The sequence below is a fragment of the Rana temporaria genome, chromosome 8, assembly GCF_905171775.1.
Source record: "Rana temporaria chromosome 8, aRanTem1.1, whole genome shotgun sequence".
NCBI lineage: Eukaryota > Metazoa > Chordata > Amphibia > Anura > Ranidae > Rana > Rana temporaria.
In genome coordinates this window covers 160,257,687-160,312,115 of record NC_053496.1, presented here as the reverse complement: position 1 = coordinate 160,312,115, position 54,429 = coordinate 160,257,687, and the positions used below count along the sequence as shown (strand labels likewise).

General features: G+C 42.4%; 1 protein-coding gene across 3 annotated transcripts; it reads right to left on the bottom strand.

Annotated features, from left to right (window-relative positions):
- Positions 1-3,340: 3,340 nt before the first annotated feature.
- Positions 3,341-47,298, bottom strand: LOC120909287 (membrane-spanning 4-domains subfamily A member 18-like). Of its 3 annotated transcripts, none has more exons than XM_040321029.1 (7): positions 47,254-47,298; positions 34,308-34,559; positions 32,395-32,505; positions 29,978-30,034; positions 14,512-14,634; positions 10,243-10,368; positions 3,341-3,733 (listed from the first exon to the last, which is right to left on the bottom strand). In XM_040321029.1, the coding sequence occupies exons 2-7, from the start codon at positions 34,545-34,547 to the stop codon at positions 3,653-3,655; spliced, it is 738 nt and encodes a 245-aa protein (XP_040176963.1). In that variant the 5' UTR covers positions 34,548-34,559; positions 47,254-47,298; the 3' UTR covers positions 3,341-3,652. The 3 variants fall into 3 exon arrangements, with proteins under 3 accessions (XP_040176963.1, XP_040176964.1, XP_040176965.1); XM_040321030.1 differs by having other exon boundaries at positions 47,260-47,282; XM_040321031.1 differs by having other exon boundaries at positions 34,308-34,554; positions 47,254-47,280.
- Positions 47,299-54,429: the final 7,131 nt, after the last annotated feature.

The window sequence follows — 54,429 nt, the reverse complement described above, 5'->3', positions numbered from 1 at the left end:
ATAAATCAAGAAAACAGTTCACTTCGTTGGAACGTTGGAACACTACCTCCGCTGCATTCTAAAACTTTTGGAACACTCCTCACACCTATCCAAAGGTGGGAGTTTGCTGCTATATTTTTTCATTTTGCTGTTTTGTGATTGATTTTTCTGGTTTGCTGTTTTTTCATCACGTGTGGTTAGCCTCTTTTATGATTGTATTTGCATTCCCATCACGTATTGTGAATTTTGGAATTTTTTATACTATTAAATATAATAGTTTTACACCATGAGGAGCACCTCTATTTTTTCTGCTTCCGCATGTGTTTTGAGCCATTACTGACAGAGAGACGTCTGTTACAATACAACCTTTGAACAACCAAGTCATCCTTGAACATAAAAGTGAGGACTCCTGGATCCAGACAATCGGTCTGTACAAGCCTTGATGACCCTCCCACCGTACGGTGAGTTGAGGGTCCAACTGCTCTGGTAAGAGTACCCACTCATTCATTTATTGATTTATCTTTGAAAGTTGTCTGGTTGAGGATATCTGCTCCACTTCACAATTGGAAGAATTTTTAGATACATCTACTTCACATTCCTCATAAGGACTTGTTGTGTGTGTGTGCCATTCTCATAGGCACTTCTTATTTTTCAACACGGACTTATTTTGCAGGACTGTGTCCACTATTAATGTTTGATTTTACACCATTATTGCTTTTGTTTTGAATAATGAATTGCAATGTTTTGAGTTTTGAAGCAAGTTGCACGAGTGTTAGACATTTAAGCTCAGGATTGTATATGTTGATACATCAATTATTTGTTGAATAGGAACTGTTCTTGTATCCACTCACATACTTGTTGAGCTGACTGTATCTACTCACCACCTAATTGGTATTATTACTGGTGTGCATCCTTCTGGGACATTGGTACTAGTGGCCTTTTTGCAGGAAGGGCTTCGGGTCCCAGAACATTGGACTCAAGTAATATACCTAGGTGCCCATACAAGGTACCTGGTATAGCTATTTACCTATCATCATTTATATGTTCAACATTCACCTCACATGGTTGCACACTTTACACTAATTCCAAAGCTGATGAAAGATTATCCATCACTGGATTGTTTTTTCTTCTTTTTTGGTACTTTAGAGATCCCTTTCTTAGGGTTCCCTTTTTCTTCATTTGTTGGGCGCTACATTTTTTCACATACCTTTCACGAAGCATCCTCTTTGTTATGTTGGCAGCCTAGATTCACGTCACTCATTTTGATTGCGCAATATTATATACACTTATAGTCTCTGAATATAGACTGGTTAATAGCCTCAGAGGCATGGTAATGCCGTGACTGAGGCAGGGGGTAAGGATCCCCAACATTCTCCTCAGCTGCGAAGCCGCGTCCATCCTGTAGGTGCCTAGCAACAAACACCCAAAGGTATGGGATCCAGCACGAAAGACACCAGACTTTATCTAAAAACAAATTGTTAATCTTTGCTTGAGTGTTCTATAATTTGGTTTATTCACATAACGCTTGCTCACTGTGGTGCAAAACTTTGTTATTTCAATCCAAAGTCTGTGAAAGAAACACAAGAATGTATCCAAAAAATGTCTAATCTTGTTCCAAGTGCAGTGAATTATGGTTTTATCATACACACTGGCGGCCCAAACTGTTGTTTACAAAAAAAAGAAAGCTTGCAAAGGAAAATCAATTTAAATGTAATGTTTTTTTACTTTAAGACCACTTTCACACTGAGGCGCTTTTCAGGCACTTTCATGCTAAAAAAAAGCGCCTGAAAAGCTTACGAAAACGTATTCCCATTTAAATTAATGAATGCTTTCACACTGAGGCAGTGCGCTGAGAAAACATCCCTCTTCATTGAAATCAATTGAAAGCTCTTCAAAAGCACCTGGAAAGCTCTTCAAACGCGCTCAGTGTTTTACTGACAGTTTTTCAAGCACCTCAGTGTGAAAGAGGCCTTATAGATGTCAGTTTTGCTGCAGCAGGTTCTATGCACGGTACAGATGTGCTACTTTACGGGCAGACTAAGGGGAGCCCCTAGGCACTATATTTAAAAGACATTTTCCATTTGTATTGCTTCACTTTAAATATCATTAAAATCACTGCTCATTTAAAAACAATCATTTTTTTTGCATTGATACATGTCCCAGAGGGCAGTACCTGGGCCCCATATCCATTTTATGGCTAATAACTTGCATATAAGCTTTCAAAATGGTCACTTTTGATTTTTCAATTTCACTCTATTTGGGTTTGCGGTTTGGGTCCAAACTTGTGAGATGTTTGAGAGTCTGGCAGAAACTGAACCGGGGTTATTCTGCCCAACTCTAGTAAGGAATGTTTGTGGAGGGGATGTGGACATTGCAGAAAGAAGAATGTCTCTTGACAGGATATTGACATTGTAGAGCATGGGTCTTCAAACTGTGGCCCTCCAGTTGTTCAGGAACTCCAATTCCCATCATGCCTAGTCATGTCTGTGAATGTCAGAGTTTTACAATGCCTCATGGGATGTGTAGTTCTACAACAGCTGGAGGGCCGTAGTTTGAGGATCCCTGTTGTAGAGCAATACTGAGTAAAGAATGTCTGTGGAGGGGATATGGACACTGTCAAACGAGGAATGTCTATGGAGGGGATGTGGACACTTTAGAATGAGGAATGTTTGTGGAGGGGATATGAACAATGCAGAGTGAAGAATGCCTATAGAGGGGATGTGGGCACTGCAGAGTGTGGACTGTCTGTGAATGAATGACTTGTATAGCGCTACACATGCAAACTGAATCGCCTCTAGGCGCTTTTTGCAGCCAGTGTCTTCCTGGCTGGTGCGGTCATTTACCCCGTAGGATCTTGACACGCTTGGGACACACAGTCGTACACACATTTATATACTGGGCCAATTTGGCCAGGATCTATTTAACCTACCAGCATGTCTTTGGGGTGTGGGAGGAAACCCGGAGGAAACCCACGCAGAGTGTTGGATGTTTGTCGATGGAATGTGGACACTAAAGAGTGAGGGATGAATAGTACATAGTAAGGGGGAAGGAAAACAATGCAGAGTAAGGAAGATCTGTGGAGGGGGTGGGAACAATGCTTATAGCTGATGTTAAATAAATCAGAGCAGTAACTTATTCCGCTCCCAGCCCATACCACCATAAAGAGACATTCATGACAAAATAATAAAAAATAAAACAATATTACTTTTATAAAATATACATTTCCAAAAATAAATGCAGCATTTACAAAAACAATTGATCTCCAACTGTGAGAGATTTGTCTTTAGGAAATGCTTCTAATCACTTGGAATTCTGATTTGAATTATCCAGGTTTCCTCAAAATGTTCTTGTGGTCTGTAAGTCAATGGCAATTGATTTATTTTATTATTCTTCTGTATTACTGCATTGAGCATCTTCATTTCTCACAAAGCCTGTACACATTTGAAAGTTATTGAAGCCAAACACTTTGGGACACTATAAATATTCATAAAGTAGTAGCAGCGTGGATCTGTGAAGCACCATGTGGGAAAGATAGAAAGGATCTTTACAAAAACCCAACAACTAAATCAATTATAGAGCTTATATAAGGGGGAGGGGTCGTGAAACAAAGGAATAAAAGAAAGACACGTCCACCGATCATCCCACGTTGTGTCATGTAAGGTTGCTGGGGTGGTTATTGTGGAGGGTAGGCCGGATAGGATCCAGGAACTGCAGATGTTTGCAAAAATGCATTACCATTCTGTACCAGAAACACCTGGAAAAAAAACAAAAACATATTAGATGAATAAATATACAAGCACAGAGGGACAGAGAGGTGTACGGCAGAGTAGGTGCAGCATAGAAATAACTACCAGGGCACTGAACAAATGCTTCCCTCTAGTGTTTAGAATCATCACTGCGCTCATTTAAATTCTGTCCTATAATACAGTAGTATATAAATTACAATACTTTTTTAAAAATTGGAAAAAAAATTAACCCAATAATGGTATTGATCATAATAACCACTCAGGCTGGTTGATTCATTTTTTTCAAAAGAATAAAAAATTACACTGAATTGGTCAATAGAGTAACAAGGTCACTTTAGTTCCTAGTTTTTTTTCCCAATATATATACCTGTACAGATCTTCAACAAGACTAACTTTTGAATTTTTGCTTTGTACATTCAAATATGCAATTACTACATATGCCATTTCACAGTTAAAAGTACCATTCTAACATTTTTATTTTTTACCATTGGATGGTATGGAAAGAGTAAAATGTTTGCATAGTTAGTCTGGTTGAAAAAAGACACAAAGTCCATCTAAATCAACCAAGAAGTTTGTGACTTCTTCATGACTTGTTCTGTATGCTGGGTGCAATTCTCAGTATCTGTTCTTGTTCTGTATGTATGGGCACTGCGCAGTACCACTTTTCTTGTTCTGTATGCTAGCTATAGCTTTTAGTAGATATTATTTTGTATGCATTGGTGCTGCACAGTAGGAAGGGAAGATCAGAGCAACGAGCCAATCGGTTGTGCTGCAGTGTGGGAAGCATACTGATGGAAGGAGAGATAATACAAATATCAGGTCCCTTGTCCTGCTAGACTGGGCTTGTTTGGCAAAGCTGTATAACTCTTGGGATAGGATATACATGTAGCACTACCCCCGAAGGAGCTGCTGGTTTAATTTTGGGCCTACCGTTACCTTACTGTTCACCACACTCGATCTGGGCAGTGGCGTATCTAGGGTATGGCAGCCATGGCAAGTGCCATGGGGAGGGGGCTGGCAAAAAGCCACCCCCCTGCATGAAAAAAACCCCACCTGTCCTCCCGCACTAATGTAGCTCGTGGCGCCTCGCCCGCCCTGCTGAAGCACGGCGCCGGAACAGCAATTGCTAATATTTCTCTTTCTGCCTGGGGAGGGGAGTGACAGGTGCACCCAAGACAGCCGATGACTGGCTAGACCGGATCCACATAGGGTAGTGGCTGCGTTTGATGTGCACAGTGGCTGCAACTGATGTTTTATTTTTATTTTCATTTTTTTTGCGCCCCCCCAAAAATTTTCAGCACCAGCCACCTGTGGTCCCCAATGTCCCTCTCTGTCCCTGCCATGTTCCTGGTTATATGAAAGATGGGTTTCAAATGTTTTGACAAGGGCGCAGTTTCAGTGCTTGCCATAGGCGCCATTTTCACTAGATACACCTCTGGGATCTAGGGGTCCCTTCTGAAGAGTTGTTCAAAAGAATGTCCGCACCATCACTTTGGTTTCTTTTTCTTCAAGAGTTTTATTAAACAGGTTCTCCAACAGAGGGGCAGAGGGATAGGGAAGATTCAGGTACCTTGCTTTGCAGACTACGGGTAGTCTTAGATCCAGAGGACAAATCGGTTCCACGCTGGATTTAGCAACCACTGGATAGGCCCACTCTCACTGACCTAGCAGCCGGTGCGAAACATTCAATGTCTCTGCCACAAACTTGATAAGTGTCGTTAGGTCGTTACACAGCCCTCTGCCACAGGATCGTGTAACTATACACACACAAATTTCAAAGAAAGTACACAGCTCACGGTGCCAGGATCTTTCAGCCAGGCCGGCAGCACAGTGAGGCAAGTTGGTCTGGTTGCATCCTTCAATTGAGTCCCCAATTGCTCAGCTTATTCCCACAGGCAAGACAGCACAGGACCACCCCTGGACCAGTAGGCCCCAGAAACTCCTGGGCCTACACTCCGTTGCGGAGCCTCGGGCCAGCAGGCCCAGAGACCGGAAAAACAGTGTCAGCACTTCCCTGAGGCCAGGAGGGCCATCAGGTCAGGATCGGAAGACCCCGCCAGACCAGTATCTGTCCCTTAAGTACCCTCCCCCAGAATGCACAATCCTCTGACCACACCCACTGGGCTCCTTCTGGGAAGAAAACACCTAATGTACCCAGCTTATTGCATTTCCAACCTTGACTCCTGGTGACAGCGACGCCTGCAGGCAAAGGGAACATGTGCAACACAGCTGAACTGGAACAGAAACCCACAATTTGGTCTAATCCTCTGAGCTAAACTACAGCTCAGGTAACTAAATTTACAAAATAGTGCCTACTCAACAGGAGCAGGGCGCTACAATACAAATAGCTCTCATGTGGACAACATATGTTCTGTGCTTTCCTTTGCGTATACATTTTAGATATGTCATTCTTTGTACAGGACACCAGGGATGAGTCCTAGATAGGAGATATGTGTCCCCATTATTTTTTGTCGGAACCCATATAAGCATTACTGTATGAATCCCCCTGACCAAACTCTCTCCTTTTCCATTATTTTGGTTGTGGTCCCTTTAAGGGGAAAGAAAAGAATACTCAGGGATTATCACCATTCTGCAGGGTTCTTGTGTGAACCAGCAAAATGGGAAAAGGGGTTTGCAGTACCCCAGGATTGTTAGGTCCTTATATGGCTGAAAGGAGATTTTTGGGTTGGAAATAGCCTCCAACCCTGATTATGGGGCATTTGGTCCTGTAAAGAATAACCTGCCGTTGAGAGAGAGCTGAAAAGGCGAGCAAGTAGTCAGCAGGTGTCTTTGAGGTATTGTGTGGGAGAGGACACCATTGTGAGAAGTCTGTGAACTATCTGGCTACTGTGACACTGCCTGGGCTCCTTTCCTGAACTCCAAAGCAGGTGGGGACCTTAAACCCTGTTGTAGGGCTAGTATACTGCTGTGTTAAAGGCTGTTTTTGCCAAAGTAATGTGTGCTTCCTGACGACATGGTAACGCGAAACGTACGTCAAATCGCCTGGTCGCGCAAAATCAACGCACTTCCGGTCCCGCTGGCTCTCCGGATCCGAGAGGTGGAACGCACGCTATCCTGCAAGCTTCCTCAGCGTGGAACCGTCTCTTCACTAAAATATACAACGCTGATTAGCCTCAGTGCCGGGGAAAGGCACCAACAAAAGTAAGGGGCCACTTGGCACTGTCTGATTTTATATATTTTATTAAAAACATTATTACCCTATGACGATTTTTTCTTTCTTCTGGTTTACTTCATGTGTATGGAGTCTGGTGGAATCAAGTGATTAAGAGCCGCACATGGAATCCATGGCTTTTGCCATATGCTGTTATTGACCTCTTTTTAATTAAATAGGTCAACATCTTGTGGTAAGGTGCCATCCTTGAGCACACTTTTGGTGATTGTTTCGCTTGGTGGAGGTGGAATCTTCTATTAGAGGATTGAAATCATTCTTCAAGCACAAGTTTTACTATTAACAGCACTTTATTGATGGACTTTTTTGCACCATAATTATTATCAATTAGGACTTTATCAATGGACATTTTTTGCACAATATTTATTCTGACTTTACACTCAACCTCCTAAAGTTGGGGGTTACTCGCTGTTTTGCTAATGTTGGACATTATCACCATTATTATTATTTATTATCCCTTATTTATGATTATTTAATTATTCACTATCTGCAGCGCCCCCTATTTTTCACTTCATCAGTGTGTATGTACTGTATATATGTTATGCATGTTAGTATTGATAGCCTCTCTAACAGATATTGGTGTGCTTTTCCTTACACTGCCACTATATTAAAAGTAATTATCTGTATGTTACTATCCATTCTGTTTATACTGACACAATAATCTACTTTGCTTAATACAAGTAGTGCAGGCTGCATCCTTGTTACATCTTGCACTTAGACCATCAACACTCTCGTAACATTACGAAAGATTGTCACATGCCAAACAAACCCGATGGTCATGTAGGTAATAACAGTCTAAGTCTAGTTATGTCCAGGCCACACACCCTTATGTGTTTCGCCCCACCCATGAGGCTTAGTCATGGTGTGCTTCCTCTCTCATTGCACATACACAGGGCAGCTCTTCACACAAGGCTGGCACCCACAGTGGAGTCCAGCAGGTCGGGATCTAGGAGCCTGAGCGGTAACCCAAATTTTCATTCAGACTACCAAGAATTCTTCAGAGGATGGAACGGAAGACTTAATGAGTCCATTCACACCAGAATGCAGTGTGCTGCAGGGCATTTTATTTGTTTACTAGTGTTGAGCGGAATACGCCATATTCGATTTCGCGATATATCACGAATATATAGACGAATATTCGTGAAATATTCGTTAAAATCGAATATTCGTGATATTTTATCAAAAAAACACTTTTTGCAAAATTTCGCTAATGCGAAAATTATTGCGAAATTCTCGTCCGCACATGCGCGCTAAGAACACGCGAGAACGGAGATCATTTTCTGGATCTTTGCCAGTCGATTTTCGGATCGCTATTTTGTGCTGCACTGCGAAGCGAAGATGGTGGGGAGTAACTTTTCATCCAGTGAGGAAAAACTGCTGATTAGTGTAAGTAATTTCACCATTGTTATTTTATTATCTTTAACTGCATTTTAGACTAGTTTAAAAGTTAGGATATAAGATCAGATATTAGTATTTCCCAAACAGTGTGTCTCCAGCTGTTGCAAAACTACAACTCCCAGCATGCCTGGACAGCTTGCTCATGTGGGGGGGTAAACTTTATTGGGGGGGGGGAAATGTGAGAAAGGAGTGTTTTTTTGTTTTTTTAGCAAGACAGGCACGCAGACAAAGACGTAGACAGCTACTAAACTAGAATAAAACTACTACACCGAAAACTTTTTTTTTTTACACGGACAAAGACGTAGACTACGACACGGACAGCTACTAAACAGGAACTAAAATACTACAGCTAAAACTTTTTTCTTTTTTAGACTGAAGGACGCAGACAAGGACGAGGACTACAAATACTAAACACTAAGGCCCCATACACACGGGAGTATTTATCCGCGGATACGGTCCAGCGGACAGTTTCCGCGGATAAATCCTCTCGAGGATTTCAGCAGATTTCTATGCGATGGCGTGTACTCACCATCGCATTGAAATCCGCGCCGAAATCCTCTGGCGATGACGTGTCGCGCCGTCGCCGCGATCATGACGCGGCGACGTGCGCGACGCGGTCATATAAGGAATTCCACGCATGCGTTGAATCATTGCGACGCATGCGGGGGATCCCTTCGGACGGATGGATTCGGTGAGTCTGTACAGACCAGCGGATCCATCCGTTGGGATGGATTCCAGCAGATGGATTTGTTCTGCATGTCAGCGAATATCCGATCTGCTGGAATCCATCCCAGGGGAGATATATCCGCGGATAAAGATCCGCTGGCGTGTACACACCATAGGATCTATCCGCTGAAACCCATTTGCTGGGATTTATCTGCGGATGGATTATATGGTGTGTATGGGGCCTAACTCTACTTACACAAACTTATATGACTAAACTAAAGCTATTTTTTTTTTTTTTATACACAAAACACAGAGACTAAACACACACTAAACTAAGCTACCTTAAAGAAATGTACACTTACACTAACTACACAGAAATCTATCTAACACTAAGCTACACTAACCTGGACAAAACAACACAAATCTGAGCATTTAGAAAAGCTGTTGGGTATTTTGCTTTGAAAAAAAGCAGTTGGTTATAGAAGCAGGAAACTCAGAACTGAAAGCACTATAGGAAGCACAATGCTCTAAGCTCTAAGATCGCAATACACTGGAAAAACGCACAGAAACACTCCACTCTCTCTAGCCACCTTGTGAATCTGCACTGAAATACTGCTGGGAGTGATCTTATATAGTGGTCGTGCAGGCAGGTTCCTATTGGTTCCTATTGGTTGCTAACCTCTGACAACTGTGGTAGGAGAACTCTGATTGGCTCTGATGCAAAAGAAGGGCGGAGAAAGTATTCGCGAATATTCGTAATACGAATATTCGCGAAAGCGAATATTCGTCAACATAAAAGGATCGCCTCAGCTACTCGGCCCAGGGTCTCTAATCATACCAGCAATGCTTTTAGACGTCGATGGAGATCACTAGGATGTGATCTGTTTTAAAAATAAATTTGAAAAAATACGAATATTCGTAATAGCGAATTTTGACGGCGATATTCGAGTTATTCGCGAATACTCGAATATGCAATATTCGTAACGAATATTCGCAATACGAATATTCTTGAGCAACACTATTGTTTACCATACCCCAACCCATGAAAAGAAAAATAGGTCTTGCTGCATACTTTTTCTATACACAATTGTGTGCTATGAGTTGTAATGCAGATGCATTATAGATTTGAGTTGGGGTGCCATTAAAAATGAATGGCACCCCAATACACTAATGTGGTACAGTTCACTATTGCTTTAGCACCAGGTCCTTTTAGCTTTGTGTTAAAGTTCTGCCAATTTAATGAGATATGACTTTGACACTTACCTGAGTGGGTACTGATGATTTTGAATGTTTCTGAGCTCGGCAGCCAACCACAGCCAATCTAACGCAAATGGAGAACTGCACAATATATGTAGCAATGAAAAATCCACGGAGAACATCACCTCCAATCTGTGAATGCAATATAACTTGTTAAAAGGATGGTTGAAGCTGTAAGAGTAAAATACCTTTGAACAAGTTTGCTTTGATGTACCTTGTCTGAAAAAGTACATTAAAAATCCAAGGCTAAAAGGTACACATGAAGAAGCTATTTATTCCATTTTCTCTTTTGTATCTAAAGATTTTATATATCCCTTACTGGACATACAATTACCATACTCATAGAAATCTACTGTATCTAAGTGGCTGGTTTATAGTTCACCGAGTCTTGGACTGAGGTAAGGAGAAAGTAAGAACCTGCAGAGGAATGGCTCAGCCTAGGACACTTTAAAAAAAAGAGAAGTATGGGATTATTTTTTATTTTTTTAATCATACTTGCTTAGTTGGATGCACCATTGGTCAGATGCTACATTGTCCCCGCTGGCTCTAAGGCTGAGAACGGAGTAATCAAACACCGCTAATCACTCAGTTCTTAGTGCTTTCTGAGAAAAAAGCTGGTGGCTGAGTCTCTGCTCTGCCCCCCCCCCGCTCTCACTGGGCTGTGGAGAGGGCTGGAACGGCCGTCTCAGGCTCTTAGTGGCTTGCTGAGTCGGATGCCGGTCCAGGCATGTGGCCATATGGTCGCGATCTTTCCCGAGCCTGGACCAGCTCGGTGACACCAGCCGGCAGCGGACTTCAGCTCGATGTCTGCTAAAAACGGGTCACAGGAATGCAAAATGATCTGCAGTCCTCTGATCCCCAAGAGAAGCCCAACCAAACGAGTTTTGGCTGTACTACTCCTTAAAGGAGCTAGGGACAAGATATGGGTTCAAGGTGAACACAGTACTTTCACAATCTATGGACCCAGTGGATTAATGCACAACTTCAATACCATACAATGCAATCAACTAACTGCTATAACTTCTTGGCCTTTGAACTTAAGTATGGTGGTGTAGAATGGAAATATAATGGAGGACTTGTTATGTGCCAGCACCCCTACTATAAATGACAGGGTTTTCAGGAGACATTCGACAGTGTGCGTTGGAGTAGACGGGGAGAGCGGACAGCCTGTGTGTAGGGAGAATTAGTTACATAGTAGTTACATAGTAGCTGAGGTTGAAAAAAAAACATAAGTGCATCAAGTCCAACCTATGTGTGTGTCTCTTCTCCAAAGAGAATAAAAGTTTAGTGCTCGCAACCTTTGCTCATAACTAATATAATAGTGTATAGATTCTGTTCATATTTTTGCCACCCAAATGCATTATTTTACATTTTTCTACATTAAACCTCATTTGCCATGTAGTTGCCCATCCCATTCATTTGTTCAGATTTTTTTTGCAAGGTTTTCACATCCTGCGGAGAAGTTATTGCCCTGCTTAGCTTAGTATCATCCGCAAATTCAGAGATGAACTGTTTACCCCATCCTCCAGGTCGTTTATGAACAAATTAAATAGGATTGGTCCCAGCACAGAACTTTAGGGGACCCCACTACCCACCCCTGACCATTCCAAGTACTCCCCATTTATTGCTACCCTCTGAACTCGCCCTTGTAGCCAGTTTTCAATCCATGTACTCACCCTATGGTCCATGCCAATGGACCTTATGTTGTACAGTAAACGTTTATGGGGAACCATGTCAAATGCTTTTGCAAAATCCAGATACATCACATCTAGTTGCTGGTAAGCTGCGCTAATATATATAACCATGGCCTGCAGTGTGGTGGGCTACATATTCTAGGCTACACTCCCCCACCCCAACCTTTTTGTGTGTCATCAACAACTTTTGCTATGTAGCTTCTGCCTCCCCTCCTCTTATATTTTTTTCTTTGTTCCATGATATATACAGTATATATTATCCTAAAGCCAAAAGGGGTGTGGTTCTCTCCAGTTGCACTGTTAAGCTGTATGCCACAATGGCGATGCCAGATCCTGGAGACAGACAGGTTCCCAACTGTCCCAAGAAATCTCCACATTATGAGAGTAATACTATTACTGAAATCTCTTTTAGGATTTTATTCACTGTGTTCAAAGCACAAAGGTTTTTCAGTGTACCCTGTCTTCATCAAGTACAGGGTAATTAACCATCTATTGAAACAAATTACATACAAAACAATGGACGTTACAGAGTTACTGGCATTTGTTCTCTTAAGGGTACCAAGAAATTCCTTAATTGCAAACAGTACCTATGCAGACTTTTCAACATAATCATAGTTGAAGACAGTGGTCTCCAAACTGCGTTCCTTTGCTTGCCTTTATCCGGCCCTTGAGGCATTATTCCTGCCACTAACATCAACAATGGGGCATTATTCCTGCCACTGACACCAATAATAGGGCTATATTCCTTCCACTGAAACCAACTGTTTCTTCCCCTGAGGCCTCGTACACACGACCGAACATGTCTGCTGAAACTGGTCCGGGAACCAGTTTCCACGGACATGTCCGACCGTGTGTAGGGCCTAGCGGACAGTTTTCCGGCCTAGCGGACAGGTTTCCAGCAGACAAAAGTTTCTTAGCATGCTAAGAAACTTGTCCGCTGGAAACATGTCCGTCGGACATGTCCGCTGGTTATGACGTATAACCAGCGGCCCGAAATCCCGTGCATGCGTCGAATTGATTCGGCGCACGCATGGAAGCATTGTACTTCCGTGTTAGAGAACGTCGGTGTCTTCTACGTCACCGCGTTCTCTGTCCGCTGGGATTTTGGTCTGATGGTGTGTACACACATCAGACCAAAAGCTCCCAGCAGACATGTCCGATGAAAACGGTCCGCGGACCGTTTTCATCGGACATGTCTGCTCGTGTGTACAAGGCCTAATACCAAAGATTGGCATTGTTTAGGGGGGCTGGACTGTGCCTAGTAGGAGTAAAGTCTAAATGACAGTAAAGTGGCCCTTTCTTGGAGTATGGAGACCATGGCCGATCTGCCCTATAGGCTCACTATGCAAGCCGCTTAGGGCCCCGCAAAGCTGCGGAGGGCCCCCCAAATTACTAGAGGCCCCGCCTGGTGAGAAGTCATTTTCGGCCGCTCACCCCGCTTCTCAACTCGCTGGCTGCATGGGAGAAGAGGTAAGAAGTCAGCACCCCCCGCATGTCAATTCCGACAGCAGAACTCCCCCCGCTTCTCAACTTTAATTTTTAATGTGATAACATGTCACTGTCGGCAGCACCAGCAGCGCTCCCCCCCCCCCCCGGTTCTCAACTTTAATGTGACGTGTCATTTTGCTTAGGGCCTCAGGAAGGTCAGGATCGGTACTGATGGAGACCACTGATTTAAGAGATTTTCTCATCCAAAATGATTGTCAACTGGTGCACAGGGAAGTTAAACAAAAATTCTTCAGGGTGTAGTGTGTGGGTTCGGGTTCCTTTCCCCGTCTAACATTTTCAATGCACCTTGCTGATCAAATGCAGAAATTATAAACATCTTAGGACTGGGCAGAACCTACTTGCCTCTCCTCATTTGTAATTTATGCACCAATATGTCCCTGCAACCTGGTGTACATTGAAGAAAATACACAAAGATTGATGGACCACATTGCTCAGCACAGACATTAGAAATAAACATCTATCCCTGCCTGTCTGCAGAATTGGTTTAGACCGAGACTGATCTCCATTCATGGCTATAAATGATGTTCCCACACACGGGAGAGATGGGGATAGGATTTTGACTTTTAAAAAGCGAGAAGCTAAGCCTGTTATAGTCCCAAAAACTAGCATGGAATGGTTGGAGGAATTATTCCACATGAAGAGTCACTTGCAATAAGTAGTGTTGTTCCTGTGGTGTTGTTGCATTTTTTTTTTGCATAGGGTTCTAAAATGAATACTACATGTGAAGGGCTTGGTTTGAATACTGGAGGGGATAACTCACACCATTTATTTTTCTCTTTATTGCACAATTCCCACCACTTTGTTTACATTTCATTGTCAGTCAGGCTAATTAGCTAATGGACCTAGCAGAAATGAAATCTTGGTTGTTAGGATGCCGCCAGCTGCTGGCTTCCTAACAACCAGCCTTAGGGGAAACTGTCACATTTAGTGATAGTAATTAACGTTTCATTTCCTGCTGCTACTGGAGGTTCAACTTGGCCTTCAAACAAGCAGAATTTGATCCAAACTTAGGTTGAGATAAAACCAGCATTTCATTCCCAATGATAAATAGATAAATGAGTGAAATACTTACAATACAAGGATAATAATAATAACCAAGGCAGTAATAATAGGAGAAGTAATCCACAATGTTCAGTGTCAATCCGAGCACAGAGATAATTGTTATAACAATGCTCAAGCCCAGGGAACCTTGTATCTGTAAGAAAATAAAGACACATTGCTTAAAAGCTCATCTATATCTTACTGTATTTATACATTGTTAACATTTATTTTTGGCAGACATTTTGGTGTAGGGACTCCAATTTGTTGATATGCTCTAATGTTGTCATGGTAGGGGGTCTTCCCTGGATAGATGCCTAAGTAAAAGGGGATGGGGGTCTTGTAGATAGGGGGTAGGGCATTGAAATTAGCAGCAGTGTTGTTATCCTACTGTGCATGCTCTTTCATTTAGTCCTTGGGCTTCCTATAAGGACTGATTATGCCTTCTGCAGTTCTGATAAGCAGCCCAATAATCAACTAACTGTGCATGGCAGGCTGACATTGCTGCTGCTAATTGGGAGGAAGGTACTTAGCATTGTCAGCCTGAGACAGGAAAAAAACTACACAGTAAGGCATGATGCCTAACATACAGACAAGTCGATTTTGGGTAACCCATTGAGGCTCCATGCACAGTTACTTATTTTTAAGCAGCTATTTATTAGCATGTTTTTTTTAATTGCCCCTAGAAGGAAATATTGTTATCCTATTTGTCCATGCACACTATTGTAGGCCAGAGGTGTTTTTCAAGCTTCTAAGAACAAAAAGCAACAACTTCTTTTTGCATTTTTGGGAGCGATTTGCCAGTAGAAAAAAAACTGACAGCTCCTACAAGATGCTAACCGCTGCTAAGCACCGGTTTTCGAAGCTGAATGTAAACAAAAGAATTGCCGTCACAAATTTAAAAAAAATATATATATTTTACATAAAAACAAATGGTATGGGGTCCCCCCAAAAGCCATACCAGGCCCTTATCCGAGCATGCAGACCAAGAAAGGGGGGATGAGTGAGTGCCCCTCTCCTGAACCATACCAGGCTACATGTCCACAACACAAGGGGTGCTTCCCCTCCCAAAGCACATTTTTCCCCATGTTAAGGAAGGGCATCTTCCCCACAAACCTTGGCCTGGGGCATTCTGGGTTGATGATGTCACAATGGGCGGGGCCATCAAGTGAGGTCACCAGTGGCCACACCCCTTAGTTTATTGAGCAGGAAGATGTGGTAGAGCTGTCATTTAGCAGAAAACAGCATTGGGTGCAGACTTTTTTTTCTTGGTCTGCGACGTTCATCATGATTGACATTGGATCTACTTAAGGGGACATTTGTTTTGTTTTTTCTTTCTTTTTTAATTAATCACTTGTCAAAAACTGTCGTGTTTTTGTTTTTTTTACCTACTTTTGGTTAATGAGTATGGGGTACATTGTATATAAATAGGGGAGCCCGGGATCTGGGAAATCCAGAGTACAATTAAACAGTACATACAGCACTTTTAGGAAAAGTGCAGAGTCCATTGGAACCATGAGCTGTATCTGTAGACCTTTAAAATGCCCCTCTCCAGACATCCACCAGGCATTGTGACAGCTATCATCTTTAAGTGCAGCTGTCAAATGCTGCCACTAATATCCATACCTTGAGCTGGACCCCTAACCTGTTTTTTTTTTCTCAATTTTTATTGCAGGCAATTTTTTTAACATTCGGCTATCAGCAGGGAAACCAGCTGACAGCTGATGAGTTACACATTGTGAAGGATGCGGCAGCCAGCTTGCCAGTCCTCTCCTTAACAACCAGCTATTCACTGGTTGTTGAGAAAGCCAGTGGCCACCTGCTCCTTAACAGAAATGCTACAGCTTTTAAACACTGCTAAAAAAAAACGCAAAAAAATAACCTTTTGTCCAGCAGCCTTATGAAGCCTTAGGTAAATAGTATTGAGCTAGTTCATAATATTTTAAATATAAAGAAATTAGATGAATTGTGTACAATGCTTCCAAAATTATTTTTTGACAAATACCTGGATATTTTCAGACACCCTCAGACCTCAGCCGATCCCGTTGGCCAACAAAACATTAGGGGAAAAAATGTCCCCTGGGTAATGTTGGTTTTTCTTACAGACCTTGTTCTTCCAGGATAAATATGGAGGTATCCCAAGGTGCGCCATTGTTTATAGTATTTTAAAGCCAATATTGATTGATTATAAAGTGTTCCCTTCCTTCCTATATTCTTGAGGGCAGCATTGAGATTGTTCAGACGTTGGCACTGGGAAGTCCACCTGATGGCCCGAGTTTTGTTCCCAACTAAGAGCCTATCTAAATGATGTTTGTGTGGGTCTGCTCTTAACGTTGCACAAAAAGAATGTCTCCCACTCGATATTGTCCCATCTGTGGCTATTACTATTGTATTGATACTGGAAGGTAAATCATTCTACCTGAGGACTTAAAGAAAGAAGTCTTACTCTGCCTGTTGAATTTTCTATCCATACCTGGATATACCACACAAAAGCTTGAAGCCCAACTCAGGATATTAGCAACCCACCATCATCCAACTAACCTCTAGTTTAAAAAATTAAAAAACTATCCAAATGCCCATGTTACATAACTGAAGTCATGGTCACATGATGAGCCTTCTCTCTTCCATTTACTTCCTGGGGTCCTTCTTTAGGTGTCCATATTGCTGCCTGCTTATATGCATGCCTCTAATTGGTGGAGACAACAACATTTCCTGTGGTAGGACCTCTCTCATAGGCTCCAGAGGCAAGAAAACCAATGGGGGCGAGGAGGAGAGCAGTTCCCAAGAAGATTAACCAGCAGAAAAAAATGTCTAATCACAAGGCAGGAAATTAGCTTGGCTTTGATCCATTATACTGCAAGATGGCTTAGGAAGGGGTGTTTGGAATTAAGACTGAGAAGTATGGTTATTGTATCACGATACAATATTACAATTCTGGGGGGGTTTGGAGTTGGGCTTTAAAAAGTTAATCCAAAGACAAACCCCTGTAAGAATTGTATTGCCATCTGTGTCCCCTGTTAAGAGATTCACTCTCTTTACTTTTTATTCTATTTATCAGATACCACTGTCACCAACACAGAACAGAAGGGGCAAATCTAATATTTTGAGTTGTTACTAGAATAGAAAAACTGTTGCACTCTTATTCTGTCTAAAGCCTTGTCCACACGCTTACATTTTTGGATGACAGAACATCCGTTTTTCGTGGCATGCTAGTCTTGTGTCAAAAGTTAAGAGGTTACTCACAATACGAAAATTTTCGTACGACAAAATACAACGTCAGAAGTGACGTAATGTGTTGAATAGTACTGTGTGTATTCTTTAGTTTCTGAGCATGCGTAGTCTTGCTCTTACGATTTTTTTCGTACACTCTAAAAAGTAATTCGAGAGACCTGTTACCACCACTTAATTAAATGCATATTTCCAAGGTAAAAATTCAAATTTATTGTTTTAAATAAACTTTTTACGTTGAAAACCTATTTTAATAAGTTCTGTTGATATTATAATGTTGGAAATTACAGCAACCTAATTTTGTGTGTTGTGTACAGTCCCATTTCTGCATTCATTGATGTAAAAGGAAATTTAAGTTGTGGTAACTTAATAAAATGGACTTGGTAACTCAATTTTGTTATATCTTGAGTTATTGCAAGTCTCCTCCCCCACCAACATAAGGCAGAAAAAGTTGAGACATGTTGGAAGGAAGACCTGCTGCTGCGCAGAAATATGAAAGACATTTTTAAAGGTGAAAATAATTTGCTTTACAAAGAAATTTGGAACTATTACTGTTTGTAATCCCTTATAGCCTATAGCTCGAGAACTAGGTGTTAAAAGGCAACACCAACTAACAAACTTTGTCCTAATATAGTGCTGGTTGTTTTTAGCCTTGTGAACATCATTGCCTCATGTCAGTGGGTAGCATTGATAGTGCGCCATTTGTAAAATCTGCTAAGCTTGAAAAAGTTTTTGGTTTTTTTTTGTGCCAGGGGAGTCAGTGTATTATAGATTTTAGCTTCTATGGCAAACTATATTCAAGACTTCATGGTTTGTTTAGAATATTTACTAAAGGCAAATCCACTTTGCACTGAAGGTGCACTTGGAAGTGCAGTCACTGTAGATCTGAGGGGGACATGCAAGGAAAATAAAAACAGCATTTTCGCTTGCACATGATTGGATGATAAAATCAGCAGAGCTTCCCCTAATTTCAGATCTTTCAGATTTGCCTTTAGTAAATAAACCCCAATAGTCTGATTGTTTATTGTCTTCTTTCCTTGGAGACGGAGGGACTGTTTTCCTCTCTCCCCTCCAACCTATGGCCACTATTGTGGTATTCCTATTTGTCTGTTTTTCTTCTTTTTTTTTCTTTTTTTTGATGCTCTTTCCCCCTTATCAGCTCCCTCTTCCTACTTGCCCTAAGGCCGCTTTCACACTGAGGCGCCGTCAGTAGTAAAGCGCCGCTATTTTTAGCGGTGCTATTCGGCCGCTAGCGGGGTGTTTTTAACAACCACTAGCGGGCAAAAAAGGGTTAAAACCGCCGGCAAATTGCCGCTGCCGGTGGTGCTGCCCAATAATTTCATTTCAATAGGTTTTTATTGAAGTTTTATACAAACAAAAGGATAATACAAATAAAATAAAGTAGACCATAAGCAAATTCTGATCTGCACAGTTTTACGTTATACAGTCAAAACACATGGAACAATGTAGTGCTCATCTGAATTTTAACAAGGCCACTTAATAAGTCCGCTGGTCGGTACACCGCCCCCTCCCCCACACACCCCTTTGGGAGCACTCTGTGCGCTGGGGGAGTCGACGGCGACCTACCTACATGTCTACTCGGCCATATAACCAATGGCGTCCGGAGCCGGCGAGACCAATGTGGACCATGAACCTAGGCTCCGGAGGCCCATATTCTACGGAATTAGAACCCATACAGCATGAGCGTCTCAGGTATACAGTACAACAGATAGTATGGTCGAGGAGGTCAAACAAACTGAGGAAAATTGACAAAATAAAGATAGAACAGGAAATAAACTAAAACTAAAATTTTAACGTGAAAAGTGTTGTTCCTCCTTCTTTCAAGCAAACAAAAGCAATCATCATGAATAAGAATGAGTCGATTACACATCAACTTCTATAAATCGAGTTATACCACCTACTCCACCCAGACCATTTCCTTTCCATATTAGCTATTTTACCTTGAGATGCAGCAAACATTAGTTCATAAGAGGCATGGGTGTTAGTTGTTTCCACAATTTCACTCATTGAAGGCGGGCCCGTGTCCCTCCAGTGTCGTGCAATACTCAGTCGAGTGCTGAGAAGTAAATGAGTGACTGTAGTTCTTGAGGAGAACGGGACATTATCTAATCCTAAGGACAGAAGAGCCGCCCCCGCCGAGGGAATAATCCGAACTCCTGCAAGCTGGGATATTAAATTAAATACACTAACCCACAGGTGTTTTAGGGAAGGGCAGGACCACAGGATATGGTGCAGCGTCCCCACTTCTCCGCAGTTCCTCCAACACAAGGGGGAGGTTCTGGGGTCAAATTTAGATATGCGATACGGCGTTAGGTACCACCTCGTTAGAATTTTGTGAGATACTTCCCACAGGTTTACGTTCCTAGATGCCGAAAACGTGCTACGCAGAGCTGTTTGCCACTGATCATCAGAGAACGCTGCACCCACCTCCCGCTCCCACGCCTCCATATTCGAGGTTTTGATGAAAACGTTTTTATTGTTTAATAGATTGTAAAATAATGAGATCCCCTTGATGTTAGTTGTGGGGTTGGAGAGATATAGCATAGCTCGCCAGGGTATGGTGGTTGACGTTTGAGGTGATTTTTTGAGGAAATGAGCTATCTGGAAATATCTATATAAATCAGTGTCCTCTAATCCAAACTCAACCCTCAGGTCCTGGAATGTTTTAAGTACAGGGCCTGACATCAAGTCTTCTACCACTCTAATGCCTTTAGTTACCCAGTGCGTAACAGAGAAGCCTGGAATAATTAAGGGTAAACTGGAGATGGGGAGGGGCATATATTTAACTTCTTGGCCAATAAAGGTATGGGAGGCAAACTTCTCCCATGTGCTAATAGTAGCAACCATTGTGGGAGAGAGTTGAGTAAGGGCCTTTGTACGGATACGACTAGAGAGTAGGACGTCGGATAAACAGTGGCCCGGGGACTGTGCTGCCTCTAACTCTAGCCATCTGGGGGTGAGGGTCTGTACGAACCACAGCCTAGCTTGCGAGAGTATTGATGCCGAGTGGTAGTCTTTCAAAAGAACATGGCCGATGCCTCCAACTTTCCTGCCCGCAACTAGCTTTTTAAAAGAACATCTCGCTTTCTTGCCCTGCCACAGGAATTTATTTAGTTGTGATTGGAGTTTGGAAAAGAAGGAAGCGGGGACAGGGATCGGCAATGTCCTGAAGAGATATAATAGCTGTGGTAGGACTATCATTTTAAATGCTGCTAAGCGGCCAGTCCAGAGCAGTTCAATTTTAGATATGTCCTGTAAAGATTTGTTCATAGAGCAGATTAGTGGGGCGTAGTTAGCTGCGAACAGTTCGTTATTTGTAGCCGTTAGAGATATACCTAGATATTTCAAACCACTATCTTTCCAGGTGTAAGGGAACTTGGCAGCAAGCCTCCTCCGCAACGGAGGATCAATACCCACCCCCATTAGGTAGGACTTACTTTCATTGACCTTGTAGTAAGACAACTTATTGAACATTTCTAGAGCCTTATGTGCCGAAGCCAGGGAGGTCTCCACATCTGTAAGGATTAAAATTATATCATCTGCAAACAAACTGATAGTGTGAGTGGATTTTAAGGCAGGGAAACCTTTGATGTCTGGGTGGGAACGAAGGTATATAGCAAGGGGTTCCATTAGCAAGTTAAAAATTAGGGGGGATAGTGGGCATCCCTGTCTAGTACCATTAGAAATTAAAAATGGACTAGATAGGACTCCTGATGTGAGTACCTGAGCGGAAGGGTTGGAATACAGGGCCAGGATCGCGGATAGAATAGGGCCTACGAAGCCGAACCTCGTCAAAACCTGAGCCATATAGGTCCAGTGGATGCGATCAAAGGCCTTCTCTGCGTCCAAGGCTAAGAGCAGAGAAGGCCTTTTGTGCAGATTGGCCAGATGAATGATGTTAATCAGTCTGCGAGTGGCGTCAGAGGTTTGACGGCCCTTAGTGAATCCTGTCTGGTCGGGATGTATAAGCAGGGGAAGGATGTCTAATAAGCGTGTGGCAATAATTTTGGCGTAAATTTTCAGATCTATATTAAGCAGGGATATCGGCCTAAAATTTGGAGGTGATGTAGGATCCTTCCCCGGCTTCGGCAGAGTCACAATAATAGCGGATAGCATTTCAGGAGGGAAGGCGGCTGAGGCGGAGGCGGCATTGAACACTCTCTCCAAATATGGAGTCAGAATTGGGTTAAAGGTTTTATAGTAATCTCCTGTAAACCCGTCCGGGCCAGGGGCCTTATTGTTAGGGAGGGATTCTATAACTTTACAAATTTCCTCTCTGCTAAAGGGCATAGTAGAGGCTAAAAGCCTCCGCTATATCTTGGGGGTGGTAGAGTTTACAATTACTGATAGGATGAATAATATAAGGTATCTTGGATTTGTGTCTCATCCCTTTCACCTTGTGGGCTAATAATTTACCTGCCTTGTTTCCTGTTGCATAGTACGTCATTTTCAATCTACGTGATGATTTTTCAAATGATTCTAATAACAAATGCCTGAGATCATGTCTCAGTATGTTTAATTTTTGGGAGACTACCGGAGATGGTTTTTGTTTGTTAGTTGTTTCAAGCAGGAATATTTCTTTGGTCAGATCCGTCAGTCTCTGCTGCCGCCGCCTCTTAGCCCTCGCCCCTAGTTGAATGAGAATGCCTCTAATATACGCCTTATGGGCGTTCCATAAGACAAATTGATCCTGAACAGAACCCTCATTGTTGCTAAAGAAATCCTTCAAGTGTCTTTCAATGTGACTTCTAGTCTCTTCCTGTTGCAATAGAAATGAGTTGACCCTCCATAGAGACGGTGCATTGTCAGCCATACCATCCTCCAGGGTGAGAGTAATGGATGCGTGATCCGACCATGTTATTGAGTTGATGGCAGTGGCCGACACTTTAGAAAGAGTAATTTGGTCAACTAAAAAGAGGTCAATTCTGGAGTATGCCCCATGGGGCGGGGAGAAAAAAGTAAAATCTCGTTCTCCAGCGTGGAGACACCTCCATGCGTCAAACAGGTCGTGACTATGGATTGAGGCTGACAATGATGGGCTCGAGCGTTTGGCACCTGAGGAGGAGTCAATACCCGGATCTGGGGTTGCATTGAAATCCCCGCACATGACAAGCTTACCCTTCTGGTGAGCTGCGACTTTGACCATTAGTTTACGGAAGAAGCGTATTTGATGTTTGTTCGGGGAGTAGGCATTGACGATAGTGAACGTGGTGGTGTTAATGTCACACACTAAGATGATGTAACGGCCACTAGGATCAAGGACACTCTCGTGTAGAGTAAAGGCAACCGTGTCTCTGATGGCCGTGAGGACCCCCTTTGTTTTGTTAGGCGAATTAGCTTTGAAGATATGAGGAAAGCTTCCATGAGAACAAGGGGGAGGTGACAGTGAGGAAAAGTGTGTTTCTTGGACACATAAAATGTCAGCTCGATTGGAAGTAGCCTCCTTCCACATAGACTTCCTTTTAACGGGATGGTTTAGTCCATTGGAGTTGATAGAGAGAAATTTTACCCCCATTGCAGCAGTAATAGGACATTCGGTGTTGAATTACTACAGGAATTCATTTTTGAGAGGAGGGCTCCCTCCAGTGGCCATTCTGAGTATGGCATGTAAAGAATTACTTGTACTAAAAAGAGGTTAGCAAAGTACTTACAATTAGTTGAAAAAATAAAGGTGATCTGTACGAAGTTGGGTAAGCTGAAGATGTCAGTTTCTTCTCCTACACTTTGCGAAGGGCGTCTTCTCATCCGTATACGGTGATTGTGGTACTGAAGCAACACTTGGTGGTGAGGTGTAGAAAAAAAGGAGGAACACAAGAAAAAAAAAAAGATAAACACGAAAACATAATAGAAAAAAAAACAGTCAAACACTTGGCATGTAACCAACATGAACAGGGCATGAGCCCTTTGATCCCTAGAAAGAATACCTGAAAGCAGCGGGGCGCTGCACAGGTTAAATTGGGGATGAGTCTGGGCCTAAAGGCTCTCCGCACACTCCTGCTAGGAGAGAACAAGTAGGCAAGTGCTCCATCCGGATTTAGTTGTGTGTTTTGGCGTTCCTAGCGGTGACTGTTTTCCACACAGGGTCAGACCTTGGCCTGGATCTGGAGGAGGTTTTTGGAACATCTGCATCTTCCGGGAGAATCCCCCACTTTTCCAGCAGAGAGATGCCTTTATCCATCGAATCCACAGTGTGTGTGTGGCCATCTTTGGTGACAGATAATTTAGCAGGGTAACCCCATCTGTAAACGATCTTATGGTTTCTAAGCGCCTTAGTAACGGTATTCAAATTTCTCCTTTTTTGCAGAGTATACTGGGATAAATCTGCGAAAAACTGCAGATTCTGGTACTGTGAGGGAATTTGCTCTCTTTTGCGCATAACCGCCATTAATTGCTCTTTGGCATGGAAAAAGTGGAAACGCAGGATAACATCCCTGGGAATCTGGTCAGGCAGGAAGGCTGGTTTGGGCAGTCTATGTATTCTGTCCACGGTGAGCTCAAGTTCAGAAAGATCTGGGAGAAGGTCCTTGAACAGGGCGGAGGCGAAGGAGCGCAGGTCCGATTGCAAAACAGACTCAGGGACCCCCCGTACTTTCATGTTGTTGCGTCTGTTTCTGTCCTCAATATCTGCGAGTTTCGCTTTAATCCATTCTGTGTCTCCTTCCCTCTCCTCATGTGAGTCAACTAGGTCATTGATAGTGACAGCGTACTCCCCCATTTTGTGCTCAATGTGCTCCACTCTGGCCTCCACTGCCTGTATATCAGTGTGAAATCTATGCATACACTGCATCATGTCTGATTGTAATGAGCTCCTTAAGGATAGCAGCATGTCTTTTAATACAGTGTCTATTACCAGTTGATGAGTTGTGGGGAAAGATTCAATGGAGTCTGGCAGCTCACGTGTGTCATCCCCTGACTCATGTACAGGGCTAACTGCCTGCGTGGATCCCTCCCTATCCAGCCTGAACCTAGCTTTGGCCGGGCTGCCTGATGCTGAGGAGGGAGAGGGAGTTTGCCGAGTGTCAGGGGAGCCTCTGTCCTGGGGGCCGCATGACATTCCAGGGCTGTTAGTATGCACTGGGTGTGCTGGGGTGGACGCTGCCTCGGCGCCATCTTGCCTACCTCCACGCTGGTGAGGGGAGAAGAAATCCGTCAGCCGCTGGGGCTTCCTTTGTTCCTTCCGCTTTCTGGACATGATCCCAGGGGTCTCCAGAGCTGGAACGCCGGGTGTGGTGGTCGGATAACGGGTCCGGAGGGTTGCTATGAGCCGCTGGTTCTCTGCAGGCTACGGAGCTCCGGGACTAAGCCGCCATTCAGCTCCGCCGCAAGCCACGCCCCCGCTGCCCAATAATTTCAATGGGCAGGGGTGCTGTAGGAGCGGTGTATCCATGAGAATTTCCCACACCATGTTTAAAATGCACTGCAGCTGTGTTCTGCAGTGAGTGTCAATTTTAAGCTAATGACACCCCAAATGCAGATCACAAACGCAGTGTGTTTGCTCGCACTGGATCATGTGGTACAGAAGTACCATGTGATCCGGTTGCAATGAGTTTCCAATTGTAGATACACTGGCCCAGATTCACAAAGGAGATACGACGGAGTATCTCAGATACTCCGCTGTATCTCTCAGAGTATCTATGCGACTGATTCATAGAACCAGTTACGCATAGATAGCCCTAAGATGTAATTGTTTTACACTGTCGGATCTTAGGATGCAATACCGCGGCCGCCGCTGGGGGGAGTTTGCGTCGTAAACCAGCGTCGGGTATGCAAATTAGGAGTCACGGCGATCCATGACGGTTTTTCGCGTTCGCTACATCGCCGCTAGTCTAGTTTCCCGTCGTAAAGTTAGTCGTCGTTTTTGGTGCCTTAACTTTACACAGCACACGTATGTGCTGTATAAAGTATGGCCGTCGTTCCCGCGTCGAAATTAAAAAATTCACGTTGTTTGCGTAAGACGTCCGGGAATACGGATGTACGCTACGCTCGTCGCCAATCGAAAAAATGACGTCATTTCACGCAAAGCACGGCGGGAAATTCAAAAGGGAGCATGCGCAGTAGGTCCGGCGCGGGAGCGCGCCTAATTTAAATGGCACACGCCCCTTTGAATTACGCGGGCTTACGCCGGAGGCCGCCGGCGTAGGTTTTCATTGCAAGTGCTTTGTGAATCAGGCACTTGCGATGAAAACTTGCGGCGGTTTTACCCTGCTAGCGGTCGAGAAGTGGTTAAAAAACACTGCAAGGCGGCTCTGCGGAGGCGCTTTTTCAGCGGTGCTGTCCCATTAAAAATTAATGGGGAGGAGCGGTATAAACACCACAAGATGTGGCTAGCAGGACTTTTTTCCCGTCCTGCTAGCGCACCGCTCCAGTGTAAAAGCCCTTGGGCTTTCACACTGGAGACAAAGCTTTAGGGTCACTGGAGACACAGTTTAGGGTTGGTTTGCAGGCGCTATTTTAAGCGCAATAGCGCCTTCAAACCACTCCAGTGTGAAAGGGGTCTAATTGTTTAACAATTGTGTTGTTGAATGAATTCATTTGTGAAAGCTACTGTAGTACAAAAACAAAGCTAAACACTAATAGAGAAAATAACTTTGGACCAACTTGAGTTTAGCTGTTTATTAACCTAAAGAAAGTGTGCTCATAATTGTAGAAATTAAGTACATGTGACTTAAAAAAATGATTGTAGAAACTGGAAAAACTAATTGGAGCAACTTAATATTGTTGACTACTCAACTTAAAAACATGTGTTTATAATGCCAGTAATTAAGTGGTAAATAAAAATGCATTTATATCTAGCAGAAAAGCTAATTACCTCAACACAATGTAGGTTGTTGCTTCCACTTAATTTTACCTGACATTGTCATAACTTAAAAAGCTTGATGCAAACTGTTGCGTTATTTTTTTTTGTTGAGCCAAGACATTATTTTTTAGAGTGTACTAATGAAACGAAAATCGGAAGTTGAGTTCACAACTTCGTTATAGTCTGCACATCCAGCTTTTGTATGACGAAAAAGCAAAATTGACTGTCGAAAGGATGGTACTAACGATCCGAAAATCGTCAGACAGCTTGTCATACTAATTTTTCCATCCGATTTTCGGATCGTGTTGTACGAGCCTTTAGAGGCCATTTCCCTCACTTTGGAGAGATTTTCTCTCATTTTCTGTTGTGTCTACAGGAAAGAACGTAAAGGAAAATCTCTCCAATAGGACACAAAATGACAAAAAATAAAATATCACAACAGGAGAAGGGGTTTAAGCATTCCCTACGCCAAAAGATTTAAGATATACAGTCATGGCCGAAATTGTTGGCACCCCAGACATTTTTCCTGAAAATCAAGTATTTCTCACAGAAAAGTATTGCAGTAACACATGTTTTGCTATACACGTGTTTATTCCCTTTGTGTGTATTGGAACAAAACAAAAAAAGGGAGGAAAAAAGCAAATTGGACATAATGTCACACAAAACTCCAAAAATGTGCTGGTCAAAATTATTGGCACCCTTTCAAAATTGTGGATAAATAAGATTGTTTCAAGCATGTGATGCTCCTTTAAATTCACCTGGGGCATGTAACAGGCGTGGGCAATATATACTAAGTGCTGCGTAAACTGTTGGTGCTATATAAATCCTGTATAATAATAATAATAATAATAATAATAATAATAATAATAATAATAATAAACATCACACCTGAAAGCAGAAAAAAAAGAGAGAAGTTCACTTGGTTTTTGCATTGTGTGTCTGTGTGTGCCACACTAAGCATGCACAACAGAAAGAGGAGAAGAAAACTGTCTGAGGACTTGAGAACCAAAATTGTGGAAAAATAATCTCAAGGTTACAAGTCCATTTCCAGAGATCTAGATTTGCCTTTGTCCACAAAGAGCAACATTATCAAGAAGTTTGCAACCCATGGCACTGTAGCTAATCTCTCTGGACGGAAGAGAAAAATTGATGAAAGGTTGCAACGCAGGATAGTCCGGATGGTGGATAAGCCGCCCCCAAAGAAGTTCCAAAGAAATTCAAGCTGTCCTGCAGGCTCAGGAAGCATCAGTGTCAGCGCAAACTATCCTTCAACATTTAAATGAAATGAAACGCTATGGCAGGAGACCCAGGTAGACCTCACTGCTAACACAGAGACATGAAAAAGCAAGACTACAGTTTGCCAAAATGTACTTGAGTAAGCAAAAATCCATCTGGGAAAACGTCTTGTGGACAGATGAGACCAAGAGAGAGCTTTTTGGTAAAGCACATCATTCTACTGTTTACCGAAAACGGAATGAGGCCTACAAAGAAAAGAACACAGTACCTACAGTGAAATATGGTGGAGGTTCAATGATGTTTTGGGGTTGTTTTGCTGCCTCTGGCACTGGGTGCCTTGAATGTGTGCGAGGCATCATGAAATCTGGGGATTACCAAAGGATTTTGGGTCGCACTGTAGAGCCCAGTGTCAGAAAGCTGGGTTTGCGTCAGAGATCTTGGGTCTTCCAGCAGGACAATGACCCCAAACATATACGTCAAAAAGCACCCAGAAATGGATGGCAACAAAGCGCTGGAGAGTTCTAAAGTGGCCAGCAATGAGTCAGATCTAAATCACCAAATCATCAAATTGAACATCTGTGGAGAGATCTTAAAATTGCTGTTGGGAAAAGGCACCCTTCCAATAAGAGAGACCTGGAGCAGTTTGCAAAGGAAGAGTGGTCCAAAATTCCGGGTGAGAGGTGTAAGAAGCTTATTGATGGTTATAGGAAGTGACTGATTTCAGTTATTTTTTCCAAAGGGTGTGCAACCAAATATTAAGTTAAGGATGCCAAGAATTTTGACCAGCCCATTTTTGGAGTTTTGTGTGACATTATGTCCAATTTGCTTTTTTTTCCTCCCTGTTTTTTGTTTTGTTCCAATACACACAAAGGGAATAAACATATGTATAGCAAAACATGTGTTACTGCAATACTTTTCTGTGAGAAATACTTGATTTTATGGAAAAATTTCTGGGGTGCCAACAATTTCGGCCACGACTGTACTTTGAACTCCTTCCAAATTGAAGGATCCAGGCTGATGGAAATCCAATAGGAAGTGTCCACATTATGCAGGCACTGATGTGGACACCTGAAGAAGGACCCAAGCAGGAAGTAAACAAAACAGAAGAAAACTTGGGGCTGCAGTGTCATGTGATCGTGGCTTAACCCCCTTGGCATCAGTGCTTCCCGGCTCTTTAAGGGGTTTCAGATGGCGGGAAGCGGAGCAGAGTTTAAAAACACGTAACCACTGATCAGAAAGCTACTTGCAATCAGGAACGTTCCATTAGCTGCCAGTAGCATGCAGGGTGTGCGCTCTTGGCACAACTGGATTTGTAATAGGGTGACAACGTGTCCAGTATAGCCCGGGACAGTCACGTATTTTGCAGGTCTGTCCCGGGCACATTCATTCCAGGACAATACAGTGTCCCGGAATGAAAAAAGCCTGCCTCATCACCGTTTTACTCACTGACAGTACTTGTCCTGGCCGGGAATGCCTGGAGGAGCACAATCCCGCCCCCTGCTTGTGATTGGAGAAATCATAAATCCTGCCACTTGTGTCCAATCACTGTGCTGTGATTTGTTACATCACAAGCTGATTTTTGGAAAGGGAAGGTGTCCCTAAATGGTAGTTTGAAAATGTGGTCACCCTAGTTTGTAATGAGGTACGCAAATATACGGCCGCTCAGCACCAAGGTCCACCCACCGAGAGGCCACATATTTGCGTGCCATCACTGCCTAGGGGGTTAAAGTCAATTTAAAAAATGTATTTTATGCAAATTTAACTTGACGTGATTGTAGCCGTATTAGTGCAATTGTGACAGAGAAAATTGAGTACTGTCCGTGATACTTTTTTTATTTGCACTAACATACAATTTTTCAGGACAAGCTTTTGGGGTGTTTCCCCTTCTTCAAGGTCCGAGCAGTACCGATTCACACATTTTTTTGCAGAATGTTAGAACAATCAGTACTGCTGATTGGACCTTGGACATTGAAAAAGGGGAAACACCCCAAAAGCTTGTCCTGAAAAATTGTATGTTAGTGCAAATAAAAAAAGTATCACGGACAGTACTCAATTTTCTCATGCAAATTTAAAAAATGCATAAAGGGAGGTGGAAAAAAGGGGCTGAAATTTATCCCAGAAAGGGGATTTAAGTGCGCTGACTTTTTCGCATACTCTGTGCAATAGAATCATTTAGAACTCAGTTGTGTATAAGGAGTTATTATATTGGTTCACTTACCAGACACATGGAAGGCTTGGACGTAGCTGCCACTGTTAAAGATCCTGCAATGATGTTCTACAAAATATAAGCAAAATATACATTAGCTAGAAGAAAAATGGTGGCTCAGTGGTTTTAGGCTTTGGCTCAGTAGTTGGCACTTGTTATGTGCCTAATAAACTTATGATTTCTGTTGTGTATAATTATTCTATTATTAAAGCAATGATTTTAATACCTGTGTGCTGCAAGACAGCCAGACAGCTATCATTTTTAGAAGGCCATCAATAGTAGCTTACAAATTCACTTAGCAAGGGTTTCCTTTAAAAAGCTTTTTATCCAAAAATCATCTCTATTCTATGTGAGTGTACATTTATATAGCTGCAGATTAGCATGTAATGAGAACAGTTAAGGCAGCTTCCCCTAGTGGCTGGGATAAGGCTACACCAACCTGTTAGGCCTCGTACACACGACCGTTTTCCTCGACAGAATCCATCAAGAAACTTGGTGGCAGAGCTTTTTTGCCGAAGAAAACGGTCATGTGTATGTTTTTCATCAAGAAAACTGTCAAGGAACTCGACGAGAAAAAAAGAGAACAAGTTCTCTTTTTCCTTGACGGGAGCCTCAATTTCCTTATCGTGTTTCTCGTCGGGCTGGTTTTCGACGAGAAACACGTTCGTGTGTATGCACAGAAACCCGCACATGCTCAGAAGGGTGGCGCCGTTATACGTTTTTTACGTCACCGCGTTTGAGAACGACGAGATTTTGTCTTGACAGTGTGTACGCAAAGAAAGCTTGTCAAGTTTCTCGACAAGCCTAACAAGGAACTCGTCGAGAAAAACGATGTTTCATTTACAACGAGTTCCTCAGTCGTGTGTACGAGGCCTTACTATACCTTCCAGAAAGTTGTTAAACCAGTTCCTGCTAAAGCATGACACTCCACACCAGGGAGAAAGCCTTGCATTACTGTGTGGAGTTACAGACAGAAGAACAGGAAGTGAGGATTTCTCAGAAGAAATAAGGACATTTAAAAACAAAATGGAAGGATGAGGTAAGTGAAGGAGGACTGCACTAAGGTAAAGGAAGCTATTTAGGAAGAAAATTTGTACCTTTACAACCCCTTTAACATTCCCGGCATGCTGGAAATGCTAGCCATCACTTTTGCTTGTGATCTCTACCAAATTATCAAACCAACCAATGGCTGGTGTCATTACGGATCACATGTGTAGCATCATGGCATTTGCTGATTAACCACTTCAATACCAGGCATTTACACCCCTTCCTGACCAGGCCAATTTTCAGCTATCTGCACTGTTGCCGTTTAAATGACAATTGCGCGGTCACGCTACACTGTACCCAAACAGAATTTTTATCATTTTGTTCCCACAAATAGAGTTTTATTTTGGTGGTATTTGATCACCTCTGCAGTTTTTATTTTTTGCTAAACAAAAACAAAAAAAAGAAGACAGAAAATCTTGCTCCTGCACCGCCACTGAAATACAATACATAGATTCATGCATGGCATGAATCTATGTATTGTAGCTGCCGCCCACTATTCAGATGGCCGGCCCCCTGGTGAGCGCCGGCCATCTGAATAACGGCAGCTGGTTGTCTTAGAAGTGCCTATCAGAGCCAGCGGCTCTTAAAGGCTTTCCGAGTACAGCCTGATTACAGTGGCGACAATTGATGGCACAGTGGCTGCGTTTGGCATGGCACAGTGGCAACAATTGATGGCACAGTGGCTGCGTTTGATGGCATGGCACAGTGGCTGCATTTTGATGGCAATGCACAGTGGCAACAATTAATGGCACAGTGGCTGCGTTTGATGGCATGGCACAGTGGCGACAATTGATGGGCACAGTGGCTGCGTTTGATGGCATGGCACAGTGGCGACAATTTATGGGCACAGTGGCTGCGTTTGATGGCATGGCACAGTGGCGACAATTTATGGGCACAGTGGCTGCATTTGATGGCATGGCACAGTGGCGACAATTTATGGGCACAGTGGCTGCATTTGATGGCATGGCACAGTGGCGACAATTTTATGGCACAGTGGCTGCGTTTGATGGGCACAGTGGCTGCGTTTGATGTGTTTTTTTTTAGTTTGTTTGCGCCCCCCCAAAAAATTTTGAGCACCAGCCGCCACTGGATCGAATACTTATTTCACGCAATAAAATGCAGATCAATTTATAACTTTTTTCTGGATATTTTTGTTGTTATTCGGTCTCTCCCTGTTATAATAAACTGACCATTAAAATTATAGACTGATCGTTTCTTTGTCAGTGGGCAAATGTAAAAACTCAGCAGAGGATCAATTACTTTTTTCCCTCACTGTATTGCTTTCAAATTCATGTAATATATTGGCACGTCATAAGTTCAGAACACAAAATATCACATCATTATGAACTTTCATACAAACATTATAATAATTTTTTACTTACAAAAATAGCTCCCCAATATGCGACTCCACTGATCACAGTAGTAAGGAATGAAGTGAAAAGCTGGCCAATACCCATGGCAATGTGTAAAATGCCCCAAACGATCAGGACAATCTAAAAGATACAACAAGATTTTTTATTTTATTTTTTATTTCCATGCAAACTACATTCAGTTTATTTATTGGGTTAAAGAGTAACTTTTGTTGAGAAAAAAAACATTCCCTTCTGGGGGATCTATGTAAATTACAAGGATTTTAACCAACTTTGTTGCAGATTCCTACCTTTTGTTATGCTGAAGAAATCCCTGTTTGTTTGTCTGTGTCCATGTGGTAATTGATAATTATGAAACCACTGCTATTATATTCAATCAGCTGCTGCACTTGCAGTGCTCTAATATGGAAAATATCAGGGTGTGTGCAGAGGCGTATCTTGTGAAAATAGCACCTATGGCAAGCACTGAAACGGCGCACCTGCCGAAACATTTGAAACCCATCTTTCAGATAACCTTAACAAAAAACAGCTAACAAAACTAGTGATATTTATCATCCCTTGTGATACCTTGGGTGACATATCCTCTTTATGGAGAAACCTGGGGTTTATTAGACCCCTGATCCCTCCTCTGCCCTCCAAGGCCAGGTAAATGCAGAAACAATACTGGAAGTGATGAAATCTTTATCACTTAAAGCGGGAGTTCACCCGAAATTTTTTTTTTAACATTAGATTTAGGCTAATTAAGGGAAGCAGAAACGGGTATTTTTTTTAAAATCAATGCCGTACTTACCGTTGTAGAGATAGATGTTCTCCCGCCGCTTCCGGGTATGATCTTCGGAACTGGGTGTTCCTATTTGATTGACAGCCTTCCGACGGTCGCATACAGCGTGTCACCAGTTGCCGAAAGAAGCTAAACGTTGGTGCGGCTCTATACGGCACCTGCGCACCGACGTTCGGCTACTTTCGGAAACTCGTGACGCGCTGTGTGCGATGGTCGGAAGACAGTCAATCAAATAGGAACGCCCAGTCCCGCAGCCCATACCCGGAAGCGACGGGAGAACGTCTATCTCTACAACGGTAAGTGCGGCATTGATTTTAAAAACAATACCCGTTTCTGCTCCCCTTAATTAGCCTAAATCTAATATTAAAAATGTATATTTTGGGTGAACCTCCACTTTAAGGCCCCAGTTTTCACGGGGGAGAAGGAGAAACTGATATTCCTTCTTTTTTCTGCACTGCCAATCTGACCAGATGGAATGGGAGAACAGGGGAGGGCTGTGGCTGAACGCAGCAGGGATAGCGCTGCCATTGTCCATTAGCAAAAGTGCTAAAAAAGGAGATCCTGCTTATGCTCGGGAGGAGGGAAGAAGAGACCCTCAGACCCTGGTAGGTGCCTTGCTGCCCAGCCACTCAACAGCACCCCCTTAATATGGCGCCCATGGCACTTTCCATTACTGCCATTCCCTAGATACGCCACTGGGTGTGTGTCCCTTTAGACGTGATTTTCTATAGGGAGTATCTCACCAAAAATGAAATTTTTGTTGCAGGGGATGTCTGACTTGTATCTTTGTGTAGACTTCTGGGAAATTCAGTGATGCAATCACACAAGCAGAAAATTATGTTTTGGGGGGGGGGGGGGGCGTGCTGTATAAAGAACACCTCCAGGTAGCCATGTTGTATTGTATTTGAGAAAACTATATAGTTATGTAGCACTACCCCGCAAGAGTTGCTGGTATTTTGCCTGGGTCTTCCCCACTTCTTATCCCACAGCCAGGCAAGTATTTCCCTCAGTCAGTCAGTTGCACACACACTTTGGCTTGTTATTCCAATACCCAGACTTTGGGGGGGGGCAGGTGGTTGTTTTATTGGAGAACTTAGATAGGTAAGTGATACATTTTTTAGAAGTCCATGCTTGCCACACTTACCCCAAGGGCTTTTGGTTTACCCTTCAGAAATTCTTGATGGAACGCAGCTGGCTGGGTCACATGAGGTATAACTGTAAATGCTGGATTGTTCCACTGCTGCGTCATAGGGGCATTCCACATCTGAGGGTTAGGAGGTAGATAATGTCCAGGGGCACCCGGAGGAACATTCCACTGGGCAGGTGGGGGGTAAGCAGGGTGGGGCTGTGCAAAATCATTGTTGCCGAACTGGGTAGAAGACATTTTTCAGCTTTACTAATAAAAAAGAAAAAAAAGAATTGAACACCGAGCAGGACTGAGGGGTTTTTCTTGTACACATTTTAAACAAATATAGAAATTAAAAGCAAATAATCATTGATTAAAAAATGACTAATTGTATTTTAAATGCAACCTGGTTAAATTGAAAACTTAAATTTGACTTGATTACACCTTTGAACTATTAGCGTGCCAAAATTAAATGCAGCATTACCATGGTAAGAGGGTACCATCATCCAACAACAGAATACAAAGAGGACATACAGAAGCCAAGATAGCTCCAAAAAAAAAAAGGAATCTCTCGGTACCCAAGGAAGAAGAAGTTCACACAGCATGTTAAACATTTAAACAATGTTTAGTAAAATCCATACGAACTCAACACAAAAGAAATAAAACATACAATAATAAGTGACCGTACAGCAAACTGAGCTCAAATTTGGTCGCACATGTTCCCCAAAATAATCGATTTCACCTTTTAATAATCTCCTCTAGAGCTATATTCAGATTAGAGAAGGGGAAACCAATAATTTTCCCTTTTGCTCCTTTGCTGTTCAATCACAGGCTGGAGGGTAAAAAGGTAAGCCAGCGGATTTGCTAAACTGCAGTAGAAAAAGTCAGGTCACCAGGCTGGCTGTACACACGGCCGGTTTTCCCGACAGGTGTATGCTCCTCGCAGCTTTTCCCACGGGAAAACTGACCAAAAACCGCCAGACAAAAAAAAGAGAACCAGCTCTCTTTTTTTCCCACCGGGAAAACCGTCAGGCCCCGTACACACGACCGAGTTTCTCGGCAGAATTCAGCCAGAAACTCGATCGGAGCCGTATTCTGCCAAAAAACCCGGTCGTGTGTACACTTTTCGCCGAGGAAACCGACGAGGATCTCGTCGGGCCAAACAGAGAACATGTTCTCTATTTCCTCGTTAGTCAATGAGGAAACTTGGCTCGCCGAGATCCTCGGCGGCTTCACAAGGAACTCGACGAGCAAAACTATGTGTTTTGCCCGTCGAGTTTCTCGGACGTGTGTACGGGGCCTCAGACTTTTGCCCGGCGGTTTTGGCAGTTTCCCTATGGGAAAAACTTTGATGGAGCATACACATGGCCGGGATTCCCGACCTAAGCTCCATCGCAGTTTTCCTGTCAAGAAAACCTCTCAACCTCGGGATTTCCGACGGGAACTTTTCCCGTCGGAAATCCTGCACATGTGTACGGGGCAATAGGTTTGTAAATCCCTGGGCTGGGTGCAAAGAAATAAAAATCATTTGACAGATAAAACTGGCAAAGCCCAGGTTCACACTGGGCTGCGAAAGTGAAGCCGTGCGAGTTCAGCTGAACTCGGACGATTTCACTCCCGCTTGTCAGTCCCGATTTCGACCGCGATTACAGAGACATCTGTGCAGTTTCTGCACAGATGTCAATGTAAATCGCGGGCTAAAATCGCAAAAAGTAGTACAGAAACTACTTTTTGAAATCGGTGCGGTGCAGATGCAGCGTTGCACCGATTAGGACAGTGTCTTTGCCAGGAAATGCCACAGATTTGACATGTCAAATCGCACCAGTGTGAACCAGGGCAAAATGTTACTTTTAGCCTCATCCTACAATAATCTAAATGGCAGCAGACTGAAAGTGATTGTCACTTGGGCTGATTAACTTTGCAGTAACCATTTACAATGTGGGGGGTGTATGATAATAAGGGGGCGCCGCCTTATTATTATACACCCCCCACATTGCCAAAGTTGTTTTCACACCACTTTAGGGGAGCAGCTTCTTTAACCACTTGCTTACTGGGCACATATACCCCCCTCCTGCCCAGGCAAAATTTCAGCCCCCCTCCTGCCCAGGCAAAATTTCAGCTTCTGGCACTGCATCGCTTTAACTGACAATTGCGCAGTCGTGCGACGTGGCTCCCAAACAAAATTGATGTCCTTTTTTCCCCACAAATAGAGATTTATTTTGGTGGTATTTGATCACCTCTGCGGTTTTTATTTTTTGCGCTATAAACAAAAAAAGAGAAACAATTTTGAAAAAAAAACACTATTTTTTACTTGTTGCTATAATAAATATCCCAATTTTTTTTCTCAGTTTAGGCCGATACGTATTCTTCTACATATTTTTGGTAAAAAAAAAAAATCGCAATAAACGATTGGTTTGTGCAAAAGTTATAGCGCCTACAAAATAGGGGACAGAATTTTTTTATTATTATTATTATTATTTTACAAGTAATGGCGGCGATCTGCGATTTTAATTGGGACTGTGACATTATGGCGGACACGTCGGACACTTTTAACACATTTTTGGCGCCATTCATATTTATACAGCGATCAGTGCTATAAATATGCACTATTACTGTATAAATGTGACTGGCAGGGAAGTGGTTAACACTAGGGTGCGAGGAAGGGGTTAAATGTGTAGCCTAGTGAATTTTCTAACTGTAGGGGGAGGGGACTGACTGGGGGAGGTGACCGATGCTGTGTCCCTATGTACAAGGGACACAGCATCGGTCTCCTCTCTCCCTGACAGGACGTGGATCTGTGTGTTTACAATTTATGATTTTTTAACTATTTATTTGTATGATACAGCTGCAAATAAGTATTTGAACACCTGTCTATCAGCTAGAATTCTGACCCTCAAAGACCTGTTAGTCTGCCTTTAAAATGTCCACCTCCACTCCATTTATTATCCTAAATTAGATGCACCTGTTTGAGGTCATTAGCTGCATAAAGACACCTGTCCACCCCATACAATCAGTAAGAATCCAACTACTAACATGGCCAAGACCAAAGAGCTGTCCAAAGACACTAGAGACAAAATTGTACACCTCCACAAGGCTGGAAAGGGCTACGGGGAAATTGCCAAGCAGCTTGGTGAAAAAAGGTCCACTGTTGGAGCAATCATTAGAAAATGGAAGAAGCTAAACATGACTGTCAATCTCCCTCGGACTGGGGCTCCATGCAAAATCTCACCTCGTGGGGTCTCAATGATCCTAAGAAAGGTGAGAAATCAGCCCAGTACTACACGGGAGGAGCTGGTCAATGACCTGAAAAGAGCTGGGACCACCGTTTCCAAGGTTACTGTTGGTAATACACTAAGACGTCATAGTTTGAAATCATGCATGGCACGGAAGGTTCCCCTGCTTAAACCAGCACATGTCAAGGCCCGTCTTAAGTTTGCCAATGACCATTTGGATGATCCAGAGTCATGGGAGAAAGTCATGTGGTCAGATGAGACCAAAATAGAACTTTTTGGTCATAATTCCACTAACCGTGTTTGGAGGAAGAAGAATGATGAGTACTATCCCAAGAACACCATCCCTACTGTGAAGCATGGGGGTGGTAGCATCATGCTTTGGGGGGGTTTTTCTGCACATGGGACAGGGCGACTGCACTGTATTAAGGAGAGGATGACCGGGGCCATGTATTGCGAGATTTTGGGCAACAACCTCCTTCCCTCAGTTAGAGCTTTGAAGATGGGTCGAGGCTGGGTCTTCCAACATGACAATGACCCGAAGCCCACAGCCAGGATAACCAAGGAGTGGCTCTGTAAGAAGCATATCGAGGTTCTGGCGTGGCCTAGCCAGTCTCCAGACCTAAACCCAATAGAGAATCTTTGGAGGGAGCTCAAACTCCATGTTTCTCAGCGACAGCCCAGAAACCTGACTGATCTAGAGAAGATCTGTGTGGAGGAGTGGGCCAAAATCCCTCCCCCCAGTGTGTGCAAACCTGGTGAAAAACTACAAGAAACGTTTGACCTCTGTAATTGAAAACAAAGGCTACTGTACCAAATATTAACATTGTTTTTCTCAGGTGTTCAAATACTTATTTGCAGCTGTATCATACAAATAAATAGTTTAAAAAAATCATACATTGTGATTTCTGGATTATTTTTTTTTGATGATGTCTCTCACAGTGGACATGCACCTACGATAACAATTTCAGACCCCTCCATGATTTCCAAGTGGGAGAACTTGCAAAATAGCAGGGTGTTCAAATACTTATTTTCATCACTGTAGGTGGCCTCCTGGCAATTGGGATCCACACTGCGGCGGTACAAAGTCGTACGGCCGGCAGGAAGTGGTTAATATATTTTTATTACCATAGCGCAGAGTTCTCTATTTATTCAGTTACCATTTACACAGAAATAATAGCTACCATGACATGTTTTACCAGAGTCACGTACCATCCACAGTATCTTCTGTAACAATTATGACCTTTAAGACACAAGTCGCCAGCCTAGATAGGAATGTGCAGAGTTTAAACTGTGGTAGCTTTCTTCAGAAGACAATAAGTTCTTTAACTACTTGTCTACCAGGCTTATTCTGACACTTTTCACATACATTTTTTTGCTAGAAAATCACTATATTTTTAAGCAAAGGACCTAGAGAGTAAAATGGTGGATGTTGCAATTTTTATGTCACATGGTATTTGCACATCAGTTTTTTAAACGCAATTTTTTTGGAAAAAAATACCCTTTAATGATTTTTAGTGAACAAACACAATATAAAACCCATTTTTTGGTAAAGTAGAAAAGATTCTGTTATATATATGTTCGCATTTGCATATGAACACAGGGGGACGCTTTAATTTTTATTTTATTTAAACCTTTTATATACACTGTACCGTGTGATAGCATGGCCGTGACAAGTCCTCTTTATGGAGAGATCTGCTGTCTATTAGACCCCAGATCTCTCCTCTGACCTCAAGTGGGACAGGAGAGCCTGATGAAGGCGGCAGCAGGGGGTGGGAACACCCCTTTTTGCCACCTGTAGAAGTGATCGAGTAGCTGTATAGCTACTTGAATCACTTCTTCATTACAGGGCATTGCTGGATGAAATATTTGATATGGGAATGATGCCTGTAGCTACAGGCATCATCCCAGTATAACTACTTAAACCTTTAGACATTATACTCACTAATTTAAACATAATACTAATTATTATTTATTTATTTTTCTTTCCCATCATACATTCACGTATTTCATTTATATTCTCCAATTTCACTCACTTCCAACAATCTTCATTTTAATGCTGACATCCTAACCTTCACTCTCCCCACATTATCTTTTCACATGCTTTATTCTCTCACGTCACTGCCTTCTGTTTTACCTCTTTTCCATTTCACCTCGTTGCACACTATCTTTGTTTACCTACCTGTTGACTATCTATTGAAATACCATTTAGGTTGCAACTAGCTTCATGATGGTACATTTCTTTCTAGGGTAGTTTTGTCCTCGTTTGGGTGGTGTCTCGCCATTCCATCTGGCCCAACTCCCCCCCCCATCCCACCCTGCCCTGTCTACCTGTTCCCCCCAGTCCAAGGTGGGGTCCTTGCTTGCGACCTCTCATTGGTCTGGGGATGGTGCACGCATTCCATAGCCTGGTCCATGTTTACATCCTGACCTTCGCTGTTTCCTGTGTGTGCCTTGGGAGATGCCTGCTCCTGGCTGTGGGGTCCATGGCGGGCCATTGGTTCCAACTCTTGACATTCATCTTGGTAACTATATGCATTTGGAATAATGTTTCTAACAATGACTGTATATCAATACATGCAGTTTTGCTTGCTATTTGTTCTTTGACAAGTTTTAATTATTTATCTATTTATGTGTATTATTCTTTTATAGAGTCTATGCCTGCATATTCTTTTCCCCCTGAAGAGACCCATACCACCACATGGGTCGAAACCCATCCGAGTTTTGTGCATAAGGCAATCATGATACTGTTGTATGAATGCATATTAATTGTACCTATGTGTGTTCATTTGGCACCCTGGAGTCAATGTTTTGATTTTCATTAGATAGTTTTCTGTTTTATTCTGTATCTTGCTTTTTTGAATAAACCACATACTTTTTTACATTCCCTATTGACCTCATTAATACTCATTGCTGCAACTCAAAGCCCCTAGGGGTACCTTTTCCTTTTTCATGAATCTATTCAGGGGTGTGCAGCACTTTAATACACTTTTGGTATCGCTTTTCCTATGCAAACTACTTAAACCTGGTGACATCACCCCGAGAGAAGTCGTCAATTTCTGTTTTCAATTTCAATTTTCTGAGCATTTAGAGGATCAGCTTAACATTTTTTCAATAGGAGTTTCAAAACTATTCACAGAGGGGTGGATTCAGTAAGCCATTGCGTCTGCGTAACCATAGTTACGCAGCGCAATTGCTTAGTTGCGCCGGCGTATCGACTTTTCTGTATTCAGAAAGCTCGTTACGCCGACTGCAGCCTAAGATATGACTGGCATAAGGCTCTAATGCCGTCGTATCGTAGGCTACATTCTTACGATGGCCGCTAGGTGGCGTTCCCGTAGTGGTCAGCGAATAGTATGCAAATTGCATACTAACGCCGATTCACAACCCTACGTGAGCCCTGCGTACGCATTTTACGTCGTTTAAGGCCGCTCCTGCTATTATATCATATAATGTGCCTCTAGTTTAACTTTCGGTTTTAAAGGTACATACATGAAGTTCCGGGTGAGAGGTGAGTCGGGAAGACTCACAGAACAAAAACAAACAAATCCAGGGCAGTGTTTTGTTTTTAAAATTAATCTGATTGGTTCTGAGGAGTTTTAGACACACAGTAATGACAGCTTAGACCACCGTGAGAAAGCTCCCAGTATGATGGTTATAAGGAAACAGGCAACCAGGAAGTGTGGAGATCACAGCAGAATTACAGCTACTTCAAAGCAAAAACGAACAATGAGGACATGAAACCAGTACTGCAGTAAGGTAAAGGAAGCTAAAAAAAAAAATTCCTTTAGTGACCCTTTAAGGCCGGGTTCACACCTATGAAAATTGAGTGCGGCTTAAACCGCATCGAATTCGCAGAACATTTCTAAATACATTAATTTCAATGAGGCTGGTTCACATATGCATTCGCACTGCAAATTGCCGAAAAAACTTGTGCGTTTTTCTAGGCATTGCGGTGCGGCTCAAGGTGCGAATTCAGGCCCATTATCTTCTAAGGGCACGCATCTGATTCACATATGTGTTAATTTCTCTTCAGGATTTCTCTCATTCTACTCAATTCACTTCCCCCTCCCCTCTCCCAGGTCTCCAAATTCGCAGCTAAAATGGAGATGATCTGCTGAACAGCTCTCTTATATTTTTGCAGAGATAACAGAACTGGAATTTGCACAAGTGTGAATCCGGCCTAAATGATTTGAGAGTGTATGTCCCGTTAAAATATTCCACAGCTGTCACCTAAAGACACACTAAATAATCCCAAGCAGCAGAATAGTATTAACAAAGCCGGATTTAAATACAGTACTTTGTAAGGCTATATATGAAGTGGGTAATTCTAGAGCAGTAAATGTAACGTAGTAATAGTACTTATCCGTTTGCAGAGGATGAGTGTTCTCCAGTAAGAAAAGTATGGTAGCAGAAATGGGATTCTGTAGTGCAGGGTCTCCTGTTGGAAAATGTCTTAGGTTGTCCCCATCAACTCCAGTAAGGAAGGCAGCCAGGATGTAGGTAGTGGATAGCATAAGGATGGCATAGATCTGGGCTGCAGGGACATCCGGGTTGAGGGAATATTGCCTGTAGTTTGTTTGTAGCGTGGTCCGGCTATGGCCGACAATTATAGAACAGAGTGTACTCTCCATGCTGTTCTGTTTATAGCAGAGAGGCATGTGTGCCAAATAGAGTGTTAATTACGCTCTGGACTTCCCCGTTCCATGCTGGAACGCACGCGGTGCCATCGCACGGTGGCCGTATGCGCTCCAGCGTGGAACGCAATACGGCGAGAAGTGCCGATTACAAAAGGTTGGTCTTATGGACTACTTCACAGAGTCAGTGGATGCACTGCAGACACCACTTGCAATCCTGGATTGATACATAATATGGATGGTTTGATGAAGTTGACCTCCTCCCCAATGATAAATAAAGTGTCTGTCATGGTGGTGTGCTTTTAGATCATCTATATACTGAAAGTGGGCAAGTTTAGAGCTCCATTCTGTTATTGTTATTGTAACATCTTGGAATTACATTTCTTGCGGCCAAAAGAAAAAAATGTGATAGGCCTGTTTTGACAACTGAGATATAGCCCTGGAGTATCAAGAGTAATGAGATAAGCAGGAAAAACACGGATGTGTTTGACCATGATAGTGTTATAAGCGTGAAAGGCTCAGAACCAGAAGTCATGTATAGGGAGACAGATCCAACAGATCTGCAACATGGTTCCCTGGGCTGTTCACCTCAACATCTCCAATAAATATTCAGTACAGATAGGAAAATCCTGTGGATTGTAGGGCAGTGGTACCATTGTGTAAGAATTTATAATTCTTCTCCTGAGCTGAAGATGCAACACTGATCTTTTGAGAAGAGAAAAACAGGCGCCTCTAGGTTAGAACTCTAAACATTAATGAGATACAGATGCATTATCCACTTACATGGAGGTTAAGGAAGTAAGGCACGAGTCCATCCACACTGGCGTGGCCTTAACTACAAACTGGCGTTCTGAACAGCTGCCTGTGGAGGAGAAATCCTAGCCAGCAGGATCTCCGGGACCACAGCATCCTGATGAGAGGGCCTCAGTGATAGGCGAACAATGAACACAGTGTCTCCTGGAAAGCTGAGTGTTCCGACCTATCACGGAACAGCAGAAGGAGGAGGCGCGGCTTTTGAAAAATGGATGGCCGTGGTCTACATATTAGGTTACCGGCGTATAAGACGACCCCTGACTTTTAAGAAGAATTTCAGGGGTTAAAAAGTCGTTTTATACGCCGGAAAATATGGTATTGTTATTTTGTAAATTTTTGTAATAATAAAGAATTTGTAATCTTTAAAAAAAAATGTAAATATACTTTCTATTCTCTCTAAAAAAGACCTGGTAAAGTCCCATTGTTTTTTTGTTTTTTTTTTCATGGAGAGGAGTTTGTCCTTCTATAAACATTAGGACCTCCAATGGTTACAATTATTACAAACTTAAGGCAGCTTTGATAGAAAAGTGTTTAATTCTTGTATTAGTAGATATTGCAGTTACCGCCCCAAAGAGGGAGGTAGGTTGGAGGTAAGAACAGAGAATAGAGTGTTATAAAACACAAATTTACTGGCAACAGGGTTCCTCAAGAACAGATAATAAAGTGAGGTCACATCTTGCCAAGGGGAACATCTGGCTTTCTAAATAGGAGTTAATGGACCAACATGAAATTAATGCGTTACCGTGGAATCCCTGATTTTCATTAAAAAGAGCACACAATATGAGAGAGGAAGAGTGAATTCTGAAGGAGGGCAACATCCAAGGGAGTGACATGAGGGATAATAAGGAATCTTTCAAGGGGACCCATAGCTTATCCTCTTGAATATCCAGTCTATTATTTGCACTTTGAGGGCTGACTGATAAAGTTTTGCATGTAGGAGGCCTAGCCCGATGGGAATTAACCTTAAAAACCTAAGCCTCTGAAATGTACCGTAAATGCACATAAATGAAAGGTAATTATGCATGGGGGTTTAAAATACATAACTATATGTCATTAGTTTTTAACTCCATTTTATGATTGTCTTTATATATGAATTTCAATTGTGTTTTTGCAGTTTCCTGGAATTTATCTTCAGAGCTAATAGACAGATGACCTCTTCTAATATGGGTAATTTGTTTTGTGACAAGAACACTATGAAGAGAACATATAGTTTTTTTTTTTTCATTGTTTTTCCTCTCTTCTAAAACAGATGGGACCCATCTGGCTATCCAAAGATTTCCAGGAAGCATTCAAGTACAGTAGATCTGTACACTCCACACCAGGGAGAAAGCCTTGCATTACTGTGTGGAGTTAGACAAATGAACAGGAAGTGAGGATTTCTCAGAAGAAATAAGGACTTTTAAAAGCAAAATGGAAGGATGAGGTATATGAAGGAGGAGTGCTTTAAACTCCCCTTTAAAGGATTCTTTTGCAGTTTTCTAGAAGGGTCCTGCCAATAAATGGACCATTAATAAATTGCCTCACATATTACTTTATGGGTACATTGTGCTATTCTGACGCAACTGCCCTTATTTGAACTATAGTAAAGTTTGTAATAAACAATACAGAGTCAGAGACAGAAGAATTCAGGTATTCAAAAAAAGTCAAAATAAAGGAAAACAAGCCTTTTCAACTGCATGCAAAGGGAAAAAACAAGGGGCCAGATTCAGGTATATCTGCGGCGGCGTAACGTATCGCATTTATGTTACACCGCCGCAAGTTTTACGGGCAAGTGCTTGATTCACAAAGCACTTGCCTGTAAAGTTGCGGTGGTGTAGCGTAAATCCCTCCGGCGCAAGCCCACCTAATTCAAATGATCCGGGTAGGGGGCGTGGATCATTTAAATTAGGCGCATTCCCGCGCCGAACGTACTGTGCATACTCCGTTTTGAAATTTCGCGCCGTGCTTTGCGCGAAATTACGTCGCACCGATGTCATTTTATGAACGTCGACGTGCGTTACGTTCTTTCCTTTTCACGGACGACTTACGCAAAAAAAAAAATTAAAATTCGACGTGGGAACGACGGCCATACTTTAACATGGCAAGTCTAACTATAGGCCACAAAATAGCAGCTTTAACTATACACCGGGAAAAGCCGACTAGCGACGACGTAAGAGAATGCGACGGCCACGCGTACTTTCGTGGATCGCCGGAAAAAGCTAATTAGCATACCTGACGCGGAAATGCACCTATGATCCGAAGGCGTACGAAGCCGTACGCCTGTCGGATCGAAGCCAAAAGCCGTCGTATCTTGGTTTGAGGATTTAAACTAAAGATACGAAGCAGCAAATTTGAAAGTACGCCGGTGTATCAGGAGATACGCCGGCGTACTTGTACTGTGAATCTGGCCCAAGGTATTTAAATCCAGGTTGGTAATTTTACCCTCAGGGTAAATATATAGTATCTTTATAATGGGCAACATTCTAAAGGTTCACTTGCTGCCCAAATATTGCTATTTTTTAAATAATCAACCGACATAAATGGTTTATAAGTTCAGTTTTGGTGGATCTTTCAAGATTAATGTATTGCTCCTGTCTGTCCAATATGAATTAACGAATGAATGCATGTGCTTATGATTCGGTGACAGTTAACAATGGGTTAACTCACTGTTTGCACAGAGTACAGCCTTTGAACCTGTGTCTCCAAATACCTCAGTCATCAAGGAAAAGTGTTATCTTTCCCATTTATGCTAAAGTGCTCTACATTAATGATAAATATTTGCTACCGCATAAGAAGAGTCCTGCAAATTAATGGGCCATTGAGAAAGTGCCTAAGCCATTATTTTATTAAAACAGTGTTCTATCTTTGTTATAGTACTTTAAATGAACAGTGCTCCTGTTCATTGATCAGTCTATTTAAATTATATAAATGTTTTTAACATCTTTTTATTACATGATCAAAATTACATAATAAAATATAAAAATTGGAGGTTACTTTATTATTCAAGTGTTTAAATTGAGTGTTCTGACTTGACTCTCACATTTAAATGCTTTCCTACTATAACTTGTTATTGTATGCTCCACAGTGCAGTTCTTAAACCGTGTGGACCAAAAAAACGATTGCCTCATACACACGACCAGTTTTCCCAACGAGAAAACTGCCATTTTTTAGATTGGTCGGGAAAACCGGTCGTGCATATGTAAGCTCCATAGCAGTTTTCCCGTTTTTAGAGCCTGCTCTATTTTTTCCCGTCAGTCATTTTCTTGTCGCGAAAACTGCTCGTGTGTATGCTTTTCCGAGGGGAAAAAAAAAACGTGCATGCTCAGAATCAAGTATGAGATGGGAGCGCTCGTTCTGGAGATAGCACATTCTTCACGCTGTAACAGACTGAAAAGCATGAAGACTGAAAAGCGCGAATCGTCTTTTACCAAACTTTTACTAACACGAGGATCAGCAAAAGCAGCCCAAAGGGTGGCGCCATTTGAATGGAACGTCCGCGTTATATTGCCGTCGTATGCGTTGGACGTCACCACGCTTTGGTCAAGCGGTTTTTGGACTGAACGTATGTATGCAAGGCAAGCTTGAGAGGAATCATGTTGGGAAAAACATCGGGTTTTGGCATGTCAAGAAAACCGGTCGTCTGTACATGGCATAAGAAATCACAGCACACAGAAAAAAGTGCACGAGAGTCCGACCTCTGAAGAGGATGGGCCTCAATCCCGGAATCCCCTGGGGCACAGGGCTCCTGACAGGGGTACTCTGCTATGGCCTACCTAGGCTGAGGTCAGGTAGATCCCGCTCCTTAAGGACCTGCTGATCCTCAAAGTACTGATGAGGATTCTACTAAAGAGAGACCCCCAAGTTGGGGAGAGGAAAATTACCCAAGGGACACAGATCTTCTTCCTGACATCAAAGCAGCATGGTTTACTGATAGAACAAATGTTTCCTTAAATATACATAAAATTGTATAACAGCGTATAAACTTTCATTATTGCACAATGCTCCATTTGTGTGAAATCACGACCAAATGCTATTGTGTAGCTAAGATAGTTAAACAAATATTTAAAAAGTTCAAATTCTTAGTAATTAATCTAAGATTTAAAAGGTAGATTTTGGGTCGTCCAGTAGCTCAACTAAAAATCCCAGGGTAAATATGGCTTTTTATACAGCTATTTACAAATTAAATGCAGGTAAAAGCAAAAATCTGATTTTCAAGAGAGTTACACATATTACAAAAATTTGCTAAATACTTTTACATGAAATTATTACACTTTGTCCTATTGTCTATATAAGAAAGTACTGTACCTGTACCGTGTTCTTTGATATATAGGTCGCTGTGTACGTTGCTTTAACACAGGTCCTATTTATACTAATCTACACAATTTTACAACCTTCTCAAGTTACACGGTTAAGTAGTTTTACTATACATATTAATGACGTATGGTGGAAAAAAAAAGTTATAAAAATGAATGATGAATGCTACACACCCAAAATATAAGGGAAAATATTATTATACTATTATTATTTGTATAGGATTTATATAGCGCCATTTTACAACATTAGGGCAACTAAACTTATTACAATGAAAAAAGAGAAACCTATAATAATAATACTACACTGTATATGTCTTCATCATTTCAATGTTGTAGCAGACATGGTACAGTAGTACAGTAATCCCTTCAAGACAATTAAGGGCACTAATTGCTTTCTCAAGGGCAAAAAAAATAACTAAAAATAAAACCTGAAACTTGGTAGTACCAAATAGGGATGAGCAAAACACACCTGGGTTTGGTTTTCAGAGGTTTAGCTGGAAGCTCATTGAAGTCAATAGGAGCTAAATCTGTCAAATAAATCACATCCATCTAAATTTTGAGGGCTAACAACCAACGGATCAGCAAAATAATTGTATGGGTGCTGGGCACTGTCCCAGGAGACAGGTACCAATGAGAAAAAATAAATAAAAATGAATCACTTAAGTTCTGGAAGGATTTTACCCCTTCCTGACCAGAAATTTTTTTGCGATTCGGCACTGCTTCGCTATAGCTAACAATTGCGCGGTCGTGCAACGTTGTACCACTTTTACCAGCTCTCCTGGCTACCTCTCTACACCAGTCCATCCAACTGACTTTTGACCGGCCCACCCGGTTGACTCTCAGGAAAGTTTAGAAGACTTAAAGGGTCACTAAAGGATTTTTTTAGCTAAATAGCTTCCCTTACCTTAACTGCAGTCCTGTCCTCATTGTTCGTTTTTGCTCTGATGTTGCTGTAATCCTTCTCTGTTCTGAACAGTCTGTTTCCTGATGAAAAAAGTCACGGGAGCTTTCTCTCTGTGGCACTAATCAAGGAGGTGTGATTACTGTGTGTCTTAAACCCCTCAGAACCAATCACTTTCGTTTTACAAACCATCACTGCCCTCTATTGGCTCTGTGTCTCTGTACTTCACAGAAGCATGAAAAATGAAACTGAAACTACAGGTACATTATATGATTGATTTTTATCTATTTTTAATAATTTTTAAAAGGAATCAGTTAACGATTATGTCTCTATACCCTGTAAACAGTAATTTCAGCAAAAAAAAATGTTTTTCCTTTACAACTCCTTTAATCACACCAGTCTAAAGGGAGACTGGCTACATGTGGCAGTCTCCCCCCTTTGTTAGTCCCCAACAGTGCTGCATTACATCCTCTCTTGCTCCCATCTATTAAAGCCTCCTGTTGTGTGTTTTAGCAGGATCCTTTCAAGCCTGGCCCAAGGTAGGAACCCCCCCTCCCCCCCGAACTAGGGGCACCCCTGAAGGCCACCGACAGCCTCCTCAACACTGTATTTCCATCTTCTACCAAAGTGCCCTGCTGGCATGGCCCATGTCTATTTATGGAGTGGTCTCATCCTCCTGGCAGGTCCTTCTAACCCCCACTCTCTAGTTCTGGAAGATTCTTCAACTCTCTAGACCAGGGGGAAACACCAGAGAGCTTCCAGGATGAGTCATCCAGCCCTGAACTTTAATTAACCCTGACCCAGATTCCATGGCACAGGCTTAGCCCTTGTCGGGTAAATGCTCTGTAGTAGGAATCCTGCTGCTGGTGCGCACATGAGTTTTTGAACTTTTTAAACAGGGCTTGTAAACAGATCCAGTGCTGTCTGATCTGCAGCTTTCCCATGACCCCTGCTACTTGTAACTTCCTCAGAGATCTGTTCCAGTGTGTGACCCGGCTTGCCTTTGACTCTTCTTGCCTTTAGCCTGCACCCAACCCCGGGTCCTTGACGTTGATCCTGCCAGCTCCTCTTGTTACCACGCTGTCCACCTTTTGCCAACCTGGCCTGTACTCTAACCTGTCTTGGATTCTCAAACCTGTGTGTGCCTGTGCCTTTCTGTTCTCTACATCCCTCAAGGCTGACCCACTGAGTGCTACCGCTAGCATCCAGGTATGTGGGCACTCATACCATTCTGCTCTATCAGGGGCCACGAGTCGAATACAGAAGGGAGGCCTTCCTCTGCATTACTGGGCTCATCCACAAGGTACGTGAGAATGTGATATTATCAGACAGCCATGTCTGAGCCCGAGCAAGGAACCTCCCCTATGGAAGAACTTTGTCGACACCTGGCAGGTGTTAACCAAGCTGTTAAAAGTTTGCAAGAAGGGTACACCCGGCTGGAAGAACGGGTCCAAGTCCCATCATCCCCTGCCAGTCCTCAAGGGGCAACTGCTGTCAGTACATCCTCCTCACCTGCCGTAGTCATGCTACCACCGGAACCAAGGGTACCTACGCCCGAAAGGTTCGTTGGAGAATGCAGCAACTACAGAGGGTTCCGCAACACTTGTGAACTCTTCTTTGCCTTACAGCCCCGTACCTTCTTCCTGGAAGCAACCAAGGTAGGGTTTGTCATTTCCCTTCTCCAGAGTGAGCCTCAAGCCTGGGCACACCATCTCCTGGAACAAAAGGCCTCTTCTCTAACAAACCTTACCACCTTCTTTGATGCCATATCACAACTGTACGAGGACCCTCAGCAAACCGCACTACATTCTCTCCAGCAAAGCTGCTAAAGGCTATGTAGCCGAATTCAGGCATTGGATTTCCCAACACAAATTGGAATGACACTGCCCTCCGTTACCAATTCTGTATGGGCCTGTCAGATTCCCTAAAGGATGGGTTAGCAGGGGTAGGAGTACCTCAAACCCTGGACACTCTTATCAATCTCTCAATACAGATTGATCGATGTCAGAGAGAGAGTTGATCCGAGATATCTTCGGGAAAATATCGTCCAACCTGGATGCTACCCAAGGTTCCCCAGTCAGGCTTCTCCAACTCCGGCAGTTTCTGTTCCTGATACATCTGAGCCTATGTATCTGGGCTTGCTTCATCCATCTCTCACTAACGAAGAGCGCCAACTCCCGACAGCACAATCTTTTAGTTTTTTCCCTATAACATACAGTGCCTTGCAAAAGTATTCACCCTCCTTGGCTTTTTACCTATTTTGTTACATTACAGCCTTTAGTTCAAAGTTTTTTTAATCTGAATTATATGTGATGGATCAGAACACAATAGTCTAAGTTAGTGAAGTAAAATTAAAAAAAATATATACATAAAACTGTTTTTCAGAAATCAAAAACTGATAATTGGCATGTGCGTATGTATTCACCCCCTTTGTTATGAAGCCCATAAAAAAACTCTGGTGCAACCAATTACCTTCAGAAGTCACATTATTAGTGAAATGATGTCCACCTGTGTGCACTCTAAGTGTCACATGATTTGTCATTACATATACACATCTTTTTGAAAGGTCCCAGAGGCTGCAACACCTAAGCAAGAGGTACCACTAACCAAACATTGCCAGGAAGACCAAGGAACTCTCCAAACAAGTAAGGGACAATGTTGTTGAGAGGTACAAGTCAGGGTTAGGTTATAAAAATGTTTTCCAAATCTTTGAGGATCCCTAGGAGCAACATTAAATCTATCATAACCAAATGGAAAGAACATGGCACAACAGCAAACCTGCCAAGAGACAGCCGCACACCAAAACTCATGGAACGGGCATTAATCAGAGAGGCAACACAGAGACCCTGGAGGAGCTGCAGAGTTCCACAGCAGAGACTTGAGTATATGTACATAGGACAACAATAAAACATATGCTCCATATTCCTGAGCACAGGAATAGCTATGGGCGCTAAATTTGCGCCCTCAGTCGCCAATGCCTTTATGGCTCAGTGGGAAGAAAATGTGATCTATTCTGATACTCCAACTGAATTAGTCTTTTACAAAAGGAACATAGACGACATGCTCATGGTTTGGAAGGGTACTAAAAAACACTTGAGAAATTCTGTACAGATCTGAACACTAATGATAAAAATATTACATTAGTGTTCAACATTAGTGACAAATCGGTCAATTTTTTGGATCTGGACATCACTATAGTACAAAATAAGCTGGTCACTAAAACACACTTCAAAAGTGTTGACACAAATAGTTATTTATCACTAAATAGCTGTCATTATAAATCATGGTTGCTGAATATTCCCAAAGGACAGTTAGTCCGGATTAAACGGAATTGTACGAACGACACGGATTTCTTAGCACAAGCTGAGTTTATAGGAGAAAGATTTAAAACTAAAGTATACTCAGACGAATTTATTCAGAAACAGATCCAAGTAGTTTCGGAACTCGATAGAACCACTATGTTACAAGGTAATGTGAAAAAACAGCGGGATATGATGGCTCCTGCCATCATTTTGGACTACAACATTCAACATAAAGATGTGGAAAAATTGATCAAAAAACATTGGCATGTTTTGAAAGGAGACAGACATCTGAAGCAAATTTTGCCAGAAAAACATAACATCATATATAAAAGAGCTCCTACGATCAGAGACCTTTTAGTGAAAAATGTAGTTGACCCTCCACCAAGGAGTGGCTACACGTTCTTTAACACAAAGGGTTTTGTCCCATGCAAGTACTGCTATGCCTGCAAAAATTCTAAAGGTCCCCAACAAAAAAAGGACACAATTTGTGGCCACTCACACCAATGAGTGCCATCCAATTAGGGACTTTATAAGTTGTCACACGGAAGGTGTGTGTATGTGCTGCAATGTACTTGCAAATTGCAGTACGTAGGAAGAACTAAGAGAGCATTAATGGTTCGGATAAAGGAACATATTGTGAATATAGAAAAGGGCTTTCCTAAGCACAGTGTCAGTAGACATTTTGCGGAAAAACATAACAAAGACCCCAAACAACTATCTTTCTGGAGTATAGATAAATTTAATAAGCCATGGAGAGGGGCCCATCTGGTTAGGACTATTAGCCAGAAGAAATCTCAGTGGATTCACTCTCTAAATACACTTGTACCCAACGGGTTAAATGTTGAGTTCGATTTAAATTGCTTTTTAAGTAATTTTTAGTCATCATTAACCGTAATTTCATGTTTTAGGCATGTGATGATTCAATATGTTAAATGTAGTAGATTGGTCCTTTATCATATAACATCATGATGTAAGCGGAAGGGGTACTCTTCATTCCGGTCTAGTCTATTCACCTACATTGAAGCCTTTTTAAGTTGAGTTCCATATTTTGGTGCAACCTGCCCATTAGCATAACTCAATATGAAACTTTTTAACATTATTGTTTTAATTTTTTAAGTTCTTGAAGGGTTCACCATAGACACCATCATTAATTTTGTCTGCCTATGGATTCATGGTGATGACGTTCTATAGTAGATCTATGAGCCGTGTCTGGTATATCTTGCTATTCCATTATTTCCTTTGGCGAGTTTTTAATAGTTTTTTTAATAACTTTTATATATTTATATAGATAGTTTTATCTTGGTAGAAATATATTGAGGTCCTTTATACTCACTATGAGTGTACTTTATTTGTTGTCCCCGCAGTCCTTGTTGCTTTTTTGGACTGGTTTTCCATCTGTTGTCTTTTTCCCTCTTTCAAAATGTCCGTGGTGCTTTTCTCTATACTGTTTTGAGATTCAAAATGGCCGCGGGTCAATTTCCGCTTTTTACCTTTATAAGGAAGTATCGTTTAGCCAATCAGTAACCTCTGATGAAGTCACGTGACACAACGCGTAAGGTTCCAGATGTGACCGGAAGTGGCGTGTTACCCCGACCGTCTCACCGGAAGTGCCTGTGTTTGGCGTTTTTAACCGTTTTTCTTGTAAGAAAGTTTTTAGCTTCATTAAACCAATTGAGTTTTTACATGTTTCACAATCTGAGTTTGCATTTCTTTACTCCATTTATGACCTACTCATGGTTGTCGTGGTGAGCTGATCTTATCGTGCTGTGGACCGGGACTGCTTCCACCTACAGAGGACGCCCCAGTTTCCATTCCAGTGGCCTAAGGAATTCGTTCAGGCGCATTTTCTGCTGTTTGGAGGTAAGCGCTCTGTGAGCTCAATACCTGTGAAGATCCTTCCAGATTGTTGCATTATCATCCATGGGCAGGAGTTTCTGAATCAGTTGTTGCACAATTTTTTTGCACCCTCTTATTTTTGGACTTTATTCTTATTTTTATTTTATTTTTACACTGTAAGGACTTTTTTCATTGTTTCCAGTGGTTGTATGTGATTGTACATCACATATATGACCTCACATTATAGATTGTGATTATTTCAGTATTTATTGCTATACTGTTTTCTTTCAGTATTTCAGTTTGCGCTCATCACTTGAATTTTCATACCCTTGGTTTATGGCAGAGTGGCCAGAAGAAAGCCATTACTTTCAGCAAAAAACAAAATGGCACATTTTGAGTTTGAGAAAAGGCACGTCGGAGACTCCCAAAATATATGGAGGAAAGTGCTCTGGTCTGATGAGACTAAAATTGAACTTTTTGGCCATCAAAGAAAATGTTATGTCTGGCGAAAACCAAACACATCACATCACCCAAAGAACACCATCCCCACAGTGAAACATGGTGGTGGCAGCATCGTGTTGTGGGGATGTTTTTCAGCAGTCGGGACTGGGAAAATGGTCAGAGTTGAGGGAAAGATGGATGGTGCTAAATGCAGGGATATTCTTGAGCTAAAACTGTACCACTCCGTGTGTGATTTGAGGCTAGGACAGAGGTTCACCTTCCACCAGGACAATGACCCCAACACACTGCTAAAGAAACACTTGAGTGGTTTAAGGGGAAATATGTAAATGTGTTGGAATGGCCTAGTCAAAGCCCAGATCTCAATCCAATAGAAAAGCTGTGGTCAGACTTAAAGCCGCTGTATACCAGCAACAATCTTTTTTTTTTTTACACCTGAAAGGCAAAAGGCATAATGAGCTAGCATGCACCGCATAGTAGCTCATTATGAAATACTTACCTTGGAACAAGGTGTGTAGAACTTACCTGGTCCATGCCGACCGAGATGTCATCTTGCCTCGGCGTGTCATCCGGGTATCGCCGCTCCAGCGCTGTGATTGGCTGGAGCGGCGATACCGTCACTCCCGCGCATGCGCACGGGAGACTTCATTTCGGCAAGGTCCGGCGGCTG

What these genes read in the sequence shown, in the direction of transcription:
- LOC120909287 (XM_040321029.1), bottom strand. Translation starts at nt 34,547, where the DNA reads ATGTCTTCTACCCAGTTCGGCAACAATGATTTTGCACAGCCCCACCCT. An exon ending in ATTATTATTATCCTTGTATT is followed by an intron (nt 10,369 to 14,511) that starts GTAAGTATTTCA and finishes TTGCATTCACAG; the next exon opens with ATTGGAGGTGATGTTCTCCG. An exon ending in AATCATCAGTACCCACTCAG is followed by an intron (nt 3,734 to 10,242) that starts GTAAGTGTCAAA and finishes TTTTTTTTCCAG; the next exon opens with GTGTTTCTGGTACAGAATGG.